This window comes from Ambystoma mexicanum, chromosome 12, assembly GCF_040938575.1.
Source record: "Ambystoma mexicanum isolate Mex_15411 chromosome 12, UKY_AmexF1_1, whole genome shotgun sequence".
Taxonomy (NCBI): domain Eukaryota; kingdom Metazoa; phylum Chordata; class Amphibia; order Caudata; family Ambystomatidae; genus Ambystoma; species Ambystoma mexicanum.
Window position 1 is genome coordinate 1,155,265,152 of NC_090936.1, and position 72,089 is coordinate 1,155,337,240.

Here is a 72,089-nt window from a genome sequence, read left to right on the forward strand (position 1 = left end):
TTCTCTAAGGACTTTTCAGATCTTTCCCACCGGTTAAGGCTCCTGCCCCAGTGTGCGAAATCATTGTGGTTCTGACGAGGCTCAAGGGGGCCCTCTTTGAGCCTTTGCATCAGGCCCCACTCAAGTTACTCTCGTGGAAAATGGCTTACCTTGTGGTCCTAACCTCTACCAGGAGGGTAGGTGAGATCCAGGCCCTAACCTACAAGCAACCGTACCTGACATTGCACAGATAGAGGGTGCTGCTGCGTATGCACCTCCCTTTCAGGAATTGTCTGGGGTACCCTGCTGGACATCTGCAGGGCTGCTACGTGGAGATCCACGCATGCATTCACGAATTTCTACTGCGTCGACAAGGATTCCAGGGAGGAGTCCAGAGTTGGCCAAGCAGTGCTTTGCAACCTGTTTGCTTGAAGTGATTCTTTTCCCGAATTGCTTCTTTTGAGCCTTGCCACCTCCCATGGTTGTGTAATGTTGTACTGCGATGTATTCGTTATCCATGAGCATGTGAATCCATGCCAGACCCCATGCTGGAGAAGGTTTGTTACCAACCTGTAACTATTGTTCGAATGGATCGTGTCCTCCAACGTATTCCTTATGTGACATGTAATGTCCACAGCTGTGCTGCTTCAGAGATTTTTTCTGCAGAGCGCGCCCTTGAGTCTATGGTGTCAGGTCGATGTCCCCCGAGGGCCTCTATCGAGGGTGACTTCATCAGGTGTTATAAATAGCACACACGCTGCCCGTAGCCTCGGTTCGGTTTTTTACGCAAACGTGTTTGCTTCGTGAACTTGTCTTCTATTGCTATATCAGTATGTCTTCTGAGGCTCGTTAAACTGCTTAGAATCACATGCTGTGCATATGGTCTGACATCCAGTGGTAACCGCAGGGTATTGCATCTTGTCTTTCGGGGACCGAAAGGGGACGTCGGCATAGGCGTATCTGTAACACTATCCCTATCGTGACGTGTGTAGTACCCAAATTCCCTCATGCGCCGAGGTCCCTCAGATTGTTTTTTTTCCGCCCAGATAACTGGTCGCCCTATAGCGGAGCTCTTACTAGAGACATTGTTTATCTTTACCGAATTGTCAGTTTATTCCCCGTTAAGTCACTTCGCCAATAACTACATCTTCGACGAAGACTACGCGGGGAATCGCCTATGGCTGTGGATTGGCACGTGGTCGGGCCCTCTGACCGACCTATACAGTAGGGAGAGTTGGGTCGGGGTGGCCATATTGTTTAGTATGTTTTTCCTCCTTTCCCCTCTTTTCCCTTTCGGTCTGGTCATCCTTCCTTTTTGCTATGGAAAGGACTCCTTAGATTATGCCCTAAGTGTAGGGTCAGATATCCTTGGAAGGACGAACACAGGACGTGTAACGCCTGTCACCCCCTAGAGCACGACGAGAAGCGGTGTGCGGCGTGCAAACTCCTTCGGCCTAAGACCCTTAAGGAGTGCCGTGTAAAGCGGTGGGCCGTGTACGGTATGTCACTTGTGGAGCTTCCCTACCGCCACACCAGCCAAAAGTGACGGGGGTACTTCGGATAACCAAACATCCAATGCGGATGTTATAGACCTTGAGGCGGACACTTCTAGAGCTCGACTCTGGTCTTGCTACAGGGACCACACCCGGCGACAGGGGCGTACAAGCGCATCACACTAAGCACACAACCCCTACGCCAATTTCGACACCTTCGTCGAAAAAGGCGAAAGTGCCAACAGGGCTGCCGAAGTCTTCGCTGGTTCCCCCGGATCGCTCTGATCCAAAGCCTTCCCCGCATCCGCGGCAGCGTATTGCGACTGGGCAATCAAAACTAACCAAGGGCGCTACTCCAAAACCTACACGTGTCGAAAGTCAGGAACCCGATGTTTGGACTATTGCTAACGCCTCGCTAGGCCCGAAAACTACAGCTAGGCCTCTACCCGGAAACCCGACCTCCAAGCCTCCTGGTGGCGCGGACCGTATTTCTACTGCCGACAAATCATCAGACGATTTGGTTACTATCCAACGAAGCATCGAAAGAATCGCAGTGGCGGTGGGCCTTATTCCGGTTCCGCCTAAGGTTATGGGTCAATCCGCGGGAAAGTTTTCGGCAGATGGGAATCCCGATTCCGATGAGGCGTACGTAGATAGTCAAGAGCCTCTCTCTGACACCCTTAGAGGTTCCTGTCGACGCCACAGCGCGGAAAACGTCACTTCTCCTCGCGTAGGCCCGTTTGGGTCCTCTAAATGGACTACAGAAAAATTTGGGGGTTGTATGGATCGGCTGGAGCGGATTATCAGTTCTTCTGATCATCTGCCCCCGAAAGGGCTCGTGTAGACCCTAACCCCCAAATTCAAGTAGATCAGTCTCAGATTTTCTAACAAGAAGACATGATCCATATGGATACTTATAGAGACATCTATAATGAAGAAGAGGAAGCTTCCTTTCTTGAAGACTGAGGATCATCAACAGGATACGACGGACAACTGGGAGGAAATCCAGCAGGAAGGTGAAAACCCTTGGACACAACAAAATCAGGACTCTGATATTTTGTGCCTAGATTCTCCTCCCTCCATCCCTGCTCACCAGGCCTTCCCTGTGGATGACCAAGTGGCTTTCAACTCCATGTTGAAAAAAAGCAGCAGAATTCTTCAAAATAGCCACTCAAGAGGCGGTACCGGAGCAGGATTTAGTAGAGGATATTATTAAAGCAAAACCTCCCTCGAGTCAATCCATCCCCCTTCTTAACTCTGTTAAGAGACGGGTGGCTCCTTCTTTGGTCACACCTGCTCAGACACGGGCAGTGAACCCCAGAGTCGAAAACATTTTTCGGCCTTCCCCTAACGACCCTCTGTATATTAAAGGGCACGCCATCCCGGACTCACTGGTAGGGACTACCACGCGAAAGGGCTGGGGTACCCCTTGCCACGGGTGCGTCACCACCAGCAAGGAGTCTAAAAGGTTGTATGCCCTGGGCAAACGTGTCACATCAGCAGCTGCATACACCATTCGGGTTGCTAATAATACGTTATTAGCAAGCTATGCTGATGCCCAATGGAACTTACTTCAAGAAGGCCTCCAGGAGGTTCCTGAACCCGCCAGAACAAAGCTTCTCGCCATTGTTTCGGAGGGAAAACTGGTTAACCAGAATGTGGTGAACAACACCCTGACACTGCAGAAACAGCAGGCAGGTCTCTTGCACAAGGTACTCTTCTGAAAAGACAGGCATGGCTGCGTACATCGGGCTTCAGACCTGAGACTCGGGCCTCCTTCATTAATAAACCCATTGAGGAGCCTAACCTCTTCGGGAAAGCAGTTGATGAAGCGTTGGAGACGGCCAAGGAGGAGCACAAGACTATTAAGTCTTTGCACCAAATTATACAAAAACCCTCCTCCCCGAAGGGTAACCATTCTCGGTGGTCCTTTCGAGGACAAGCCTGTGCCGGTCAGAACAACTACGGCATGTGTAACTTCAACACGAATCAAGCATCCGGAAGCCCTACTTACTACCCCTCAAGGGGTCAGAAACGCGGCAAAGTTAGAGGCCCCAATCCCAGAGGAGCCACAGCCTCTGGTCAGAAATGACCACCAAGTCCAGGTCCCCTCCCATGTCTTCCCCGGTCAGGGGGCGATATCTTTCCTCAAGGCAGCCACAACCCAGCGGGTCTTAAAGACGGTCGTCCACGGTTATTGCGTGGAATTCGCCAGACCTCCACAGTTCAGACCGCCGCGCTCACGGCGTCTTTAACCGGACCATCTTGAGATCCTGATCCAAGAGGTGGAAGCACTGCTGGGAATGGACGCCATAGAAGCCGTCCCTATTCTTCAGGTAAACAAGGGTATTTATTCAGTGTACTTCCTTGTACCCAAAAAGGATCTCACATGCGTCCTGTTCTGGATCTGCGCCCAGCGAACACATTTATAAAACCCCAGAAGTTTTGCATTGTAACACTGCAGGAGGTGATCCCATTGCTGAAACAGGGGGACTTCATGGCAACATTGAATATGAAAGATGCATACTTTCATATTTCAATGTTGCCAATGCACAGAAAATACCAAAGGTTCATGATCCAGGACAAACACTACCAGTTCAAAGTACTCCCCTTCGGCATCACCTCGGCGCCAAGGTTGTTTACCAAAGTCCTGGCAGTGGCAGCCGCAAACCTGTGCAGACCATCAGTCCCAGTTTACCATTACCTCGACGACTGGCTCATTACGGGGACTCGTTCAATGCTTGTTTTTTTCGAACACCCAAAAAACAGTAGATCTCCTCTTCAGCCTGGGTTTTTCAATCAACGAGAAGAAATCCAGCTTAATCCCCAGCCAAGTAAAACAATTTCTGGGAACTCTAATTCGGACGGAAGACGGCCTTGTCTTCCCCTCCAGCGAGAGGGTTCAGAACATGCTCTCTGATTCCGCCATATGTAGCCAGTTGGGAGGTGATGGTACGCAAAGCGATACGTTTGCTAGGGATGATGGTGTCATGTATATACTTGGTTCCCCACGTGCGGCTGCGCATGCTTCCCATGCAAGAGTTGCTCAACAGCCAGTGGTGTCAGGCCAGCGGACAATGGGCAGATCTGTTGTCTTGCCGGCGCTCGTTCTCTCTGCATTGGTGGTTCAAGAGAAAACCACTTGAAGGGGAAAACATTCACCTCCCCTGCAGTGGAAGCCACTCTCACGACAGACGCATCTCTCACGGGGTGGGGGAGGGGCTCACCTGCTTCAGCAGACAGTACACGGAGTGTGGTCGCCTCAAGTAGCGTCCAACCATATTAACTTACTGGAACTATTAGCTGTGTTCAAAGCATTGAAAGCCTTTCAGGTGCACCTGCAGGGGAAGACAGTACTGATCCTAACGGACAGCACTACAGCAATGTATTACCTGAACAAACAGGGGGGCACTCACTCTCCAGGGCTATCCAATCTGTCCCAAAACATTTGGATATGGGCTCTCAAACACAAGATGTTTTTGTCCCAACATGTTCCAGAGGAACTCAATCATCTGGCAGACGTACTCAGCAGAGATTTTCCTCTGCCAGAAGAATACGAATAGCGACTGCACTAAGACATTGTGTCCAACGTCTTCGCAGAATGGGGTTTCCCAGAGATCGACCTGTTCGCTACTCAGGAGAATGCCCAATGCCAAGCCTACGCCTCCAGGTACCCCCAGAACCGATCCAAGGGGAACGGTCTCTGGATAACTTGGTCGGGGAAATTTGTCTACACTAGGACCCCCCGCCCCCCGACTCCCCTTCTCAACAAGATAGTGCACAAGATGCACCAGGAACCAGTTACCATGATACTGGTGGCCCCCATGTGGGCCCGCCAACCCTGGTTCGCTCACCTGATGGAAATGTCCCTCTTCCCACCATTCAAGCTGCCCTGCCCGTACAACATGTTGTCTCAGGACAGGGGGGAGAACCTACACCCATGCCCACAAACTCTGAATTTAGCAGCCTGGCTGCTGAGATCATAGTTTGGACACCTGCAACTCCCCTAGAGATGCATGGACATATTCAGGGAAGCGAGAAAGCCTAACACACGTTATTGCTATGCCAGCAAATGGAAACGTTTTGTCATCTGGTGCAATTCCAAGGGCGTCAATCCCATCAATTGCTCACCCTCACATTGTGTTGTATCTAACCCACCTGCTGGACTCGGGGTTAGTCTTCAATTCCCCAAAGGTTCTTCTGGCTGCTCTGTCAACCTACACCACATCACAGCAAAAAGTATTGTGGTGGAAAATACCAGTAATTAAAGCCTTTATGGAAGGGGTCAAGAGGATTTATCCTCCCATCTCTCACCCAACCCCTGGGTGGGACCAGAATGTGGTTTTGACTAGGCTCATGGGAGCTCCCTTTGAGCCTATGCATAAAGCAAGTCTGAAAGATCTGACTTATAAAACAGCCTTCCTAGTGGCTATCACTTCTGTCAGAAGAGTTAGCGAACTACAGGCCCTGTCTGTATTAGACCCCTTTGTTACAGTCCACAAAGATAAGGTAGTTCTGCGTACACACCCCATGTTTGCGCCTAAATTCATTTCAAAGTTCCATGTGAACCAGTCATTCGAACTACCCACTTTCTTCCAAAACCCCACTAACATGGCCGTATGAAGCCTTCACACACTAGACGTGCGCAGGGCAGTCATGTTTTATCTGGAAAAAACTAAACCACTAAGGAAGACTAAATAATTTTTCGTTTCAGTGGGAGCTGGTAGAGAAGGGGATTCTGTCTCTAAATCGGCGATTTCAAGGTGGATAGTCAAATGCATCACACTGTTACACTGTTGCGAAGAGAGAACTGCCCTTCAAGCCTAGAGCACACTCTACTCTAGGTACTGGGGCATCCATAGCATTCATTGCAAATGTTCCTCTTGAGTCCATTTGCAAAGCGGCAACCTGGAGTTCTGTACACACCTTTACAAAACACTATTGCCTGGACACTCATTCTCAGGTGGGACAAGCAGTAATAAGACATCTTTTCTCTACTGTTCCTTCCCACAATCCACCTCCAACTCCGGGTACTGCTCGCTAGTCTATGCACAGCATGTGGTTCTAAGCAGATTAACAAGCATCAGAAGACATGCATTACTTACCGTAATAGCATTTCTGCTTAGATTCACATGCGCCCTCCCTACCTCCCCGCTCGGGATGGAAGGAACATGGACGTCTTACTACTTTCTCTTTATGTACTCACTATAGCCTTGGGCTCCCTCATGGCAGAAAAAATACAATCGGAGGGACCTCGGCGCGTGAGGGATTTTGGGTACTACACCCGTCACGATAGGGATGGTGTTACAGACACGCCTATGCCGACGTCCCCTTTCGGTCCCCGAAAGACAAGATGCAATACTCTGCGGTTACCACTGGATGTCGGACCATGTGCACAGCATGTGAATCTAAGCAGATACAATCATCAGAAATGCTATTACGGTAAGTAATGCATGTCTTCTTCCACCCCGACGACCCAGAGGTCTGGCTTTAAGAAGTGTCGGGACTGGGGGTATAAGATGTCCATCACGGACCCGCGTTGTATTTGCTTGTGGTGCCTGGGTGAGGACCACGCTGCGGACGACTGCTCGAAGTGCCAGTCCTTGACTGCCAAGGCCTTGAAGGTAGCCCATGTTTCCAAGCCCCGTAAGTCATCTACTGGTTTATCGACTGACGAGTCGAGGGGGAATTCTCCTCGTTGGAATAAGTCCAAGAGATCTAGGTCCCGGAGTGATTCCTGCCACTCTTACTCTTCGTCGAGGCGGTCCAGGAAATGGCGTCACTGTTTGCCTTCCCCGTCCTAATCAGATGGTGACTACCTGAATAAGGTGGCCTGCCCCACTAAATCCACTAACCCAGAGGAATGGGAGTCTTTTTGGGAGAAAATGTTGCAGATTCTTCAATCTTGGGGCACTGTTCCGTCCGTGCCTTTGTTGGAAGCCGGCAAGGAACGATCTCGACCCGACACGCGTGCGCCTTTTGGCCCGGGTTGCCGGCGCAGTGAGGATTGGTAGCCGTCGAGGTCCCATTTGGACAAGGCATCTGGGGGTGAGGGGAGGGTCACCAGAGAAGTTCCAGGTTGCGGCCTTCGTCCCGAACGAAACCGTCAAAGCCTGTGAAGTTGTCTATGCAATCGGCGCCGTTTCTGTCGAGTGAGTCTGCTGGGTCTTTACCCCTGGTCAGGCCGTCGATGCCATCGGTGCCAGCTGGGCAGAATTTGCCACTGGAAGCCCCTGTGGCTGTGGATCCTCCAAGGAAGGCTCATTCTAAGTCTGTGAAGCCAATCCCTGATAAGAGGCATACTCCTCTCCCTAGGAAGGAGTTTTTTCAGTCTCTTCAGAATATTTATGAAGAAAGATCAGATGAGGATGTGTCCTTTTGGTCTTCTGTATGGGACTCCCAATGTTCTGGAATGTTATATTTCCGAGGAGAGTCTGAGGATCTGCGTCAGTCTTTCCATGATGCCAGTGACCTGGACACTTCTCCTGAGAGGGAGCTTGGCAAGCCAGAGCCTGGTGATCATGCCGAATCTTCTTATCAGAGATTGATGTCAAGGGTGGTAGAGTACCTGGATTGGTCTAAACCTTGGGTAGAATTTGATCAGGATGACCTTACTAACCTCTTGGATCAGGGTTCGTCCACTCACCCGGTGTTGCCTTATGTTGCATTGCAAAAGAGGGTAGCTACTACTTCGAATGCCCCGGAGTCTATTCCGGTGGTTAACAACTCGTTGTCTAAAATACCGCCCATCCAGTAGCGACCCGGCTACCTGTCCACTCGCCCCACTCCTGAGAGTTTGGTGGTCCAGAAGGCTACGACTACCTCAAAGCAGGCTGCGTGATAGGGACGACAAACGCATGGATGGCTGGGCATGCAAGGTATTTTCTGCTGGGAGTATGGCACTGACATTGGCCAAATCCACGCATGCATTAGCTAAGTTTTTGCACTGTGGAATTGCATTTCGCTAGCAGCTGAGCATATTCCCGAAGGGGAAGAGCGGGATGGCTTTTTAGCTATTGTGCAGGATGGCAAGGATGCCATGTGTGAATCCCTTCAGTCTGGGTTGGACACTGCGTATAGTGTCGCTAGGTCCATGGCTACGAGCACCATGGTGCGCAGATTTGCGTGGTTGTGGAAGTCAGGTTTTGCACCCGATGTGCAGGCCCGTCTTCTCAACATGCCTTTTGACGGGTCGCATCTTTTTGTCAACAAGGCTGACGAGAGCCTTGAGCAGTTGCGGACCTCCAAGGCAGCTGCCAAGTCTTTGGGCGCAGCTGTTGGACAACCTCAGCCTTTTCGTCAGGGGACAGCAATGGAGGGGTGGTTCCTTTTGCTATTACTCCATTTGGAAAGGCGAGAGGGCTGGCCACTCGAAGGGGACAACGCAAGTTCACTCGTGGTGGACAAGGTAGGGGTGCCATAGCCGCTGCTTTTAAACCGCTCTGAAGCCTTGAGCCATTGTTCTACGGTGGGGGGCAGCCTGTCTCAGCATCTAGAAGAGTGGCAAGCCATTACTTCAGATGCGTGGGCTCTAGATAAAATAGCCCATGGTTACTGCATCCCTTTTCTTTGCAGGCTTCACAACAATCCACTGGGGAAACACTCTTTGAAGGTTCCGGATCCGCTCCTTGTTCAGAGGTTTTAGCCCTGCTGGAAAAAAGCGCTATAGAACCAGTGCCTGTGGTGGTGTGGAACAAGGGTTGGTAGTCCCCTTATTTTTTGATACCCAAGGATGGAGGACTGAGACCTATCTTGGACTTAAGATACTTGAACAAGTTCCTCAGGAAGGACAAGTTCAAGATGGCGACTTTCTCAGATCCTTCAGGCCCTCTAACCTCTGGATTGGTTGGTGTCATTGGACCTGCAGGATGCTTATTTTCATGTGCCGATCCATCCCTAGCACAGGAAATACCGGAGGTTCGCAGTTGGCGGCTCCCACTATCAGTTTCGGGTAATGCCATTCGGGCTCACCTCCGCCAGAGGGTATTCACCAAGCTCGTGGTGGTGGCAGCGCATCTCAGGAGAGGGAGATTCACGTCTACACCTACCTAGACGATTGGCTGATCGGGGCACGTTCTCCCAAGCAAGCCTTGGATCATCTCACCGTCGCCTGTCACTCCCTTCACAAGCTGGGCTTCTCCCTCAATTTCAAGAAGTCACATATGACACCATCCCAACATCTCCAGTACATAGGAGCAGTTTTGAACACGTCCTTGGGGGTGTGCTTGGCATCCAAGGTGAGGGCTCATCACATTCTTCAGATGGTCAGCAAATTTCAACAAGCCCAGAGTTTTCCACCTTTCGAATTCCTAAGGTTGCTAGGCTTCATGGCATTTTTCTGGTGCCAGAGGCCCACTTGACAATGAGATCCCTTCCGTGAGCTCTAAAGACTCAATGGTGCCAGTTCTCGGGCAGGATGTCGGATCTCCTTCATGTGCCAATCTCACAGGATCTTCTGTGGTGGGCCGACGAGACAAATCTCATGAGAACCTTTTTGGCAGGCATCGCCGGATGTCACCGTAGTGACAGACGCTTCCTTGACAGGGTGGGGAGCCCATGCCGACTATCTGTCCATCAGTGGTCATTGGTCTCCATCGGAGTCCAAACTTCACATCAATCTTTTGGAGCTGAGAGCCATCAGGCTGGCGCTGAAGGCTTTCCTGCCGTCTGTACGGGGGAAGAATGTCCTGATAATGACGGACAGCACATTTTCCATTACCTCAACAAGAGCGGGGGTGTATGGTCACTGCCTTGGTGCAGGGAGGCAATGCAGCTCTGGTTCTGGGCTGTTCACGAGGGAATCTCTTTCGGCGTTTCATCTGGCCGGAAAGGAGAACATGGCGGTGGATGCTGTGAGCATTCAGAGCCTGGTCTCTCACGAGTGGGAAATAGCTCAGGAAGTCCTGCAGGAGATCTTAGCCCTTTGAGGAACCCCGCAAGTGGACCTGTTCAGTGCCAACCAGAAGTGCGAAACATTCTGCTCGAGGGAATTTCCTGAGCGAGGAGCTCTAGGAGACGCGTTCATCGTAGAGTGGCTCTTCCCGCTACTGTAAGCGTTTCCTCCGATCCCAGTCATTCCTCAAGTTCTCAGGAGGTTGCGACGATTCAGGACCTGCATGATCCTCGTTAGTCCAGATTGGGATAGGAGAGCGTGGTACCCGGACCTTCTAGACATGACCATCTTTACTCCAATGCGTCTGCCTCTAAGAGTGTATCTACTCTCGCGAGAGGGAGGCCTGGTTCTCCACCCGGAGGTCAAGACTCTCTACGTTCAAACATGGTTTCTGAGAGGTTGAGATCTAGGGATTTGTACCTCCCGGTTGACGTGATGGAGGTGTTGCTTTCGGCTAGGCGGCCGGCTACAAAATCCTTGTACTGTATCTGTGAGTTTTGCGACTGCTGCAGAGGGAAGAATGTTTATCCTTTTCAATGCTCGATTCTGGAGGTTCCCCCGTACTTGCTTTCTTTGGTCCACAGGGGTCTTCAGGTGGGCACCATTAAAGGGTATTTGGCAGTTCTGTCTATCTTTAAGCGCTCTTCAGAGGAGTGCTGTTATTTTAAAATTCCACTGATCACTGTTTTTGAGAGGACCTACAAATGTGTTCGCTCCGTCGCCGTTTCAGGTCCCGGTTTGGGACCTTAATTTGGTTCTGAAATTTATGATGGCTGCTCTGTTTGAACCTTTGCACGCTTGTCCGTTGCGATTGACATTTAAAACTGTTTTCTTAGTTGCAGTTACATCTGCTAGAAGAGTGAGTGAGTTTCAGGCACTTTCTTCTAAGTCACCTTTTACTTTGCTCCACAAGGACAGGATTGTATTGAGAGTATGCCGGTCCTTTCTACTTAAGGTTGTCAGAATTTCATTTGAGTCAGAAGGTGATACTCCCAGCTTTCTATCCTCCTCCTCCTAGTAAGGAAGAGGAATGGCTCTATAGGTTGGATCCTAGAAGAGCCTTGAGCTTTTATCCCTCCAGAATGGCCAAACTCGGAATGGACGACCAGCTCTTTGTGGGGTATATTGGACACCATTTAGAACAGGCTGTTTCGAAGGGATTGTGTCCTCCGACATAGTCCACATCTTTGACAGTAATGACCACAGCTGTGCTGCTTTGGAAAAAATTTTCGGCGTAGGTGTCCTGCGTCGATGACGTCGATACGCTGTTCCTCATAGGCCTCTGTCGATGGTAGACGTCACCGGATGTTATATCTAGGAGGCACGACGCCCGTAGCCTCAGTTCTGTTTTTTCCGTGAACGTGTTCGCTTCGGAATCTCGGTGCGTTCTTCTACTTTGAATCATGATGTCCTCTTCTACCCCGAAGTCGGGATTTAAAAAGTGTCAGGACTGCGGTTCCAAAATGTCCATCACGGACCTGCACAATGTCTGCCTCTGGTGCCGCGGCGAAAGCCACGCCACCGATTACTGCCAGTCCCTGACATCGAAGGCCTTGTGGGAACGGAAGAAGAAATTGTCGGTAGGTAGGGTTTCTAAAACCCGTAAATCGAAATCTGCTGGTCTTTTGACCAACGAATCGAGGGGTGACTTTCCACGTCGACGTAAGTCCAGGGGGGTCTCGGTCTCGGAGTGGGTCTCGCCATTCCTCTGCCTCTTCTAGGCATTCACGGAAGCGCTGTCACCGGTCGCCTTCCCTGTCCTCGTCGGAGGACTCCGCCTGACGGTGGGTGACTTGTCCCACCAAGTATTCGTCGCCAGACGAATGGGACGCATTCCGCCAGCAGATGGCGACTTTCGAATCGTAGGGCACCGTTCCGTCCGCACCTTCGAGAGAAGCCGGGAAGGAACGAGCTAGAGCCACCACTTCCACAGCTTTGGCGCGATCATCGGGAGCCGTTGCGGTCCAGATAAGACAAGGTTGAACGCCATAGCCATGCCAGGTCCCGGTCCTCGAGGCGTCGAGACCATCGGAGCCTGTGAGGCCTTCTAAGAAGGCATCGTCGGCGCCCTGTCCATCTGGACTCTCTCTCGAGGCTCTGGCCTCGAAGCAGTTTTCGAAGTAATCGGCGCCTCGTTCGCCGCTAGTTCCATCGGCACCCTCAACGCCTTTTGAGGAGAATTTACCGGAGATGCCCCAGAGGGCTGTGTAAGCTCCGAGAAAGGCTCTCAGTAAATCTGTGAGGCCGGTTTTTGAGCCCTACTCTCTTCCTCCTGCCAGGGTGGATTTGTTCCAACCCCTGGAGTATATTGCAGAGGTGGAGGAAGGGTTTGATGAGCAGACGGTTGTGCCTCCTGAGGTTTCTCATGACATGTTGTCTGGTCATAGTCAAATGGAAGACCTCTGTCAATCTTTACATGACGCCAGTGGTCTTGACACCTCCACGACGTTTGTTTGACAGGCCTGAGCCTGGTACGCATGCCGAATCCTCGTATAGGCGTCTCATGTCGAGGGTAACTGAGTATTTGGGGTGGTCTACTCCATCTGTTGATTTTCTTCAGGATGATCTGGCAGACATCCTGGACCAAGGTCCACCCACTGACCCGGTATAGCCATTTCATATGGCATTGCAAAGAAGGGTGGCGGCGGCTTGGACTGCTCCGGAGAGTCTCCCGACAGTGAAGTCTCTTCCAAAAAAATGCCGCCCAGCCAGTGGTGACCCCTGCTACTTGTCAACGCACCCTACTCCGGAGAGTTTGGTGCAGGCGGCTACGGCCCCAGCGAAGCAGGCTGCGTACCCTACCATCCCTCCTGATAGGGACGACAAGTGCTTTGATGGTTGGGCGAAGAAGGTATTTTATTCTGGGGGTATGGCTTTAAAGGCAGCCAACTCCGTTTGTGCCTTGGCAAGATTCACTCACACTCTGTGGAATTGTGCATCTTTGACGGCTGAGCATATTCCGGAAGGGGAGGAACAGGATGGTTTTGTAGCCCTCGTGCAAGACGGCAAGGATGTCATGTGAGAATCCGTTCAGTCTGGTCTGGAAATGGCAGACTGTGTCAGCCGGTCCATGGCGGCGAGCACCGTGATACGCAGGTATGTGTGGTTGCAGAAGTCTGGGGATGGTGAGGTTTGCTCCTGATGTGCAATCCCGGCTTCTCAACATGCCCTTTGATGGTGTCCATCTTTTTGGTAGCAAGGCTGACGAGAGCCTTGAGAGGTTGCAGACCTCCAAAGCTGCAGCAAAGTCTTTGAGCGCTGCAGTACGTCAACCTCCGCCTTTTAGTCCTAGGGGACAGCAATGGAGGGGAGATTCCTTTCGGTACTACTGTTCCTTTGGTAGATCGAGAGGAGCTGCCAGTCAAAGGGGCCACCGTAGGAGTACCAGATGTGGAAAGCGAGGTACTCAAGGTGCCAAAGCCGCTCGGGCTGTTGCCTCTTTGCCCTCAGGCACTGCTGCGTCTGCTCAGTCATGAGGCCATGTCCCATGGTTCGCCGGTTGGGGGCAGACTGGCGCAGCACCTTGGAGAATGGCGTGCCATTACTTCAGATGTGTGGGTTCTGGAGATCATAACCCACGGCTACCGGCTCCCCTTTCGGCAGAGGCCTCACGACAATCCACTGGGGAAGCTCTTTGAAGCGCCCGGATCCGCTCCTTGCACAGGAAATCCTACCCCTGCTGGAGAAAGACGCCATAGCTGATGGTGGTGGTGGCAGTGTATCTCGGGAAAGGGGGGATTCAAGTCTACCCCTACCTGGACGATTGGTTGATCAGGGCGCATTCTCCCAAGCAAGCACTGGATCTGTCAGTCACCTGCCACTCCTTCACAAGCTGTGCTTCTCCCTCAATTTAAAGAAGTCCCATTTGATACGTACCCAGCAGCTGCAGTACATCGGAGCAGTGCTCGACACATCCCTGGGACTGTGTTCGCCTCCCCAGGTGAGGGCTCATCACATTCTGCAGATGGTGGACAAGTTTCAACGTGCCCAGAGTCTCCCGGTGCTGAGTTCCTGAGGTTGCTCGGCCTCATGGCATCCTGCATTTTTCTGGTGCCAGAGGCCAGGCTGTGGATGAGGTCTCTGCAGTGCTCTCTCAAAATGCAGTGGTCACAGTTCTCCGGGAGGATGTCGGATCCCGTTCAGATTCCGCCCTCAGTCGCACAGGATCTTCTGTGGTGGGTCGTCGAAGGCAATCTGATGAAGGGTGGTCCATTTTGGCAACCGTGGCTGGAGGCGAGTATCGTGGCGGACGCATCCCTCACGGGTTGGGGAACTCATGCCAACGAGTTGACGGCCAGCGGCCGTTGGTGTCTGTCGGAGTCCAGACTCCACATCAATCTGTTAGAGCTGCAGGCTGTCAGGCTAGCCCTGAAGGCTTTTCTGCCGTCTGTGCGGGGGTAAAAATGTCCTGATTATGACGGACAATACAGTGGCCATGCACTACCTCAACAAAAAAGGGGGGGCAAGGTCACCCCCATTGTGCAGGGAGGTGATGCAGCTCTGGTTCTGGGCCATTCAGCAGGAAATTTCGATCTCTGCAGTTCATCTGGCCGCTGAACACTCTGAGCAGGCACATCACGGTCTCTCACGAGTGGGTGTTGGCTCAGGAAGTTTTGTTGGAGATCTTCGCCCTTTGGGGAACCCCGCAAGTGAATCTCTTTGCCACTAGTGTCAACCGGAAGTGTAAAAGATACTGCTCGCTGGAATTTCCTCCAAGAGGAGCCTTAGGGGACGTGTTCATAGTGGAGTGGTCCTTTCCACTGCTGTACGCATTTCCTCCAGTCCCCGTCATTCCGCAGGTGTTGCAGAGTTTACGGAGGTTCGGTTCCCGGATGATTCTCATTGCTCTGGCATGGGCCAGGAGAGCGTAGTACCCGGACCTTCTCGACATGTCCATCTGCCCTCCATGCCATCTTCCCCACTGAGATGATCTGCTCTCACGGAATGGGGATCGTGTTCTCCATCCAGAGGTCAAGTCCCTCAGCCTTCACGCTCGGTATCTGAAAGGTTGAGGTATAAGAATTGGGACCTCCCCGAAGACGTGATGGAGGTGTTGCTTTCGGCCAGGAGGCCAGCAACGAAAACTGTGCCGTTGGAGAATGTTCCGTGACTGGTACAGGGTACAGAATGTGGATCCTTTCCAAAGTTCTATTCCTTTTGGTTTTGTCTTTTTTGCTTTCCTTAGCCCACAAGGGCCTGCAAGTAGGTACCATTAAGGATTACCTGGCGGCGCTGTCTATATTTAAGCGATCGTCTGAGGAGTGTTCGTATTTTAAGATCCCTTTAATCTCGGTTTATAAAAGGGCTAACTAATGTGTTCCGCCGTCGCCTTTCCAGGTGCCGGGATGGGATTTGAACTTTTAAAGTTCCTAATGGGAGCTAAACGATTAACTTTGTAATATGTTCTTGGGTACAATGGTTTTTATTCATGTATATTCAATCAATATAAGCTGCACAGTGCCCTTTATAATTAATATTGATTCTGTTGTTCTGTTTGCATTAGCACTATTGCACTTAGGCATTTATTGGTTGGACGTGTTGGCTTTGTAAGTCCTAGGTTTTTTAAGGATATTTTGGCTTTTATTCGTGCATGCTAAAGTAATATTTTGCATAGTGCATTTTATTATCAATATTTGTACTCTGGCATTATTTGTACTAGCATTCTTGCACTTCAACATCTGTTGATTTTGCTTTATTGCACCAGCACTTTTGCATTTTAATAGATTCTACGGGTCATACTGGTCTTGTAAGTCCTAGGTTCTTACAATTTGGTATTTGCCCCCTAACTTTTAGGTGGTTAACCTTGCACTTTGGTAATATACTGCTTTGCCCCTAGTTGGTTTGCAGATTGCAATTTTATTTGCATTCAGATTCTGAGTACTTTATTGGGTACTATGGCATATTTGTGATAAATTGCACCAGTTAATAGGGCCATGCTGAAAGAAAGGGGCTTAGTTGGGATTATTTTGTTTCAACGCTGAGAAGCAGTGGCTGTATTGCAGACCCCCTGCTAACTCACCAAAGAAATGATGGTGCCACAGGTTTACAGAGTACAAATAACCACTCCTACTCCCGGGTACATTGCCTGTAAGAGATATTTCAGAAGCCTGCAAAGTTGCAACCTGTGGAAAGAAATCCCTGACGGACGGTGAAGTCCTTGAGCATGGATCCCCTAGGTGTAACCAATAAGGGGACACTGTTGCGGGATTGTTGGGTAAATCAGGTTTCGTCTAACAAAGAATGTAATTTGGTCTCAATGGTGTCTGAGGAGATGCTCCATAAGGATAACTTGGTTTCGGATGTTTCAATTTTGACACCGGCCATTTCCAATGAGTTGGCCAAACATGTGCATCTGTCGTTGGACTTTAAAATTAATCAATGGTCCATCCCAGAATCCCCTGCTCGAGAGGCTGGTATGAGATAATGTTGCGTCATATAGATAAAATGTCGTCCCAGGTTGAATTGTGCCCCACGCCACATCCTCTGATTATGTCTGACCTTCATGGTTATAACTGGCCAGCGGAATCTGCCCAAAGTGCTATAATCCGGGATGGAGATCCTAAGGAGCACACTGTAGGAAGTGGGGTCAAAGTAGAAGGGAAGAGGACGCAGCAACAGTGGTAGATGAGCTGTCCTTCCCTATCCTGGCCCGGATTCTCGATTCTATGGATAGCGGCTATGATTCTCTCAATTTTGAGATTCGTTACTTAACACACACTGAGAGGGAGCTGGTGGGTAAGGTACACTTCTTGGAAGGGTATATAATTGCAGTAACAAATCAGAATGCAATACTTAATAAAAGGGTATATTCTGCTGATGAAGCTGACTTTCGGCTGGGTCAGGAAATGGAAATGGGGATGGCTTTGACCCTGGCGAATCAGGTAGTTGAAGTGGGTAATCATCAGCAAAGTCTGTCTATAGCTGAAGAACCACTACTGCCAGTTTCCTTGTTGGGGATTCCCCTAGAACATGGTGATATTATATCGTAGTCCAAGGGCGAAACCTCATGATGTAGTGAGTGGCCCGAGTGGTTGTGGAAGTAAAGGAAAATTGCCACCCCAAGGCTCAAGGTAGACCAGTGTTTATCATTCCTGGATATTAGCAGTGCATTTGATCATGTAAATAGAGCCTTGCTTTGGAAAAATGTACAGGGAAAGGGCTGTCCTCTTGCTTTGGTGTGGATTCTGGATGCTTTACATGTGGGCACAAGGATCAGAGTAAGATTAGATGCTCATGGATCCTATACACTATGGATGGAAACAAATGGGGGTCTGCAACAAGGGTGTGTGTTGGCACCCTTTCTTCTGTTTTTGTATCCTAGGAATACTAGATTACCTGAGCACTAAGAACTAATCCCCGCCCCCAGGCTGGATGAGTATAAAATATAACACTTATTGTACGCAGACAATATTGTGATTCGTGATTTGACACCTTTAGGCCTACAAAGAGCCTTAAGTGCAGTAGAACAATTTTTGGGTCATTTGGATTTGTCAGTAAACATAGTGAAATCCAAAGTTGTGGCCCTAAAAGGAGGAAACAAAAAATTCAGATTCCCCTCGGACACTGAAGGGTCCTAGCATTGATGTGGTAAATAAGTACATAGGGACTGTCATTTATGATAGTGGGTGTGGTCCCGACTTGTTGATCGACCTCAAGGCTCAGATTGTGGGAGCAACAGCATAGCTGTGAACATTTTACACTAAATTTGGAAGATATTTAATTGTACAAACAAATTGTCCCAAAATTAATATATGGAGCACAGACCAGGAACGTACAAATCGACTGGTCAACACTCAAGGTAATTGTCTGAAGAGGGGTTTTTTGCATACCGCAATCAGTTCCACCAGTGGGAATTTTATGATATGGCACAGCTTCCCATTAAGACGATGATCGATTGGGGGAAGCTTCAGTTATTTGCAAGTATACTGGCCACTTTCATTTATGAGAATGAATGTTTTGTGGCTAAAAGGCTTGTGCAAGGTCTTATCGGCTTAGGGGACAGAGTGCCTGAAGCTAATGCAAACAATAGGGGCTTCAACAGAAGATTTAAGATCAACAGCCTACTTGGTTAAACAAAAATTGTCCAGACGTGTGGATTGCACTTTTAAGAGTTATAATAATGTTGCGCCATACTTGAAGGAGCACCTGTCAAGCCTCTTTAGGTCCCAAATTTTAAGATTAAAACTAAACCTTTTACCTACCCAAGAAGTACTGGGTAGACTAAGCAAAGTCCCAAGGGACCAGATATTTTGTTGGTACTGTGATAAGGAGATAGAGACCTTGAAACAGGTGTGTGTACAATATCCTAATTTGTGTACACTGAAGAACCAAATGATACCTATGAATTTGATATCAACAGAACAGGACCTTTTGGAGGAGGATCTTAAATGCAAATGAAATATCCATCAATTTGTTTCTTAGAATTTTTGAAAGCAAGTTCATTGGAAATTTAAGTCATATTTTGTAATTTATGGGAAGTTATGTGAAATGTTTGTTTGGAAATGTTTTAAACTAGGTGAGGTTTCTGTAGGAATTGTATTAGAAATGTAATGAAATAACTGTCAAATGTCCTGTTAAAGTTTTTAGGGGTTTGTAAAATTGTTTCTCTGTTTTTGTGTGAAAAGTACAGATTTGTACTGTAATGCGCAATAAAAAAGCCAGATTTGGAAAAAAAACTCCTTTCCAGTACCTTAAGAGGTTTAGGACCCTCAAAAAGACTGATGGTACCCCTGGGGATACATGGGTATGTGAATGTTCGAAACACTTAGATGGTTGGGTTATACTACATAACTCTTGTCCTACGCTTGTGCCCTCTTTGTCTACCGGCTACTTGGCCGGTACATTCTCCTGTATCCTTCTGCTCATGTTTTAATTGTTCTTTGTATATATACAATATCTGTATCGACTTCCAATGTTTTCGTACAATTGACCTTTATTATAATGGAATTATCTGTAACATGTAAGCATAGCGCCCAGATGCCTACGGGCTTAGCACGCTCTAAATAAACTAATTTAAGGAGTACAGAGTACCCACCTTTTGGAGGAATGAGATTTTTTTTGCTAGAATCTATTTTTGATGCCTGCACTCCTGAGTTTAGACAGTACTTGGCTGAGACTAAGGAAATTGATCCTAAAAAGCTAGCACAAGCCGCAGACTTATGGGTAGCCAACAGGGCCACTCACAAGGATTCTGGGGCAACTCACAAGAAGGAAGAGGGGAAGCAGCACAAGAAAGAGGGAAAAGAGAATTCTAGTTCCAACCATCCAAAAGAGGGCCACAAACTTAGCAAGGGTAAACTCCATGGGGAATCCTGGTAGGTCTAGTGAACCCGTTGGTGCCAAACCAGAGGAATGTCAACAAACCCCAATTCCAGAGGCCATTTGGAAAATGTTTTGTGTGTGGATCTGTAGATCATGTGACGGGGTTCCCAGATGTAAGGTGAAAACTTCAGGGGTCCACACAGCCTCCTTAGCCTGCATCCCTGAGGGAGAAGCACAAATGGCAAGTGCACACTTTCAACTACTGGCTGAAGACCCTATTGGAGTTCAAGTCAGTGTATTTTTAGTGTCCCTGGGTCTGTGGGATCAACAGAATGTGGATGTTTAGAACTCCATTCCAGACAACAATAAAGAATATTATAAGGCCAGTGTTCTTGTAAATGGTCAGGAGACCCCTGCCATCAGAGCCACTGGGGCAAGCATTACAGTGGTTGATGAAAGTTGTTTCAAACCTGAGGATGTAGCTAAGGCACCCAAAGGTCCCACTAAACTCGCAGGAGGCCCTATCCAAATGGTTCCTATTCTGCCGGCTCTCATCCAGTGCAATAATATGACTGTTAGAATTCCTGTTAGTGTAAGAATGAAGTGCCAGGGAGAGTCCTGTTGAGAAATGATTTGAAAACACTTGGAGTAGTGTCTAGTTTCCCCAGGCCTCCCAGCCAAAAGAAGCAGGAGCAAACAAGATTGGCCAGAGCAGCAACCTTAAAAGACTGTTTGAGGTTGAGGAGACTTCCAATACCTCCAGTCCACAGGAAGGCCACCCTTCTACTTCCAAGCCAAAGAAATAGACAAAGGAGAAATCCAAGATCTCTGGGAGAAAGAAAGGTTTGAAACCTAAACCTGTTCATAGGACGACATCCCAGAGAGGCCTGTCCCAGGTCACTGCAGTGACCCCCTTCCCCAGCTGATGCTGAGGGGGGAAGTCCAACCAAATTCTGTTGAATCGGCTACTAGTGACCGAGCTGGAAGAAATCCTTTCCTGTGTTGGATATCTGGCTCCTAGAGACTATCCTGAGTTGCAAACTTTACCTGCAGAAGGTGGACCCTCTAGGGCAGACTTCAGCAGAAGACAGTGTGTGTCCCTCTCTAGAAGGTCTGCGCCAGCAGACTGCTTCCCAGCTGGAAGGGCAAGAGCCAGGGAAGCATAGGCTTTACCGGGAGGATGGCCTCCTCTACAGAAAACCTACTGAGTCTAATCGAGGGGACTACAGGAGACTGGTTTTGCCTCAGAAGGTGAGACAAACGTTCCTACAGTTAACACATGAGATCCCTTTGGCTGGTCACTTGAGTTTCAAGTGGACCAATGAGAGGTTATCTCTATACTTCTACTGGCCCAAGATGAGGGCTGATTTAGATCAATTCTGTAGGAGCTGCCATACTTGTCAGACTGCTGGCAAGAGTGGATCCTAGAATGTGGCACCTTTAGTCCCCCTTCCTGTGGTCGCAGTCTCTTTTTAGAGGGTGGGGATTGACATTGCTGGTCCCCTAAACCCTCCAACCTCCTCGGGCAACTGATTTATATTGGTGGTAGACCATGCTACCAGGTATCATGAGGCCATACCTATGAGAATTGTTACTGCTCGGGCAGTGACTAAGGCCCACCTTGGTATTTTTACCAGGGTAGGTTTTCCTAAGGAACTCATCTCTGACAGGGCATCAAACTTTGCCCCATTACATGCAGACCATGTGGAAGAACTGAGGAGTGACAAGTCATCAACAGCTCAATGTCCTTCAAGCAAGGGTTGGTTTTCACCCCTTTGAACTTCTCTATGGTAATCCAGTCAGAGGCCCTTTGACCCTAATCAAGGAATGGTTGGAGAATGCTCCTTTCCTAAAGCCCGTAAGTCACTGTCTATGTTCTAGGCCTCAGGAAGAGGATGACACTGATGACAGAAGCTTGTTCGGCAAACTTTGTATGCAGTACCCTCTGGGACCACCACATACAATCAGGACTACACGTGTAAGCAAAACCAACCTTTGGTATAAGTTTGTACTACAGTTTTTGGTAGCGTGCTGAGCAGCCAGGCCTATCTCAAGAGGGAATGTGAGCAGTAAAAGTTACACTGAGGTCTTACAATCACAATAGTTCAAGTAGACACTTGCACTCAAGTTTCTTGGTAAAACACGTAATAATTTATTACACAATTATTTAGATAACATTCACTAGAAGCAGGCAACTTAATATCATACACAAATATACTTCAGTTCCAAATCAATAAGCTTCTGGGTAAATAAGGCTCCCCTGAAATAGGAGCAAAACGCCACTTCAGTTACTTTTAATGAGGAAAAAGGCACAAGTTAATAAAATAGATTACAAATACTTTCTTAGGCATTGCAAATAGTTTCAGTTCACTAGAGGACTCGATTCAGTTCAATAAGCCTAGTCCAAAATCAATGGGCTAGTGTCTTGGATAGGGAAGAGCAGTTCTTGTAGTAAACGGTAAAGTGTTTGCCAAAGTTCTCAGAAGTAGATTGTACGAAAAAGAATCTTATGTTGGGTCACAAGCTGATTAGGCCGGCAAGTTGGGAAAGTTTCACAAACTTTCACGGCGAGAGGTACATTCTCTCAATCGGGTTGGCACAGTACCTTACTATGAAGAAAAGATGCAGCTGAAGACGTTGGTTCCTGGCAGTTCCTGCAGATCTCACTGTTCCTGAGCCTCAGTCGTGGGGACAAGAGGGAGGACGTCGGGGGGGGGGGGGGGACGACTAGTCAAACAAGCTGGCAAAATGGAAGATCTTCGGTTCAAGTAGCTGTCGTCAAGCACACAAGCTGGTGTCCTTCCCCCTGGTTAATCCTAACCAGCTCCGAGAATGGTATCCAGGGGGCTTACGAGTTGATTGGTCCTACCAACTCAAAGAAAGAAGCAGTCATTGAAGGGCTTCTCTGTCGAGATGAACTTGGCAATTCGGACCTGCAGCTGGGCTTCACTGGCCAAACTAACGGTCCTGGAGTTGCAGCAGCCGTCCTCTTCCAGCTCGTCTTCGGTTATTTTGTTCCAGTGGTTGACTCTGCTTTCCAGTCCAAGAGACTCGCATTTTAAAGTTTTCTCCCTTTCATTCCAGCCTAGCTGGCACTCACCCAGCAGGGTGGCTGTCCTTGCTGGACAGTCAGCCAGCCAATCATGCCAGAGTGCATTTGGGTCTCCTAGGAGACTAAGCATAGGGAGTTTTGGGCACCTCCCTCACTTCCTGCCGACCCCAGTCACTGTCCTGAAGCCTGCCAAAGGTATAGAAACAAAAGGACCAAACCTAGTTTGGCGTGCAGAGACAAACTCTAGAAGGACCTTTCCAAAAAGAAATGCGAAAGACTTGGACCTGTTTAGACAAAGGGGGCTCAGATGCCATCTTCAAAAACATGTCACCTGTGATTTTTAGCTACTGGTGTTCGCGGTCGGGGAAATAAAAATCATGGTAGTTCATTGTAAAACCACTGCCACCAGCCATTTCGATAGGAAAGGGTAGCATTTGACTGCTACAGGAGTTTCTAGACATAGGGGATACTAGGTAGCCCCTCCATCACTCTATTGTAAGATAGCGTGGGCTGGGTCTAGGAATTTAAAAAGACTAGTAGTCAATTTAACTTTACATTCTCTGGGAAACCGTGGGGGGGGCTAGTCCAGTTGTACTAGTGCCAAAAGCGGGAACCAAAGAGTTGACTTTGTGTGTACTATAGAGCTCTTAATGCAGTCAGCACGACCAATGCCCATCCTATACCCAGGACAGATGAGCTGGTAGACGGACTTGGTACAGCCAAGTTCCTCAGTACATTTGACCTGACTTCAGGCTGTTGACAAATGGCTCTGACAGACCATGCCAAGTAGAAAACTGCATTATTTATACCAGTTTAAGGTTATGCCTTTTGGACTCAATGTACCTGCTACATTCCAAAGGATGGCGAATCAAGTTCTACATGGGTAGAGGACTTCTGCATGGCATACCTGGATGACATTAGTCTTCAGCCCTACTTGGGAAGAGCATCTTGACTGCCTAGGGTATGTTTTGCAGGCTCTGGAACAGGCCTATCTGACCATAAAGGCTAGTAAATGTCAAATTGGTCAGAGTAGAGTTGTCTACCTTGGAGATGGGGTAGGAGGCGGTGAAATAAGTCCTTTGCCTAGCAAAGTATTTTTTGTACAAGACTGGGCCACCCCTACCACTCAAACCCAGGTGAGAGCCTTTCTAGGTCTCACTGGATACTACAGCAACGTCAGAGAGCTAGGGGATCATAGCTTCTCCCTTGAATGTAATCTCCTTGCCCACATTCCCCAAGTAGGTCCGGTGGAATAAGGAGTGCACGAAGGCTTTTGAAGGACTGAAGAAAGCCCTTTGTCAAGCTCCAGTCTTGAGCTCCTGACTACAACCAATCCTTCATTGTACAAACAGATGCTTCTAACACGGGGGTAGGTGCAGTTTTGAGCCAACTGGATGAGAAAGGCAGGGCAAACCCTTCCTGCTTAGTCAGTAGAAATCTGAAGGACCGGTGGGCAACTATAGAACATGAATGTTTTGCCATTGTGTGGTCTCTGAAGAAGTTTAGTCCATACTTGTATGGTTCTACTTTCATTATTGATAAAGACCACCAACCCTTGAGATCGTTAATGCAGATGAAGGGGTAGAATTCTCATTTCTGTGCGAATTCCTTTCACCCTTGGAGACCCCCAGCTCTTGCTGGACCATAGAACTTTTAATTTTAACCCTGGAGTGAGAGGGACCTTTTTCTCACACATGCGTTTTGACCTGAATTGGATTATTTTTTCAGAGTCTGACAAACTCCATAGGCATCTGCCTTTTGTATGGTGACGCACAGCACCTTCAGTGCAGTGTCAGAGAAATCCTGTAGATTTCTCATAAGGTTTAGATACCCTTTCTTGTGTGATCTACTGTTCCCAAGAATAGTAAAGTGAAACTGACTTTACTTTTTCTCTTTGCAGGCCCAGCACACACCATCTTATGTGGAGTGCTGGGGGGTTACTGAGTAGCCCCTTAGCCTAACTTCTCATGTAAAAACAAATCTTACCCTACTACTTTAAATGGCTGACGGTAGTGGTTTAATTTTCCTACCATTGTGCTTTTCTACCACAGGCTGAACCCTCAGCTGCAGTAAAGCTCCCATGGGGGACCATTTTGTCAAAATGACCTGGTCCTTTTTCGCCATTTTCCGTTAGTGAGGTCTTACTTGGGTATTACTCTGTGCGTTGAGCCAGGTGAGCCCTTTGTTCGTTTTGCGTTTGTCGGGCTTCAGCTCTGAAGCCCGCCTCTGGCTCCAGTGTCTGGAAAGGCAGGATGAGAGGGGGGGTTCCTGAAACTCCTGTCCTTTGTCTCTAGGAATGCCTGTATGCAACCAGTCCCGATTGGTTGGCTGTCCTTTCAGGGCAGCCACCCTGCTGTGTGATTGACATCCTAAGCTGTGCATAAATGGGTGAAACCTGCTTAAAAGGAGAGGGTTTTGAGATTAGAGGCAGATTCGACCACTGGGTGAAATACCTGATGAAGAAACCGTGAATGAAGCTTGATACATCCTCCTCAGACCTTTGAATTGCCTGGTGAAGCCCTGATGCTGTGCTGAAATTCCTTTTTCGATTCGACAGAGAAGCTCCAGAAGGGACGACTTCCTCCCTTGGGTTAGTGGGTCCAACTAACCCCGAGACAAACTCCACTGACCATCTTACCTGACTGGCTGTACTTCGTCGCTGCTGCAACAACTGAGTGCCAGTGGTCAAGAAATCCGTAAACGAGTGCCACGTATAAATCCGGCCAGAAGCTCCAGGAGTCTCTTAAGGACTCTCCAGAAGGACAACCAGAGCTCATGTCCCCTCACCAGAGTGCAGAACCCAAGGAGTGAAGGAAGCCCAAGTGGTATCTGAGATCTGCGACGGTGCTGTTTACGAAGCGCTGAAACCATGAAGTGCCGCTGAACCGAAAAGAGCCTGCAGCTGGTGACAACCTCCAAACTACTACCGCAGGAACCCTCCAGACGTCTCCCTCTTGTCCCCACGACTGAGGCTCGGGAACACAGGGTCTGCACCGCTGTAACAGGACAGAATCCATCTGGACCACTCTTCAAACCAGAGGTACTGTTAAGGCTTGGGGGTACTAACCTCATTGTCTTTTTAGCTGTGCCCTTCTCAGTTGGGAATTGCATTGGCTTACCTTTGGAGTTGATTCCAACTCTTTTCACAGGCTTAATAGCTTGTGACCCTAGCAGTGATTTATTCTACAAACTCCAACGTTCTGCAAGACATTGATTCTAAGAAGTGCCTCAGCTCCATAGACTGTTTCAAATTGACTTTGGTTGTCCTGGCTCCTTGCAGACTCTTCTAGCCCATTGACTTTGATATTGCTGACCCTCATAGGTGGTAACCTGTTTTAGACTGTATTGCTGGGAAAGGCCGGTCTAGATTTCATTGGACGATTTGAGTGTCCTCACATATATTGAGAACCTGTTTAACCTTTTTCCTTCCTTAAACCTTTCCTTTCTGCAACCTCCATCTACAAAGTATAACTACTTTGATATATAAATGCCATTACTGTCCTTGTGAATGTAGTCACCTCAGGCTGTAGGAAGTGTGTACGAAGCATATCCAAAGAATATCCACCAACTTGTTTGCTTATTTAAAAACTTGATATTTATAACGGAAACCTTGAGTGGAAGTGTTACTTGGTTACTTGTATTGACACATTTCATTGCTACAGCTCACATTTACCCCTCTTGAGATAGGCCTGGCTGCTCAGTCACACTTCCAACTTGCGTAGTACAGATCTATACCAAAAGGTGGGTTACCCTACCAACAGATAAGTGTTGTGTAGTCTTGCACAGAGTGACTGCATCAATTCTTAACTAACAAAGTGATGCGCCTGCTTGGCTTGATGGCATCATGCATCTTCATTGTGCCACATGCAAGGTTACACATGCGTCCAGGGCAAGAGTGGTTAGTGAAAATATGGTCACAGGCAGAAGGAAATTGGGATGATCTAGTGGCAGTTTTGCAAGCAGTGGCGTTACCGCCACAGTGGTGGAAAAAAAAAATGTTAGAGGGTAAACATTTCAACCCACCAGCATACCTCACATTCACAACAGACGCATCACTCTTGGGTTGGGGAGTCCATTGTCTCCACCAAACAGTGCAGGGAATGTTAACACATGCTTTCCAAGAAACCCATCAATGTTCTGGAGTTGGTAGCAATTCATAAGGCGCTACAAGCTTTCAAACGTCACTTAATGGGGAAAAATGTCCTGATTATAACAGACTGCACCAACGCCCATGTTCTACATCAACAAACAGGGTGGTACTCTCTCAATAAGTCCATCCAAACTGGCACAGAAAATCTGGAAATGGAGCCTCCAACAAGTAATGCATCTCCAAGCTCAATGTGTTCCAAGGGAATACAACTGCCTAGCAGACACACTAAGCAGAAACACAAATGTGTGGGAATTGCATTCGCACATTCTAGAGAGCATTTGTACATGCTTGGGGCAACCAGACAGATTTATTTGCCACAAATAAAATGCGAAATGTCGAAGTTACACCTACCGCAGAAGGAATCCAAAGGCAATGCACTGTATATATTTGCACATGCTTTTCCTCCAACCACACTCTTGGACAGAATAATCCACAAGATGCACCAGGGGTCTCGCCAAGCTGACCATCTCCTCAGAAACTGGATCTAGTGCCAGAGAACTGCATGGAAACACTGCTCATTGGCAACCGCTGATCGCAGCAAACGCTCCAGTTCTGCTTCTCTGGCGGCTCTGACAGTTGAGCTGGAAATCTCCAAATCCAGAGTAATCTTCCGTACAAAAGGCCTTGGGAATCGCATCTGCTTTGGTGTGCTGTCACTGGAGTCTACGTTGCTTGTTGAACAGTGAAGCAACCACTTTTGGAAACCCCCAAACTTATCCTACAGAAATGCTTACCTGGTCCCAGGCTATTGCTCTTCTGTCCCTCTGGTGCTACTGGGAGGCTTTCTTTTCCTTTCTTAATTAATCCCACATCCTCTTAATTTTCACAAACTATTGTGGGTCTCCCTCCAATGGAACTCCAGGACCTGCTCCTTTGGGGCACTTCTGCACTGAGGTAACTCTCCTGCCAAAGACTGCCCTTGTTCGCAATACTTGTCTATCTTGGCCTCTTGTGAACTTGCATTCCTAAAATGAAAAGCTTTTTAAATACTTATTACAGCCGTTTCTTTTTCAGGAAGGAAATTGATGCTTAACTGCTACAGTGTGATTTGTAACAGTTTTACTTTCCTCTTAGTGTAGTGTTTATTGCTTCGCCTTTTCTTAAATATATAGTGTATTTTTATGAAAGGATTGTGTGCAGACAGTCTTATTTGGTATTCACAAAGTGTATTTTGTTTCTGTGAACAACTTCACCTCCTGAGTTAGGCCTGGGCTGGTCTGTTAAGTGTACCACTTAGAGGTCCTGGTGAGCTCTGGTGAATCACTACAAGGTAGTACCAGAGTCAGGAAGATCTACCCAACGACTCTGACCACAGAGACCTAAGGAAAATCTCCCTAAGAATTCTTCAGCCCAGATTTTTCATACATCGCAATCTGAAATCCTATGTATTGCCTGATGTACTAGTAATCAAGATCTGGACCTTGGAAAGATTAAGGTCTGTGTCGGGCTGTCCAATTTTTGAACTTGTGATGTACATGCTGATTATGTCAGGCCAGTGCTTAACTCTTTATCTTCCACACCTAGATGTTCCGTTTAAGGAGCACAGCCTATACAAGGTAAATGGTTCATTTAGGTGAATTGAAAAAGATTGGCTCGTATGTATTTGAACATTGACATTTGGCTTGGTTAATATATTTGTGGTGACGCTTGGTATGTCTTTTTACTTTTTCTAGGATTAAAATGAAGAAAGTTTGGGACCGAGCAGTTAACTTTGTTGGCTCGAATGAATCCAGAGTCCGCACAGAATGCAGAAGAATAGGCGGGGCAGATTTCTTAGTGTGGAGGTGGATACAGCCCTCTGCACCAAATGATAAAGTAACAGCAATTCCATCTAAAGTATGGCAAGGCCAAGGTACACCTTTCTATATATAGCATTATTTAGATTTCTCATGTACGGTTATCAATTTTTGTGACTATTCTGAACTGAATATATGCAAAGTAGCCATCCAAATTTGAATACAACATAAACACCTGAATATGTCATTTATTGTGGTTTATACCACTCGCGGCCATCTGCCAGTTTCATGGTCTGACAGATCTGAAAAGGAAAGTGGTTGAGAGGGCTTAGTGGGTTTGAAGAGGAAAAGCGCAAGAGAGCATTCATTTGCTTTTGGTAGTTTCAGTTCCTCATTCCAATTCCTCAAAGATGCTTTTTTTCTAACCTCAGTCTACTAGCATGATGAAAACCATATTCTCTCTTGCATTTTCTGGCAGCCCAACGAGGTCTGGTCTCCCATTTTTCATTGCTTGCAAATGTGCCTTTTTAGCTTCAATAAAATAAGGTAATTTGTAATGTCCAAACGATTGAGCAGGTGTCCAAGTGGAAAACAATGAATCCCTTTCAGAAAAGCAGTGACATTAAGAACCAGTCTTAGTCCAAGTTGCTTGGAACCAGACAGATTGCATAAAGAAGAAACATTACTTTCACATTGGAAGCTACCAGAGATAAGAGGGACCCACAAATGTGGTAAATACAAGTTGTGTCCCCAGATCATGGACAAAAAAAGACTATACAGTTCCCCAATGGAAATGAGATAAAGCAATTTATCAATTGCAACACCAAATATGTTGTCTGTGGCATATTTTGTCACTGCCAAAAAGGGTACCATAGGCAGCACCAAAAGAAGACTGAAGATCAGAATCTTGGAACACATCCAAGCCATAAAGAATGCAGATGAAAAATATCCTATGGCTACTCACTATCAGAACATTTGGGGCAATCAATCGTAGATCTTAAATTCATGGGCTTGACAACAGTTAATCTGACAGCAAGAGGTGGCAATAGAGTACTAAAATTGCGACAAGAATCAAAATGGATTACATATACAGACACTTGTTTCTGCGGCCTAAACCGTGACAATGAAATATGGTCATATCTTTAATGCTACATCAGTACAATATAATTATCTGTATGAGCAACAAGACATCCTGTTTGTACCTGATGGAAAAGGTTGGGTTTATGACCTGGCATTTTTTGAAATTCTAAAACTGTAAGCACTAAACAGTACAGTGATATAAACTGCCATTCAAATATACATGGTTTATCTTGGCTAACACCTAGCATTTTTGGAGAAAAGGAGAGATTCTAGTTGAGACGACAAATTCCACATTTGAGCCACATACAAGGGACCTTCCAGAACGCTATACTAATTATATAATATCGGGCGAAATGAGTTTTCTTCTATATAACATAAACTTTAAAGTCAAATTGATTAATGTTAAAACACCTCTTCACAGTAAGCAAAAAGCCTGTTATTACTAAAATCACTATTTTTGAAGTTTCGATTCAATGTTACTCTGTACAAATATCTGTCACTGATACAGACATTTGTTTATTAATTTGTAGGGCGCACTGAACCCTTAGGTAACAGGGCGCAAAAGAATACAAAGGATACTAACAGCTTAGTTACATAGTAGAGAAAGGCAAGGTAGGGTACATACATGTATACATTGTATAGACGGGTGATCGGGTGAGGTAAATATATCATAATTACAAAAGTCTCGATAAAAAACATTCCAGAGCCAGGTACAGAGGTACGATCAAGTGTAGGTGACGGTCAGAAGCTAGTGCCAGTGGGTCAGTCGTAGTGGGCGTTAGATCATAGCCAGTTGAGGGTTTTGCATCTGAAGCTATAGTAGGATTGGTCTGTTCTGAGATCAAGTGGGAATGTATTCCAGTACTGGGCAGCTTTTACTGGAAAGCTGTTTTCACCTCTTTTTTTTTTTTAACCTCAATCTAGTTATTTGTAGGCAGTGGGAGTTAACCACTCTGGAAGGGCGGGTCGATGCTCTTCTGACTATTCTTTCCTTAAGGTAAGGTAGTGCTGCGTTAAGGCACGGCAGTTTTGAGAAGGATCCCATCACTGATTTTGAGCCAGTGGTGATCTCTTCTCGTATTTGATACATGTTCTCTGGAAGGTAAGTTACGTTCTGAGGGCATTATTCTGTAGTGCCTGGATTTTGTTAGTGATGTATTTATTGACTCCTAGATCTAGGGCGTTGCAATAGACCAGTTTAGATAGTATTAGAGCATTGGCTAAGATAATGCAACTGGTTTGTGTTAGGAATGGCCTTCATGATATAATAAGTTTACAGGTATAGGCGGTAGATGAAGCCCGAGAGTTTACCTGTTTTCTCAAGGTTAAGGTAGAGTCAAGGTAAAAGCCTAGCGTCTTACCTTCTTTGACTACTGAGATTATATTGCCATTGATGTTGAAAGCAGAGCAGTTGGTGTCGTATTTTTTTTTTTTTATATTAGTGGTAGAGCCAAGAATCAGGATCTTTTTATCGTCATTCAGGCAGAGGCCATGGGTTGCCATCCATGCCTGAATGAGGTGGTATATTTCATTTACCAAGGCCGTATCAGAAACAAAATTGCCCGAATGGCTGGAATTTGAAAAAAAAACTGATGTGACATGTTTTGACGTTGCACGTGATGTCATATTTAAAACAGACAATAATAAAGGGCCGCCATTATGAATCCCAGAACACCCTGTGGAATGGCTAAAAACGTCTGCTTTTGATTACTCTATCCAGACTTCTGCTAGTATTAAGGTAAGATTCTCAATTAATTAGCACCAATGTATCAATCAAAAGATTTTTGACAAATCTGGGCTAGCTAAAGTATCCTATCTAGATTTAATTGCAGAATGAGTGCAGTTACTACAAATAAGATAACTTCTCCTTTTAATGGGAAGCACATTCAAGAAACTGAGAAACCTTTCCTCAACAATACATGCAACATTAATGAATGAGCAATGGTGAAAGGCATGCAATGTTTTTTGATATCCACTATACTATGTAATATTTAGCCATTTTGAAAGATGGTGCACCAGAGCCACAATTCTCTAAACCCACTCCGCAAGTGATCCTAAATAAAAGGACTTTTCATACCACTAAATGGTCCAACCATATCTACTAGTTCAATTTTGGATTAACAGTGTCCCACATCTCATTTTCTATATTCAGTCAGCAAAATATCGTCAAATGCTTTTTAAATTTGTTCCATCTTAACAGATGTTAAAAGCCTTCTGAAGATCCACCAAATTAGATTTTGAAACATGTGTAGAGGTGTCAAAAGAATCAAGAGATGTTATCAAAGGAATCGGGAGAATTAATGAAAAAGATATCGGAAGAATCAAAAGAAAAACAAGAAGATCCAATTATTACAATTGTGTTATGTTAATGATATTTGCACCGTCACCACTGGAATGGTCCCCAGGCGCTCTGGCTGATCTGAAAAGGAGTGTGTGGATGTGGGGTGTGGGGAGTTAGTAGGGTGTAGTGAGAATAGAAAAGTGAGAGTTGTGATGGCCTGTTGGCAGCTTCAGTTCGGTTTCCACCCGCTGAGCTTAAGTGCAGTTATCAGGTCTGTGCGAATTCCCATGTGCTGTTGTGCCAGGTTATGTGCTGTTAGTCTGTTGCCATGTGGTGAAGTGCGTGCGGATTGCTGTGCCGAGGGGTAGTTGCGAGTTTCAGTATGGGAAGTGTATATGGAAAGTTGGGATTTTGGGTTAGCTGGTTCTTTTTTTCATAACTCTTCGTCTTTGTGTTTCTGTGTTCAACATCTAGGATTATCCTGTGTATTTTAGAATTTTAATTTGTCCGCCTAGTTGGCAAGCCTGTTGAGGAGTGGTAGTTTTCCTCTGTTTCTCTACTGGTATGTGCAACTGGCATTTGCCGGGGTATCCCCCACCCTGGGTTGGAGATGTTTAGGTAAGAGAATTGTGGTCCCTCCCGGCCCATTCTGTTTGGGGGATCTTACCTACCTATGTAACCTCTATGGATTAGCGGTACGTGGACATAGGTGGTTGGGGCGTTGCCGCCCAAACCCCCGCTTCCTTCTGATTAGGGAATATTAATTTAGAGGTTATGGTTTCCGTTCTGGGATTATTGTATCCCGTTGGGTCTATGGTTCCTAGTAGGTTCCTCCTGTTTCTGGGGCAAAGAGCCAAGTTTGGAGTAGTTTTCTGAATTCCAGAAGATCCTGTGTGGTGGTTATGTATTTTGGTAGGTGATTCCAGGTTATTGCTGCCAGCTGAGAGGACGACGATCCTCCGAATTTTTATTTTATGGCTTTGGTTCCAAGCGAATGTCGTTGCTTGATCTGAGAGGTCTTGTCGGGTGGTAGATGGTTATTTTCTCCTTCAAGAACTCTGCTCCTTGGCCATGGATTGTTCTGTGTGTTATGAAATTCGTTTTGAATTTTATTTGCGGTTTTATTGGTAGCCAGTGTAGCAGTTTCAGCGCTGGGGTATGTTGGTTAAGAATTGGTGCAGTTGCACTGTGTGAGACTACCCAACACTTATCTGTTTGGTATTGGGTAACCCACCTTTTGGTATAGGTCTGTACTACACAAGATTGTAGTGTGACTGAGCAGCCAGGCCTATCTCAAGAGTGGTAAATGTGAACTGTAGAGCTATTCAAATGAAATGCGTGAATAAAAGTAGCCAAGTAACACTTACTCAAGCTTTCAGTTGTAGATGATTCTTTAACAACACTTTTTAAATAAGCGTTCTTTAAAAAGGCAATTTGTTGCAACAATGTCAATATTGGTGTCATTGCAGCTGGAAAATTAAACCCCTATCACCCTGCCCCACCCCCACCTCCTCCCTACCCTCAACTCTCTAAGCAACAATTCTGACCCTAAAGCACTAGTAGAGACCTTCAATAACACCATGACCAAGGCCCTTGACATCATTGCACCAGTCAAAAGTAAACAGAAGACCCACCTCAACACCTGGTTCATCCCCCAGATTAAAGAACGACTTAAAAAATCAAAACTCCAAGCTATTTGGCGAGACTCTTCTTCAGACGAGAACAAAGTCCAATTAACCAACTTCGCCATTATGTATAAAAGAAATAATCCTCACCAAAAGGAATACGTTCAATGACAGAATCTCCAAGGACAATTCCAACACCAAGGAGCTATTCACCATCCTTCGTGAACTGGAAAACCCCATTCCACCTACAGACAATGTCCCCAAAGATGAGCAATGGTGCACTAGCATCCAGAATGCTCTATCCAACAAAATAGCAACTCTTCAGACTAAAATAGCCAACAAAAAAGCATCCGTGCTCCCTACTGAGATGCAACCCACCCTACCTACTGTAATACCTAGCACCGACGCACCTTTCAGATTCACTAAAATCTCCATACTAGAAACTGAAAGTCATACCCTGACAATTTCAAGGCTTCAGCGATAGTGACAGCTGTCCGGCACAAATAATCATGGACGCAGCTAGAGACTTAGCGCTGTTTATCTCTAAACTAATTAATGCTTCCTTCAAGACTTGTACTGTCCCAAACAATCTCAAAGAATCCTGGGTTCTACCGTTACTGAAGAAACAGACCCTAGACCCTTCATCCCGACGAACTACAGACAGATTACCACGGTCCCTTTCTTCCTTAAAATGACAGAGTAGCTTATCTCCAAATTCAGAACAATCTTGAAGTTAACCACTTACTAGGCTGTCTCCAATCCGGATTCAGACCACAATACGGTACGGAAACAGCACTAATTGCTTTAAAGACACAAATCGATGAGTTGAAGGACAAAGGTAAAACAGCTATGCTACCTCTCCATGACCTGTGACCTGGTGGATCTCAGTGTTATGCAAACACCGGGCATTAGCTGCCCATTTCTCGAGTGATGCTATAGCCTGGGTCCAATCCTTCCTAGCCAACCATACGATGAGTGTTCTCCCCCTCAGCATCCGCAGACCCAATCCAAATGACCTGTGGCGTTCCACAGGGATCATGCGTCTCACCGACAATGTAGAACATCTTTATCAAGCCACTCTTCGACAAATTTGATAGACTGGGTATCACCTACACTTATTATGCAGACGATACCCAGATCCTCATACTCCTATCGGGTGATTTTGATGACACGGCTCTGGGTAAACAAGATATACCGCCTCATTCAGGCACGGATGGCATCACATGGCCTCTGCCTGAATGGCGACAAAACTGAGATCGGTCTCCGATGCTAACCTAAAAAAAACTTAGCCCGAGCTATTCTGCATTCAATATTGACGGCAACGTAATTAAAGCAATAACTGAGGTAAAAGCACTAGGATTTTACCTAGACTCTACCCTATCATTAAAAAATAGTCCACACCATGGCATCATTTACTTCCTAAATCTGCAATCTAATCGGGGCCTGCAGACCCTTCCTTTCCAAAGCTAGCTGCATTACGCTCGCCATTGCTCTAATAATGTCCAAACTAGACTACTGCAACCGCCTCTACACTGGAGCCAATAAATAAATCTTAGACAAAATGCAAGCACTACAAAATAATGCACTTAGAGCAGCTCTGAACATACCCAGTAGAGAGCACATTTCCAACATTACAAGAGACCAGCACTGGCTAGAAATCTGCGACAGGATCCTTCGCAAAACTGTGTCCCTAACCTTCAAATGCCTGAACATTCTGTATGAGAGATTAGGTGGTGCAGCATTGATCAGAAGAACCTCGACCCGCCCTACTAGATCTAACTCCCACTGTCTAGAAATCCCCAGATTTAAACTATCTTAATCTGGCAGAGCCAGCTTCCCAGTCAAAGCGGCTTTATCCTGGAATGCACTCCCCCAAGCCTTCAGAACTGAACAGCCATACCCTAGATTCAGACGTAATATGCCAAAACTGGCTTTGGGCTAACGACAACTAATACATGCTTGCCTTGCTGTACCCATATGTACACTTGACTATTCTTTCTATCAACGTAATATGCCAAAACTGGCTTTGGGCTAACGACAACTAATACATGCTTGCCTTGCTGTACCCATATGTACACTTGACTATTCTTTCTATCCAATGTACCATTCTGCTGAATCGACCACTGCACTTGTTTTGTATGTTACTCTGTACCCATTGCACTCCAAATTTTATTACTGTACTTTTACTTGTAACTAAGCTTGAAGTATCCTTGTATCTGTTTCGCCCAGCTACCTAAGGGTTTGGCGCGCATTACCAAATAAAAAAACAATATACTTTAAAATGACTTTCCAGAATCAAAACAAGTTATGCATAATCTTTAAATATGCTTCTTACACAATTCCTACATCCTGAGGTGACTTCAATCACAAGGACAGTGAAGACATTTATATATCTCACTAGTATACTTTATTAGGGATTCTGAGGTTGCTGAAAGGAAAAGTTAAGGAAGGAAAAAGGTATGTGAGGACAACTAAATCTTCCAATGAAATCTAGATGAGCCTTTCCCAGCATTAACAGTATACAACAAGCTACCACTTATGAGGGACAAACAGTATCAGTCAACGGACTAGAGGAGTCTTCAGGGAGCCAGGACAGCCAAAGTAATTTGGGACACAGTCTATGGATCTGATACTTATTAGATCAAAGTCTTGCATAAAGTTAGTCTTTAGAAAAACCACTTGTAGGATCACAAGCTGTTAAGCCTGTGAGAAGAGAGCTGCAATCGACTCTAAAAGGTGAGCCATTACAATTTCCAACTGAGAAGAGCGTGGCTAAAAGGCAATAAGGTAAGTATCCCAAGCCTAAACCGTAACTCTGGTCTTAAGAGTGGTCTAGCTGGATTCTGTCTTGCTACAGTTGTGCAGACCCTTGTTCCTGAGCCTTAGTCGTGGGGACAAGAGGGAGGACATCTGGAGGGCTCCTGCGGCAGTAGCTTGGAGGTCGTTGGCAGCTACAGACTTTTCGGGTCAGCAGCACTTTGCAGTTTCAGCGCTTAGCAAACAGCACCGTTGCGGAACTTGGACACTGGTTGGACTCTGTGCTCCCTCAGTCTTGCACTCTCGTGAGGGAACTTTGGATTTGGAGGTCCTTCTTCTGGGGGGTCCTTAGGAGTCTCCTGGAGCTTCTAGCCGGATTCGTCCTGCGGCAAACGTTACACTTGACTACAGACACTTGATCCCTGGCATTGGGCTTCTGAAGCAACAGAGGCACAGCAAGTCGGGGATGGTGGTCCAGTGGAATTCGTCTCTGGGTGTTAGGCAAGATTGTATGCAGTACCCTTAGGGTGGTCTACAAGAACCCTGACCTCCTGGCAATAGGGACCCAACCTTTAGTATACGTCTGAACTACACAGGTTGGTAGTGTGGCTGAGCAGCCAGGCTTATCCCAAGAGGGGTCACTGTGAGCAGTAATGTTGTGAGAGTTTCACGGTAGCAGTTATTCACATAAACACACTCAAGGTTTCTATATAAAACAATTTCACGGTCAGTTGTATAAGCCTTCTTCAGAAGGGAGCAATGTATAGATAACACTTATAATACACTTCAAAACACAGTTTCTCTAAGTCAGATACCCATTGGGGATGGCACACAGACACTACACCATCAGGTGACTTAAATATCTAGGACACTGTGTACATTGATTTATCACTGGTACATTTAGAGCCATACTGAGTTAGGTGTAAAAGATAGAATAGAGGAATAAAACAAAGGTTAACAAATAATTCATAAACCGGTAAGTACTTTCAAGAACCTTCCAAAGCAGAGTAAATGAACCCTTTACTGGGGGAAAGGCCAAAACACAAGGTCAGAGGTATAGCAGAGTCTCTCAGGGAGCCAGGACGGCCGATGTTAATTGCACAATGTCAAGGGGAGCTGAAGATCTTCTTTGTAGGTAGGTAAAAAGTCTTGCACAATGTTTTTAGAAATGTTTGTAGAAAAGTAGAACACTTGAAGGGCCACAAGCTGGGAGGCTTTTGAGGGGCAAAGCTTTAGCAACTATGCAAGGTAACCAAGACCAGTCTCAACTGAGAGCAAGTAAGGCTACACAAGAGCTAGGTTCTTGGACTTTACAGTACCTTTGGTTAGAAGAAATGGTTCCAGCTGGATTCAGTTCCTGTGCAGTGCTGCAGATCCTGTTGTTCCTGAGCCTCAGTCGTGGGGACAAGAGGGAGGACGTCTGGGGACTCCTGCTCTGCAATGGGAAGGTCAGCGGCAGCAATGAGCAAACTTTGATTCAGCGGTTCTTCAGTGTTTTTGCTCCTCGCATCTCAGCAAATAGCACCAATGCAGACTCTTGGTAGTCGAGATGAACTTTCCTTGCATCTGGGGTCCAGCACTCTGTTGAGGTAGCTCAGGCTCGGTCAGTCCTGCTTTCTGGGAGTCCGGAGGATCTTCCTGGAGCTCTTGGCCAACTTAAAAGCAACTCGCACAATCTGATGTTCCTCTCCCTGGCTCTTCGGTTCCAGTAGCAACTGCAGTGGGAATGCAACTAGCTTTGGGAGGATGTCCAGGCGGCTTACTTTGGAGTTGATTGGTCCCACCAACTCAAGGGGAGAAGTTGTTCTTGCAGGGCTTCTCTAGTCGATGTGAATTTGGAGCTTCAGCACAGCAGCAGGGCTTCACCGGGCAAACCAGCGGTCCAGGAGTTGTAGCAGGCGTCTCTTCCAAGTTCTTCGGATTCCTTCGTCCAGTGGTCGACTCTGCCCTCCCAGCCAAAAATCGCCTTTTATGCAGGTTTCTCCCATTCATTCCCACCTAGCTGCTAGTCAAACAGCAGGGTGGCTATCCTTGCCAAACTGCTAGCCGGCCAATCACCTTTGGGTGCATTCCTGTAACCAAGGGGATTGAGTGCAGGGATTTTCGGGCACCTCCCTCCCTTCTGCCCCCACCAGACATACTGGAGCTAGAGGAATGCTTCAATCATGAATCCCGCCAAAGAAATGGCGAAAAAAGAAGACTGGGCCATTTTGTCAAAAATGGCACTTTTCGGTGCTTTACTGCAGCTGTAAACGCAGCTTGCTGTAAAAGCACACAAAGGTAGTTAAAAGTAAACCACTGCTATCGGCCATTCTTTGAGGAAAGGTTAACATAACTGTTACATGAGAAACTAGACAAAGGGGATACCAAGTAATCCCTCCAGCAACCTATTGTAAGATAGTGTGTGCTAGGTCTAGAAAGTTACAATGTAAGTAGTCAATTTCCCTTCACTGCTCTTGGAAACAGTAGTTTATCCAAGAGAATGTATTTAAACCTGTGGGAAATCTGAAAGACTTCCCTGTGCCACTGCACTGAATGTGCTGTGTGGTACAATGTAAAAGATGATGCATATGGAGTTTGCCAGACTCCACAACCAAAATAAACGCAGTACTCCAGTCATAGCAAAAATACATGAGAGAGTGGGAAAAGGGGTCTCACTCTCTCCGGGTTAAAAAAAAATAGTCCTCAAAATCTAAGGGGTTTCTAAGGTAGAGGAATAAACACATTTCTGATAATTCTCCCTAACACTCCCTAACACTCCCTAGCACAGGGTTAGTTGGTCCCACGTTACGGAGCTTCTCTGTCGATGTGAAAAGGGATTCGGCACAGCAGGTCTTCCCCGGGCAATTCAAAGGTCCAGGAGGGTGCAGCAAGCTTTAACTGTTTCTTCATCAGGTGTTTATCCCAGTGGTCGACTCTTCCTCTAGTCCCAAAACCCTCGCTTTTTAAGCAGTTGTTTTCCATTCATGCACAGCTTAGGCTGTCAATCACATAGCAGGGTGGCTGTCCTGAAAAGCCAGCCAGCCAATTGGGACCAGTTGCATTTAGGCATTCCTAGAAACAAAGGACAGGGGAGTTTCGGGACCCTCCCTTACATCCTGTGCTTCCAGACACACTGGTGCCAGGGGTGGGGCTTTAGGGCTGAAGCCCGCTAAAGGCAAGAAAAAAAGGGCTCAAATCTGTCGACACACAGAATGAAACACAAGAACGACCTCACAAACGGAGAATTATGAAAAAATAAGCTGTGGTTGAGGGTATTTTGACAAAATGGTCACCCATGGGTGCTGTACTGTAGATTGAGGATTCAGCCTGCGGTAGAAAAGCACAATGGTAGGAAAAGGTAAACCACTGCCACCAGCCATTTAAAGTAGTGAGGGTAACATACAAATGTGACATGAGAGAGTAGGAAAAGGGGCTAGTATGTTAACCCCACTAGCACTCCACATAGGATAAGGTGTGCTGGACCTACAAAGAGAAAAGATAAGTAAAGTCAATTTCACTTTACTGTTCTTGGGAACTGTAGTTCACCACAGAAAATCTAGTTAAACCATATGAGAAATTTAAAAGGATTTCTGACACTGCACTGAAGGTGCTATCACGATGAAAAAAAGCAGATGCCTATGTAGTTTCACTCAAAGAAACTGTGAAAACACAAAATCCAAATCGGGTAAAAACACATGAGCGAGTGAGAAAAAGGTCTTTCACTCCAGGGTTAAAATTAAAATGTCCGAAGTCCTGCGAAAGAGCTGGGGGGGTCTCTAAGGTTGAAGGGAATAAGCACAGAAATGAGAATTCTCCCTAATGGGGTAATGTGTTGTCTTTCCGCTATTTTGAGATGGACTCTGGCTGCAGCGTTTTGGATACGTTGAAGTTTTTTTACTAATCGTTCTGGCATTCCTAAGTATAGGCTGTTGGCATAGTCTACTCTGAACATGATCGCGATAGTGAGTGTTTTGTGGGTGAAAAAAAGGAATGGTAGGATCCTCGTGTAAGAGGAAGAAAAGTTTTCTGTGGCTCAAGTGTTAATTTGTTGTCCATCAGGACTCCCGGGTTCTTTACTAGAGCTGGAGTCAGTGCTGTTCCTAGTTTCGTCGGCCATGGTATGTAGCAGGGTTCGAAATTGAGATGTTAGTGTAGGAGCAAAAACCAGATCCTGGTTGTCGGGCATAGCCCTGTAGGCTTGAGCTACCGCAGGGGAACCAGGAGCTACCAGAGATGCTCAATTAACTTTTTGTCCATTTTGTATGAACCACTGTTTAAATGTGTATTCAATGTTTTCCATTTCTTCTTCATTTGAGTATTTGAGAACGTTAAAGTTAATGTCACATTTACATGTTTGGATGGCACTGATTGGCACTATGAGCCAAAGGTAGCTCTTGGTAGCTGTTGGTTTAATGCAGGGTGGCTGTCCTGAAGGAGCTAAATGGCTCCCAGCTCCCCTAATTTTCGAACCCTGCATAGTGATTGTTTTACCCGCTTTTGGGTATGATCATACTCTTATGTCCTGTCCCCTTTCCTCCCTACTGCATGGGCGTCCCTTCCAAGGGCCGGGAGACCGAACCTTTTTCACCAGAAAAACCTTCTTCCCCTTTAAATTTAGAGGCGTGTGGGGGTGCGGCCCAGGGAGTGTGCGCTGCCCTGACTCTGCCCTCCGGCGCCACACCCCAGCCCCCTTTTCCCCCTCCGACGGGAACGGGCCAACTTCACCAGTGCTTCTGGGTTTGGCTTCGTCCATGTAATTCCACACACAGATAATTCTCTTTGCCTTTTTGTCTTTTTATCATTCAGATACTCGGCCCTTGGGCGTCACACTCCTCCCCGGGGCGCATGTCTACTTCCACAGGGTTCAGCAGGTGTCCATCCTGCAATGGGCTCTTCCCAACTTCAGACCCCCACGCCCTCTGCCTACGTTTCCTTGGCCCAGACCACGGTTGGCAAGCTTGTACAGTGTTCCTCGCTGCCATAGAAAGCGCTGAAGAACAGACAAGCCAGGTGGATGGAGCTCTTCCAAAAGTCGCCTCCAGAGGACCTCTTGAACTTTGTGAAAAACAAAGCCAGGCCTAAGGTAGGGCCGCTATTTTCCATCCCACCCCGCAAAGGAGATGCCTTCCCAAGGACAATCCCGCGTGGGAGGGGACCGTTCAGGTCCTTGTACCAGCACATGCACCGAGGCTGCTCCAGCTACCTGCCCACGGGCCAAGGGATCCTCCTGGTGGCAGTGTTGAGACACAGGAAGGTTCTTGTACCGGATCGTCATCCGAGGGGCTCTGCCCTAAACACTGGCAATACGTCCGAGGGGACGCCTAAACGCAGCTCTGCAGACCCTCCAGTTCGAGGGTGTCACACCTACCGAGCATAGGTCCGAGGAGCATAGTGGGCCTCGTGACCCACATACAAGAGTCCTGGAGGAGGCTGGGCCCAGCGAGCCAAGCAACACGTGGCAGGCAGTTCGATAAGATGGCCACCACACCAGACCGAGGCACCCGTCCGACGCCATCCTAGGAGTTTGGCGAAGCACATGTGTCGAGGTGGAACTGGCCTCAACCAGGTACGTGGCCTACAGCCTATCCTTATGCACAAGGCAGCTTCCCACCGCGTCCATACGGGCAGGGTATGCAGCGGCTCCAGCAGCCCCTGCCTTCCCCATCAGTACCCCCTATGCCTACTCAGACAGGGAAGAGGGGTTCCTCAGGCTCATGATATCCCCTCGAATGGGGGATATCTTCAAGGACGCCGTCAGGGAAGTCCTCCCGACTATGCTAGCGGCATCACAAGCCCCTCCGACACCCCAGGCCCCAGTGCAGCATCCTGGCTCCCCAGCCGACTCTTCAGGCGGTTCCGTACAAGCCTCCACCGCCTCCTCAGCCCCCGGCTGCGGTCTCTGTGCCCCAACCTCTGACTCCAACTACTCCACCTCCGCAGGATCCTCCTGATCTGCAGGATACGGATGATGAGGAACCAGACACTCCTTCCTCAGCCAGGGCCTGACGCAATACCCGGGCCTTGCGCAATTCCTGGGCCTCCCCCAACCTGAGGTTGACCAGTCGGCAAAGGGGGTTCTGGCTGAAGGCCTCATGCGACGCCCCTCTGCAAAAACACGGATTCCTCTGCAGGCCTAAGTACTCTCCCAATAAGGTTTGGCTTAAGCCCCACTCGGCCCAGCCGGTCAATATACATCTGTACGCAAAGTACAGGCAGATGGAGGGGGATATACTCTTGCTCTCAACCCATCCTCAGCCACACTCCTCAGTGAGCGCTGCGGCACCACTATGCTCCACACCTCTGTCATCCTCAGCCTCCTCCTCTGCGACTCTACTAAGCAGGGAGGAGAAGATCTTGGAGGCCTACAGAAAGAAACTCTATTCCAATGCGTCCCTGCACATTCGTCAGGACAATGCTGATGCCGTGCTGGCTGTCGCTAACCAGAGGTTATGGCGGGAAATTGCGGACTTGCTCCCAGAACTCCCTACGCAGAGCCAATCACATTTCAGGGCGGGGCTGGCAGAGGCAAAGCTGGTGGCGCATGACCTCATGGAATCCACTGTGGCCTGTATCGACACCTCTGGCCGTGCCATCTGTATCGCCACGGACATGAGAACAGTCTGGCTCTGGGCAACGAAGTTCAATTCAACCGGCTCACAAACGGCCCAGTCTTTATCCATCTTGACAAAGACCACGCCCAAGTCGTACACCCTGTCACAGCAGCGCTTCGACAGAGGGCATACGTATGGAGGGTTCCACGGCTTCCAGGAACGGAGATCCACGCAGCCTACTGCCGTCTCGGAACCGGCGCAAGCAACAAAAAGGGGGGGGGGTGGTGTAAGGGCTTTTTACAGTCCCCCTCCTCTGTGACAGCCTCTGAGGGAAAGAACGCATGACACGCCCCTTCGAGTCCACGTGTGTCCAGGGGGCTGGTAGGCTTGCTCTCATGCACATTTGTCGCCAGAATTTCACGGACCCCTGGATTCTCTCCATAGCATCCACGGGGTACTACCTACACATCCCAGCCTCTCCTCCCTCAAGTTGCGACAGCAACTCTTCTGGCGGAGATCCAGTCACTCGTAGAGAGCCAGGCAGTGGAGGAAGTCCCAACCTTCCAGCGGGGCTTGGCTTTTAATTCCAGGATTTTCGCCATTCCGAAGAACCAGGCGGGCCTGAGAGTTGTGATGGACCTTTCCATCCTCTCCTTACCCATACAAAAGTTCAAGATGGTTACGCCAGCTTTTATAAAGGAGACATTGTGCAAGGGAGACTGGATGTGCTCCCTGGATCTGAAAAGCGCTTACCTACGTGTCCCGATTTGGCATCCCCATCGTTCTTTCCTATGGTTCAGGATAATGGGCTACCATTTTCAATACAAGATCCTTCCTTTTGGCCTCAACTCTGCCCCAGGGTCTTTACCAGGCTCAGGAATATGGTTGCTGCCCTCCTCAGAGTGCAGGGCCTCCACATCTACCCATAACTAGATGACTGGCTCGTCAAGGCTACATTTCCAGAAGCGGTTCACCAATCTTCGCATGCCCTTATGAACACACTGCACTATCTGGGCTTCTCGCAGCTGCACCTCACGCAGACTGTCATTCTTAGACCTCATCTGGGACACGTGCTGCCCCGAGAAGGTATTTCCGTCGGAGGACAAGATCTCGGCCATGAAGAGGGCCTCCAGCCACTTCATCTACAGAGAGGTGACCTCCACATGGTGGTACCAGCATCTCCTGGGTCTCTTGGCTGCGGTCCAGCTGCACTTCGCGGCCTCATGGAACAAGGAGCGGGGCTCCCAATCCTAGATGTTCCTCCATCTCTCCGGCTGGATCCAACATGGTGGTCCAGGGACTGCAACCTACGGACGGGCAAGCCCTTTTGGTCACCCACCCCTCAGGCCACCATCACCACAGACTCCTCGCTCAAGGTCTGAGGCGCCACCCTGGACGATCTCTGTCCCCAGCACCTAGACTCGACAGGAGCAGGAATACCACATCAATTAGCTAGAGCAGACGCCGTCTGGCTCGCGCTCAGAGCAATCCTGCCACTTCTCAGGGGCAAGGTTGTCCTCATCCAGACAGACAACTCGACCAGCATGTACTACGTCAACAAGCAGGTAGGCACCAGATCCCCTCCTCTGTGCATACTGATGTGTGAGTGCGCCATGAAAAAGTCATCTACCTCACAGCAGTCCACCTCCCGGGGAATCCAACCTGGAGGTGGACATGCTCAGCAGGTTGGGAGCGGACAATTACGAGTGACAGCTAAACCTCGTTATTCAGGGAATCTTCAACAGGTGGAGTCATTCCGATGTGGATCTCTTTGCCACCTGGCACAACAAGAAGTTCCCTCAGTTCACCTCCTGGAAGGTACAGGGCCCCCGGCTCTTTAGGCGACACCTTTCGGCTTCAGTGGAAAAGCATGAAGGCTTACGCCTTCCTGCCCACACCGCTGATTCAGTGATTTGCAAGAACAAGGAGTCACGCCAACTCAATATCATTCTAATACCTCCATGGTGGCCAGCCAGGCCATGGTTTTTGGAGCTGCTCAGCACCTCAGATGCCTCCATTTCACCTCCGGACGGGCCCAGCAAATCTTCTGACTGAGCATCCAGCCCGCGCCACAGAAATGAGCCCTCAGTGTGGTACCTGAAAAGGTAACACTGCGGCACCTCAGCCTCTCAGGGTAATCTGGAAATCATTCATGGCGCTAGGAGCAAGGCTACCAGGGCTCAGTATAAGTAAATGGACCAGATTCTGTCTCTTGGAAGACTCCAAGGAAATTGATCCCCTGGCATGTACGTTTTTAAGACGTGCTCTCCTTCTCGGCGCACCTCACCCACTCCGGTGTGCAGATGGATACCTGCTGTACCTACCTCCCAGCCACCGGGGCTTACAGGAACTCAGAGGAGTGGGGGGGAATCTTCTCCTCCTCAAAACCTATTGTCAGAAAACATATGACGGCCTCAGGCTGGTCAAGACGGCCTTACTAGTCGGCCTCACCTCGGCTCGTAGAGTCGACGACATCCAGGCACTGGTCACCTCAGAATCATATGCTACCTTTCACAGGGAGAAAGTCCTGCGGACACACCCAGCATTTCTGCCCAAGGTGCCGTCTGCTTTCCACTTGAACAAGGAAATAGTCCTTCCTACGTTCTTTGCCTATCATAAGGATGAAGCACAGAGAGTGCTGCTCTGCCAGGAGGTCAGACGTGCCCTGAAATTCTACTTGAACAGGACCAAGGGCTTCCGCAAATCGGACGTACTGTTGGTCACTTTCGGAGGCTCAAGACCAGGCTATCAGGCCTCCATATCCCGCTGGATGGTCTCGGCCATCAAAGAAGCGTTCGAGGGCCAGCACAAGCCACTGCCGGCCCACATGCTTACCCACGCAGTCAGGGCCAAGGCAACGGCCATCGCATTCCAGCACCATGTCCATTGGCAAGTCATAAGCAGGGCGACCACTTGGGCTACTGCCTCGGCTTCCTGCAAGCATTACTGTTAGGATGCCGGCTCTAGATCTGACGCAGCTTTTGGACAGGTGGTTCTCGGGAACCTATTTGCTAAAGGAGGGTCTCTTCTACACACTGCGGCTACATTCAGTTGTAATCGCCCATGCAGTATGGAGGAGACGGGACGTAAGAGTAATTATAGGTTACTCACCATAGTGACTAGCGTACTCTTAGTCCATAGTGCCCTTTCCTCCATATGTCCCACCAACCTCCCCCTTAATACTGGTGTCATTAGGCAATGGTAAATCTATTGTTGACGCATCAATGGGGACTGAGGTGTGGCTCCGGAGGGTGGAGTCATGGCGACTCATTCTCCCTGGGCCGCACCCCCGCACGCCTCTAAATTTAAAGGGGAAGATTTTTTTTCTTGTGAAAAACGGTACGTCTCCCGTTCCTTGGAAGGGACGCCCGTGCAGTATGGAAGAAAGGGAACTATGGACTAAGAGTACGTTAGTCACTATGTTGAGTAACTTATAATGTATTTCTGTTTTGGCCAGGTTGAGTTTGAGGCTTGGTGTTCATCCAGCTGTAGAGCTCTTGTAGGCAGTCGTCCAGTGTTTCCTTCCTATGTATCTTGTATTTTGTAGACTATCTGTCGTCGGTGTAGTTGTAGAAAGCGAGGCTGTTATTTTTAGCTTGATTAGTGACATCAGGTATATGTTGAAGAGCAGTGGGGAGGAGGATGATCCTTGTGTCACTCCACATGTGTATTCCCTTGTAGTGGATTTGAAAGGTTTGATCCATATGGTTTGTTCTGTTTGTTAAGAAGAATTTAATCCATAGTAGGCTAGGTTGGTGGTTCCTATTTCTTCCGATCTCCGGATGATGCACCAACAGACTCAATGATCAACAAATTGGGTCTAACAAACCACAAATAAGAAATGTATCAAACAGACAATCATTTGTTTTTGAAAACATTTATTTGACAAGTCATGAAAATTTCAATTAAAAAATTATTAATTTGTTCACGTTATTTCTATTGGCGTATTCAAGAAAATAGCCGCAAATTCATTTTCATTTATTCTACTTTTGGGCAGACACAAAATGTGTGGCTGTATGGAAAGCAACAAGAGACACCAATCTAAGTAGATTGCACAGAGAGAACAGTGTATGCCTGCAAACAAACTTCTTTTGATTTACTTACACTTGGAACTTCTTTTGGGTTGATTATGTACTTATCCAATTATCATGGCCAACAATTGTGATGGAGATTTAGAAGCATGAACACTGGAACAACTGATCACAACACAGAAAACAAGGCAGTACCGTCAATCAACAAGTTATTCGAGAAATTAGAAACTCTATCAAAGAACTCTAAAAATGGTGGGAAATAAAAACACTGAAGATGTATTTACAAGTTGGACATGTACCAAGGGGACTAAGGATCTGTGTATTTCTTAAGCTTGAGGATAAAGATAAAATAGCACTTAATGAATGCGACAAAATGTTAAAACTTAACTCAAATTATAGAAACAGTCATCCAGCATTCAACAAAGGTTCATGAACGGACCTTTAATTGACATTTCTTATCTTAATATATCTGAAATAACATTTAAAAACTATCAGATTCTGCATGATTACCGACAGAGCTTCACAAAGGAGTTAAAATTTAAAAAACAGAAAAAATTGAAGAGGGATGAACAAGACTATTGTCACAAAAGAATCTATACTTTTCAGAAACTGATTCCGAATACAATACTAAAGCAGTGCAACAAATAGTAGCAGCACTGATTGAAATATTATCTCCATCCCTTCAGAGGTAGATACGACAGGAAGCAGTGATGTAGAGTTAGATTTAACTTTTAAATCCGTTTACGGCACAACAGAATGTCCTTCTTTTAGAGGAATTCAAAAGCACAAATTAAAAATCAAGTGACCAACTCGAAATTTAGGGAGACCACCAAGCAGTCCAAATACCTAAATTCCCTCAAAGAACATAAAAGCGGGAAAATAGCAGGGAAAACATGCAGAAGTCACCGGTGTAACAAGATCACAGAAAACAATCATACAAGACAATTTGGTTATTAACCTATCAAACATGAACTTGTCAAGTAAACTTATTTCAGAACTCAAAGGCCTTTCATGTAGCCCATCTGTCATATACAAATGTTGCAGACGTCTAAAGCTCCAAAAATATTTTGAAACAATTGTAACTTATGATAAACCAAAGGAACCTAAACAATACCATCAAAACTTAAAATACATCTGGCAGCAAAAACCATCACATTACTGAACCTGGAGGGTATTGATGAAGATTGCAACATTGAGAGGCTCATAACGGAGCAAGACATAGATACGTACATCCAAAAGAAAGTGTATTGAAACCCAAATCAAAATGTATACCGTAATTGATCTTTTCAACCAATCTGTGACCCATGGTTTCAGGCTAAATTATTTACACAATTTCCAAAATAAAAAATTATAATCTGACATATGAAAGAAAAAAGCTACAAGATTTTAAAACTAATATGGATATTAGTCAAAAGCACAGAGAAAGTAGGAAAGATTGTGCTTATGAATAACGAATACATTCAAGAAGCAAACCAGCAACTCAACAAACGGTGCTACACAAAATTGGCACCAAACCCCCTAGCCAAGATAATTGAACAATGGCAGAAACTCAGTAGAAATTGGCACACAATAGGTCTATTGAATGATGATGAATTCACCTACATGAATGTACAAAATCCAGTCATGGCAACAATCTTTTCTTCCACAAATTCATAAACCATTTAACACATTTCCATCATGCAGACCCATCATAAATGGTATTGGATCCATTACAGAAAGGATATCCGAATATGTAAACATCTACCTAAATACCCTGTTATAGAATCTTGCTTCTTATATCAGGGACCCCAAACACGTTATCCAACAAACAATCTGTAATGTGGTAAGATAACTACCTGTTATTGACAATGGGTGTCTTGTCACTCTATACATGGATAGCACTGGAATAAGAACGATGGAATACTTCTTGAAAACCAGGACTCTCTAGTACTTCAAACAAGATATTGGAAATGTTAAAATTCACATTAAACATCAATGGTATTGCCAAAAGCAGGGTACAGCGATGGGAGCCAAATATGTGCCCTCCTATGCCAACCTATTTATAGGTAATTTTGAATTGGAGCATGCTGTCATGATCTCTGCTTCCAAAAGGTCAGGGTTTTCCCAACTCCCTTGGAAGCAGATCCATAACCCAGGTTCCGAGTGCCAACCAGTCCCAATTGGGACCTTTTGGACCCAGTCCTGGCGCCAGTGGCACCAGGCTCATAAATATGCCCAGTCCCAGCGCTGGAAGCGCCGGGCTCATAATGCTTGGGTGGACTTACCTGCAGCAGACCATGCTGCTTACTTGCCTGCCAGTTGAGCCTCTGATCCTCTTCTGTTTGGAACTACTTTTCCTGTTGGGTGGGGCAGGAGCCACTCCCTAGATTCAGAACACTGGAACTCTTCTGGAAAGCAGGAACTCTTTTCTTACCTAGGCGTGGCTGTGGAAGGAGACACCTAAGCACTACAGGAGGCTATTTAAACCACACCCGATGGATGAATCTTGCTTTGCGTTATTCTGCATCCTCTGCAGCAGAACGCTCATCGTGTCTTCTGCATCTGATCCTGGGCCTAAGGAAAAAGGCTTACCATCCTGAATCCAGTCTTCAGCAACACCTATAAAGACAAGAAAGAACAGGTTAGCATTACGGTCTTCAGTGACAGTTCTTCACTTACCTGGTCCATCGGCTGTCACCAACGCCTCGCGCTGCATTCCGGCATCTGAAAGACAAAGGCTTACCTACTCTTCGTGCGCTCCGGAGGTCTTCACACTGCATTCCGGCATCTGAAAGACAAAAGCTTACCAACTCTTCGCACGCTCCGGAGGCCTTCGGCGCCTGCATCCCGCATCTGAAAGACAAAACAAGGTGCGTTTAAAGACATTGGGGAACTTTAATACTCACGTGCCATTACTCCTTTCCACAGCTAACCCAGTGGGTATTCCGGCACCCTGCAGCCGCTCCGAACTTGTACCTGCAAAATAAAAAGACAGTTGGAGCGCATCGTGAAGCAGGCAACAAGCGCTTACTTACGTGCTTCCAGGCGCTTCTATTCATCACACGGGCTCCATCTTCAACTCACTTCAGCCCGTCATCCGCCATCGCCGGAACCCTGCAAAACAAGAAACATCATTACTAAAGACTTTAAAGACATTAGAATTACTCGAAACTTACCGTTCGTGCAGTAAACGACGGACAGCAGTCCTCTGAAGTCAAGAGGCCTGCTCCCCTTATCCAATGAAGAAACTGGTTACAGCACCCTGCCCAGAGGCAGATGGAGAGCACGGCGTTCACTTACCTAAGGTGAGAGCGTTAACCTTTGGGTTTCTACAGGAGAAGAGAAAGGGAAGAAGAGAGAGACATTCAATAACCCAGTTCCTTAATCCCATATTTTCTATCTGCAGACATCTTACCCTTCAAGTCAGACATACAGTGCACAGAGGTCCAGCCCAAAGAGCCAGCCGTGTGTTACACATCACCTTTGAAGATACGGTATACGCCCAGTCAAGACCGGCGCCTCTACGGGAATCAGGTGAGCGTTACACATGCATGGGTTTATCCCGCATTCACTGATAAGGACATCGTCTATTGGGGACGATATATAGATGATATTCTGCTAATTTGGAATAGGGACCACAAATCATTAAAAGTATACTTGGATTATATTAACCAAAATGATTACATTAAGTTCCCCATGGAAAACAGTAAAGAACAAATACATTTTCTTGATCTTCAAATATATGTACAAGATGATGAATTTGACTACAATGTATCAAAAACCTACAGCTGACAACCGCATATTGCATGCAGAGAGCAATCACCCACAGCACATAACAGAATATATTACATATGGTGAGTTTTTACGCATAAAAAGAAATTGTAGTACAGAAGAATACCTGAAAAATGTGCAAGTAAGCAAGGACACATTAAAAAAAAATACTCAAATAGATCACTACAAAGAGCAAAGAAAAAAGTGGAAGAAAAAAAATAGAGCATTGCTCCTAGTGGACAAAGCAGCCAAAATGGAGGCACCACCAGAAATTTCAAAACTAAGAGTGATCACTTCTTACAGTATGGGACACTTCAAATTGAGAAATTCTAAACAAACACTGGCACATATTAGAATTGGAACAATCGCAAAGCATCTGGAGGATGACCTATTAATCACTTTCAGAAAAGCGATGACACGAAGAATCAGTCTTAGTCCAGGTTTCTTGAAAGAATGAACATTATTTTCACATTGGAAGCTACCACAGATGAAGGAACCACAAATGTGGTAAATGAAAGTTGTATCCCCAGATTATGGACAACAAAAAGACTATACAGTTTCCCGATGGAAATGAACATGAGATAAAACAATTTGCCAATTGCAACACCAAATATGTTGTCTATAGCATACTTTGTCACTTCCAAAAATGGTACATGGCACCAAAAGAAGACTGAAGATCAGAATCTTCGAACATATGCAAGCCATAAAGAACACAGATGAAAAATATCCTATGGCTATTCACTATCTGAAAGAAGAGTTAGGGCAATCAATTGCAAATCTTAAATTCATGGGCATGACAACTGTTAATCTGACAGCAAGCGGTGGAAATAGAGAATTAAAATTGCAGCGATAAGAATCAAAATAAATTACATATATGGACACTGGTTTTTCCGGCCTTATCCGTGACCACTAACTATGGTCAAATCTTTAAAGCTACATTTGTACAATATAAGTATCTGTATGAGCAACAAGACATTCTGTTTGTAACTGATACAAACCGTTGGGTTATGAACAGACATTTATGGAAATTCTGAAACTACTTTGACTGTAGCATCATGATAGGAACACATTTGTTATATTATAGTAGCTGGCACTAACCCACACTACAGTGATATAAGTTGTCATTCAAATATTCACGGATTATCTTGTCTAACACAGGTAGCATTTTCTATCTCCTAAAAGCCATTTTGGAGAAAAGGAGGGATCAACCCGGTTAGGACGGCAAATTCCACATTTGAGCCCCATACAAGGGACCTTCTAGACCGTTATACCAATTACCAGGCAAAATTTGTTTTCTACTTAACAACAGACTTTAAAATCAAATTAGTTAATGTTAAAACATCTCAACAGTAAGCGAAAAACTTTAGCTGTTATTACTTAAACGACCGATATTTTTGAAGTGTTTTGATTCAATCTTACTCTGTACAAATATATCTTTATTTGTCACTGATACAAACGTAATGGCTGGAATTTGCAAACGAAAACGAAGAAATTGTGTATAACCTCAAACCCTGATGACATCACTTTTATAATTACAAAGGGCTGCCATTTTGAATTTTGGAACGACAAATGTCTGCTCTGGATTACTCTCTGCGGACTTCTGCTAGTATTAAGATTCTAAATTAGTACCAATCCAGATTTTATTTTTACAAATCTTGGGTAATTTACAAATCTGGGGTAATTTAAGTATCCTATCTGGATTTCATTGCAGAACAAGGGCAGATATTACAAATAAGATAACTTCGTATGAGAAGCACATCCAAGAAACTGTGAGGAACTGTTCCCCAACAATACATGCAACATTAAAAAGATATGAATGAGTAATGTTAAATGGCCATGCAATGTTATTTTATAGCCACTATGTACTATATGGGAAACATTTGGCCATTTTGAAAGATGATGCAACAGAGCGTCAATTCTCTAAACCCATTCCATGTGAGGGAATGATCCTAAATAATTGTTCCCATGTTTAAGGACTATTCGTACGACTAAAGAGTCAAACCAAATGTACTATGAGTTCAATTATGGATTAATTCTATATTTTTCTATATTTATAATTGGCAAAATATCATCTGGAACAAATTATTACTTTTTAAATTGGTTCTATCTTAACTTATCCACCAAATTAGGTGGTGAAACATGTACCGGGAGAATTAATTAAAAAGAGATCAGAAGAGAAACAAGAGGATCCAATGATTTCCATTGGGTTATGATTAAACAATAAAAATAGAGATGCACAAACACTCCATCAATACATTGGGCATATCAAACCACAAATAAGAAATGTATCAAGCAGGCAATGATTTGTTTTCAGACCAATCATTTGACAAGTCATTAAAATTTCAATTACAATTATGTATTAATTTGTTCACATTTCCATCGTTGGCACATTCAAGAAAATAGCCACATTCATTTTCAACATCCTGCTGTACCAATTGTAGAGTAGAGAATTGATAGACTGAAGATCGGGGAGCGAAACAACAAAAGCCTTTTGTTTTCCTCTTAACGAATGCATGGAATTTGTAGTACAAATCTGGGAGGGAGGGTGCCAAAACTTGACAAAAGGACAGTCTTTTTTTCTGTTTGTACCAAGGCACCTTGGCTGTCAGTTTATATGCTTACCTCATTGGCTTTGATGGTACATGCCAGGTGATCTTATGTGCTCAGGAGCATGTCAGTGAATAACTGTGGATAAAGGGTTATGGCCTTGAATTAGACACTCGCTGCTACTAGAAGTTAATGCCGCTTTTTGAGTTATTTGATGTGCTCACCGTAGTGCACGTTGCAGTATAGACAGTGGACACTGTTTTGGTTATTCTCCAGCATGGGGTCTGGCATGGATTCACATGCTCATGAATATTCCCCGTCGTCAGGCTGGGAATCCTCGGTATAGAAAAAAATCGGTATCAGTTTTGTTTCTGATCGGTCTTTCTTAGTAGTAACCAATCACTGGTCTCTGGGTCATACTGCCCCCAGCCAATGACTGCCCTCTCCCTAAGCCCCGCCTCTGGCAGCCATCCTCAGATTTTTACTGCACATTCAAGTGTTGGGAGTCCTCGTGCTGTAGCTCTCGAGCTTTTGCTGCGTTTCCGCGCTTTTTTCAGGAGCTTTTTCTCATTTTTCGGTTAAATAGAGCCTCAAGCTCCACTGTTTCTACATCCGATCAACGGGGATCCGTTTCGGAATTTTCTACGCCTCTCAAGGGTGAAGATTTTGTCAAGTTACGCTTTTGGAGGATTCCAGAAGTTCCGAGGCCTACCCCGGACATGGCCCAGGAGAAAGGAAGCTCGACACCCGGGAAGCTGTTCAGGACCTGCCCTGGATGCCAGTTTCAGAATGTTTTCAATTAGGACGAGCATTCGTTATGCCTCTACTGTCTCCATGAGGACAAGACGCACACGGAGAAGGACTGTGCGTTTTGTGGGAAAATGTCGGAGCGGACCATGAAGGATCGCCACCTCCGTCCCGCCAACTGGCTGGAAGGGAAGAGCCCGTCAGGCGAGAAGAAGAAAAAGAAGTTTGAGCGGTCATCTAAGTCCTGCGAGGGTGCCCTGGCGATGGGGGCCCAACAAAAGGCTAAGCACCGCGAGTCAGCGGGTACCGGGAGCGCCGAATGGTCGGGCTCCTTGGCTGCCAGGCAGGGCGCATCCTCCCCAGCGCCATCAACACGAGCCAACGCTCTGGCTCGGGTAAGAGGAAGTCCAAGAACCCGGCGAAGCTTCTTGAGAGGCCCCGGTCGATCTCGAAGATTCCGGCAGAAGGGGAGCGAGGCTCGGACCCTGCCCCCAAGGTGAAGGCCCCAGGCGTCCAGAAGGTGACAATGGCCTTAATTCACCCCACTAGGACCTCGATTGAGGATGTCGCAGCGGCCCTGGCTCAGCCTGTGGAGGCTGCACCAGTGGAGGCGACCCAGAATCTCCCTGCCACCGCGGAGGGAGTCGTCTTTCAGGCCCATTGAGAAGACTCCCACGAAGTCCTCGTTGGAAAAGGTGGGGCAGGGGCTGGTGGCCATCGTGGATACGGACACGACCTCTGAAGAAGAGCTCATCGAAGTCTTGAGAGGCCCAGCCCATCGGGAGGGATCCCGACGAGGGCGACGACGAGAGCGACGGTGTCGCCGACGAGGCTCCTCAAGAGCCCTTGCGCCCGTCGTTTCCGGCGCCGCAGGCCACTTCAGCGGCCATTTTGTCAGCGATTCAGTCCTTATGCTCGGAGATGAGGACAAGGTTGCCCCTCCCCCCCGACGGAGGTACCTGAGCCAGACCCGACGGGGGAACCGGAGCCAGGACCTTCGGAAAGTCCACCGCATAAGAGGACGACGCATCCTACGCCACCTCTCCCACCTCTGCGGCCTGCTCTGCCTTCCCCCGGTCTACTACCCACGGGGATGATACAGGCACGGACACGGCTACGACAGGTACAGAAGCCGGAGGCGGCGACGGGACGTGTCCCCCGTCTCCCCCTGCTCGGGCATCCGCGCCTGACGAGATTGGATCCTTTCATGCCATGATTTCCAGGGCATCCGAGCTCTTCCAGCTCTGCCCAGAAGAGAAGGAAGGGTTCCTTTACCAACGGCGCGAGGCTAAAAGGAAGACTGTCCTCGCCGTACCGCTTCTTGATGACATCTAGGATGAGGGGCTCGCCCTCCTCAAGAACCCTGCCACGGCGCCGGCAAAGAGGGACCGGTACGAGAAGAAGTACCGGGTCCCCGACGCTGCCCCCATGTGCCTTCGGGCGCAACCTACCCTTGATTTGGTCGTCTCGGCGGCGGCAAGAAGAAAGTTGGGGGTGGGGGGTCATCAGCCTCGACATCAACTTCCCTGCCGGACGGCGTGGGCAGGAAGCTGGGCACGATGGGACAACGGATCATCTCATCCGCAGCGACGACTATCAAGGCGGCCAACGCCCTGGCTATCGTAGCCCGCTACGACAGGGAGTTGTGGTTCAAAATCGCCCCTCTGTTGGACTTCCTTCCGGACGCCAAAAGGGCTGAGGCCCTTGAAATCCTACAGGAAGGTGAGATTGCTTCGGACCACGCCATCACGGTGGCAACGGACATCGCCGACATCAGTTTCCGTCAGTTGGGCAACGGCTTTTGCTTGAGACGAGGATGGCTCAAGGCCACGGATTTCCGCCAGGACGTACAGACCAAGGTTTTGGACATGCCCTTCGACGGGAACAACCTGGTTGGGAAGGCGGTTGACGAGTCCCTTCAGGCCATCAAGACAGACACAGACTGCCCGGGCACTGGGAGTGCTCCAACAATGACGGCCGTCCTTCGGAGCTCCGGAGGCAGACAAGGTGCCTCCAAGGGATCCGGCAGTGGCTCCTCCACGTACTGCCAAGCGGCAAGATCTTCGTCCCAGGAAGCCTACAGGGGAGGCAGCAAGTTGGGTGGTGCCCGTCGTCGACGGGGAGGTCAAGGAGGCAAGGCGGCCTCCAAACAAGATTGAACCGACCGCGGGGTCGGGCCCCTGCCGAAGCACCCCGGTGGGAGGCCTGCTGGCGAGCTTTGTCAGCGTGTGGGAATCCATCTCCACCGACCGTTGGGTGCTGGACGCCCTGGCCCAAGGGCACGCCCTCGAGTTTCAGAAGAAGTGCCCTCGCGTTCCACCTGTGGCCAGGAAGGAAAATCACGTCCCTCAACTACTGTTGGAAGTACGGGCGATGCTCTAGAAGGGTGCCATAGAGCTCGTCCCAAAGAGGCTTCGGGGCTCCGGAGTTTACTCAAGGTACTTCCTCGTAAAAAAGACAGGAGGATGGCGCCCCATCCTGGACCTGCGATGACTGCACAAGTACATCAAGGCACAGAAGTTCCGTATGATCAACCTCCAGCACGTGCTGGGACAGCTGGAGGATGCGTACTTCCACATCCCCATTCTAAAAAGACACCGAAAGTTCCTCAGGTTCGTGGTCCAAGGGCGGCACTACCAGTTCAAGGCCCTCCCGTTCGGATTGAAGTCGGCACCCAGGGTGTTCACCAAGTGCCTCGCAGTGGTGGCGGCGCGGCTGCGCCTACAGGGGATCCACGTCTACCCCTACCTGGACGACTGGCTCATCCGAGCAAGGACAAGGGAGCTCGCCGTGGAGCACACTGTGAAGACCGTCCAGCTGCTCACGGACCTGGGATTCGCCATCAACTTTCCAAAATCCCAGCTGTTTCCGTCGCAAGGCGCCCTGTTTCTGGGAGCCAAGCTCGACAGTGGCGCGACTGGCCTCGCCGTCGGAGGAAAGGACCAGGACCATTCTGGGCAAGGTGCAGCGTCTGCTGGCCACGGACATGGCCAGGGTAAGATCTATCAAGTCCCTCCTCGGGATGATGTCCTCCTGCATTTATCTGGTGCGCCTTTGAAGGCTTCGGATGCGCCCCTTACAAGAGTTCCTCGACGCCCGCTGGGTCCAGTCGACGGGCAGCTTCAAGGACAGGATCCCTCTCAATGAGACGTTCCGTCAGGCGATCCGGTGGTGGGGTACCCGCTCCCATCGGTCGGCGGGCACAGACTTTCAGACCCCAGCTCACCAGGTGACGGTGACGACAGACGCCTCCCTGGAAGCTTGGGGAGCGCACTCCGGAGATCTTCACGCGAGAGGCCTTTGGCTCCCGGAGGAGAAGTCACTCCTCATCAACATCTTGGAGCTCCCCGCAGTGTTCTGGGCCCTCGGGTCCTTTCTTCCGTCCCTCAAGGGCAAGGTGGTGAGGATCTTCACCGACAACGCCACCACGATGTTCTACATCCGGAAGCAGGGCGGAACCAGGTCCCCGGCCCTATCCAAGGAAGCCCAGGATCTGTAGCATTGGGCCGTCGCCCAAGGAATGTTTCCTCTGCCTCTTCATCTGGCAGGAATAAAAAAACACGATCGCTGACTCTCAGCAGGGAGCTGCGCTCGTGCCACGAGTGGGAACTACGCCAGGATCAAGTGGATCGACTCCTCCGACGATGGGGTGAACCCCAAATCGATCTCTTCGCGACGGCGACGATTCCAAGTGCCGGAGGTTCGCCAGCAGGGTCCCCCAGCCGAGGAGCATGGGCGATGCTTTCTCGTTCTCCTGGGACGGCCTATTTCTTTATGCGTTCCCCCTGCTGCCGTTGCTGCTCCTGCTCATCAACCAGCTCAAGAGGTCCCGGTGCAGGATGATCCTCGTCGCACCGGCATGGCCGAGACAGATCTGGTTCCTGGACCTTCTGGACTTGTCAAGCTGCCGACGGACACAGACCACCTCTCCAGAGAAGAAGGCACCATTCTTCACCACAACCCGGAGTCGCTGAACTTGCAGGCCTGGCTCCTGCAGCACTAGAGTTTGGAGGGTACGACATCCCGGCCGACTGCAAAGAGGTTCTGGCAAAGGCCAGGGCGTCCTCAACTCTCGTGCTACGGACATAAATGGAAGAGGTTCTCTGTCTGGTGCCGTGCACAGAAGATTAACCCTCTGCGGATTACGGCCACTCAAGTACTGCCGTACCTACTGTCGCTGGCCAAAGCTGGACTGGCTCACGCCTCCATCAAAATACATCTGGCTGCAATCTCACAATATACCAGGACTACGGGACGGGCGTCCTTGTGGTCTCATCGCCTGGTGAAAGAATTCATGAAGGGACTATTCCGATCATTCCCGCTGGTGACGGCTCCTGCCCCGGCGTGGGAGCTTAATGTGGTGCTGACCAGGCTCATGGAGGGGGGTGGGTGGGGCATTCGAGCCTATGCATTCGGCGCCTTTGAAGTTCCTGTCATGGAAGACCGCTTTTCTCGTTGCCATCACCTCCGCACAACGAGTGGGAGAGATCCAGGCCCTATCTTGCAAGCCTCCATACTTGACTTTTCATGACACGAGGGTGGTGCTGAGGACGCACCCCTCCTTTATGCCCAAGGTGCCGTCGGACTTCCACCTCAACGAGCCCTTGGTGTTGTCAGTTTTCTTCCCATCGCCTTCGTCGCCGGCCGAGAGGACTTTGCACTCGCTGGATGTAGCTAGAGCGCTGAAGTTCTACGTGGACCGCACGAAGAGTTTTCGGAAGACGTCACAGCTGTTTGTGAACTTTGGGACTGTGAATCAAGGGAAGGCTCTCTCGAAGACTTCCATTTCCAGATGGCTCTCCGGCTGCATCATGCACTGTCACCGGTTGGCAAACCGACTGCTGCCCGGCCGTCCGAGAGCCCATTTGACCAGAGCGATCGCTGCTACCACAGCGTTCCTGTCTGGTGTGCCCTGCTGGACATTTGCAGGGCTGCGACGTGGAGGTCGACGCACACCTTCACAAGATTCTACTGCGTCGATCGGGACTCCAGGGTCAGCCAAGCAGTGCTGCGCAACCTGTTCGCCTAAGGTGAGCCTGATGAGGAGGTAAGAGATGCTTAATGTTGAGTTGTTGTATTGCTCAATGTTGAGCCTGTTATCACCTCCCGTGGTTGTGAATGTGTGAACTGCTATGTATTCTCTTATTCATGAGCATGTGAATCCATGCCAGACCCCATGCTGGAGAAGGAACAAGTTACTTACCTGTAACTGTTGTTCTCCAGCATGGGTCTGGCATGGATTCACATGCGAACCCTCCCGCCTACCCCTCTGCAGCTCTTCACTTGGTCATACTGCCACTTTACGTGCTACCAAATCTGAGGATGGGTGCCAGAGGCGAGGCTTAGGGAGAGGGCAGTCATTGGCTGGGGGCAGTATGACCCAGAGACCAGTGATTGGTTACTACTAAGAAAGACCGATCAGAAACGAAACTGATACTGATTTTTTTTTCTATACCGAGGATTCACGGCTGACTGTTAAGGAGAATTCTCTGTTTAGGCTGACTTTCCTAACCTAGTGAGTCACCCAGCAGCTTTGCTGGATTTTTGGGGTTTATTGTTTTCTCCTGCCAAGAGTGAGACTGTTTTACCCTCACTCTTGTACATGATTTGAGTGTATTCCTTTGACTCTAGATGTGTTTAATGGGCTATGGGGCCTTTTACTCCATAGGGCTTCATGTGTTTTTGTGATGTGTGTTACACAGCACCCTCAGTGCAGTAACACAGGGGTGTCATAGTGACCCCCCAGTATAGACTCCATACCCTGGGACTGACTACTGTCTCCCAGGGCATGTAAAGTCACCATTGACTTTACTAGTCTTGAATTCTGAACAGAACCAGTACAAACCATCATATTGTGGACGTACTGGCCGGGGCAATTCGATTGCCCTGGGGTCTGTTAGTCGAGGGGGCACGTCTCCTTCCCCCCTGATTGAGTTTTGGCTGATGGCAGTGGATACTACTTTTTATATTCAACCGCGAATATTTCTCTATGGGATTTTCCCATTGTTCGAGGCTACTATCTTTATTTAATTACGATAGCCTCGAACATACCGCCGGTTTATTTATTTATTAATTCTCCAGTTGGTATTTTTTGCCAAAACTCGGTTCTAAAATGGCGTTTGTGTTCTCTTCTGTGACTCCAACCCAAGTCGAGCCCTTTGTTCCACTTTTTTGCGGGCTTCTCCACAGAAGCCCTCCAAAGTGGTGCCACTCTGTCTGGGGTACTTAGGAGGGGTGGAGGGGGATTTAGGCACCCTGGACTGAGTTGCCTAGGCAACTGAAGTCGCACTCCGTCCTGATTGGCCCAAGTGGTGAGCCGGCCGGCTCACCACTTAACATGTTTGAGTGACAGCTAGGCTGAGTGAATGGGGGTTTTCTGCATAAAAGCAGGACTTTGGGGACTGGAACTTCAGAAGCCGCCACAGGACCTAAGAATCCGACTAGGGAGAAGCTGAGCCGACCTGCTACGACGACACCACCGGTGGAGCCCTGCTGAACCGTCTCACCACTTTTCCCAACGACAGAGGACATCTCCCGCCTTTGACTGGTGGGGATAACCAGTTTCACCGTCTTTTCGCCTTCCCGACGCATCTCGTGGCCGCCTTGCCTGTGCCAAGCACCCCGGCAACCGAAATAGCACGTTTTACCACGACCGCGAAATAAAGGGTAATACCTTGAACCGGAAAACTCTGCGGCTGGTTTCTTCCCTGGCAGTGCACCGACCTTCATCTTTCCTCCAAGTCGAGATCTTCTCTTCCTCTGGACGACGCCGAGACTTGCACCCACTGCCAGGAACAACTGCCACTGCTGGAGGATCCTTCCCACTTAAGGTACCGTGTTCCGCCTGGCTTCCCTTGCCACCGACTGTACGGGGTAGATTTAGCCCCCGGCTTTCGAACCAGGGTTAGCCTGGAACACCCTGGCTAAACTTTTCTGAGCCTCTCTAAACTATTTTCGAACTCTCTGCAAGACTTTCAAAGCCTCGTGTAACTGTGTGATCCTGGGCGCATTTGTGCTCTGCTCTCTAAGAGTGGGCCCAGCCTATGGACTTTGGCTCACAAGTGACTTTTGCTCTTCTGCCTTGCTAAAAGTGTTCCTAAATCTTAGAGTGGTGTATCTTCACATATTCTGCCTTTTTCCCTCCCTTTTTCATGAATTTATTGGAGTGCCATATATAGTTAAGCGCTCACCTCTGTCTGGAAATAAGTGGTGTTAACTAAGACTTGTCTGGTAAGGAATAAGGGGTGTATATATCATAATAGTAACTGTGTTTAGAGTGTTTTACAATAAGAGTGCTGGAGTGTTTCAAACAGTGTGTTTTTAAATAAATAATTATATACTTTGATACCAAAGCTCTGGTCAGTGTTTGCTTGTGCTATTGTGTCTGAGTGCCCATTGTGTATACTTAGCATACTGCCTAACTCTTCTTGAGAGAAGTCCGACTGCTCAGCCACAGCTACCAGGTAAACCTGGGTGGTACACACTGCTACCAAGTGGGTTTACTACTAACACCTGTACTCCTAAATCTTTTGCAGTGTTCCCAAAGGGAACTGCACAGGTTTCTGCGGAATATTCATGAGCATGTGAATCCATGCCAGACCCATGCTGGAGAACAACAGTTACAGGTAAGTAACTTGTTCCATCTATTCCAATGCTACGCTAAATCTGCGGCAGGCCGATGCGGACGCAATGCTTGCTGCAGTGAATCAAAATCTTTGGCGGGAGATGGCAGACTTCCTTCCTGAGCTTCCGACTCAGTCAGGCAAGATTCAAGGCAGGGCTGGCAGAGGCAGAAATAGTGGCCCAGGATATCATGGAGTCAACAGTGGCACACAGACACTGCAGGCAGGGCTATTTGTATAGCCACCGACATGCCGAGGACCGTTTGGCTGAAGGCAACGTGGTTTAACCCTGCAGGAACGCATTCTCAACCTGCCATTCTGGTGGGGGGGGGGCAATTGTTTTACTCAACTACAGGCGAGGAGCTTTATAAAGAGAACAATGTCTCTCAAACAGCTAAGTCCCTGTCAATTTGAACTAAGACTGCTCCCAAGACCTATAGCCAGAGTCACCCACGCTCTGACAGAGATGGTACGTTCTGTGGCTTCAGGGGTTTTCAGGAGCGCCATTCGAGGCAGTCGGACAGGTCGCCCAGGTAGCACAAATACAAGCAGCACAAATCATCGCACAAGGGGGTTCTTGTAGTCCCCCTCCCAGGTACCAGCCTCAGAAGGTAAGAAGCATTGATGGTGCCATCTAGATCCACAGTTCTCCGTTGCGGGGGGGCATGCTTGCCCTCTCATTCCTGGCGGGCAAGGTTTGCGGACCCAAGGATTCTCAGTGGTTTCCTTGGGTTTCCGCCGGCCGATAACTCCATTTCCCCTTTCCTCACCCCCGTCCCCTTCTTCTGGCTGAGTTCCGCTGGCTAGTCACACGGTGCAGGCGGTTAGAGCCTCACAGCGAGGCAAGGGCTTATATTCCCGTATCTTTGCCATACAGAAAAAGAACTAGGTTGGCCTGAGAGTTTTACTAGACCCTTCATCCTGCTTTCCCTACCTCTTAAAAAGTTGAAGATTGTTACGCCAGCACTCATTGGGGAGACACTTTGGGGAGACTGATGTGCTCCCTGGATGTGAAGGCTGCTTATCTGCGCTTACTGATTTGGGAGCCTCATTGTTCCTTCCTCCAGTTCAGGATCATGGGCTTTCATTTCCAATACAGTCTTCATATTCTGCCTTAGTTCGGCACCTAGGGCTTTTACAAGGTTAATGAATGCTGTAGTTGCCCTCCTCAGGGCGGAGGGCCACTGCCTTTATCCATACCTCAATGACAGGCTAGTATGAGCGGAGTCGCCCAAGGGAGTCCCAATGCATAGCTTCAGCACATATGCTATACGATTTGAGGGGGGTGTGGTTCAAAGCCTGAATGTTCGAGGGAGAAAAGGCAGAAGATTATTTTTCGGAAATAACCTGTCTTTTCTCCCCTGAACATTACAAACTTGGCCCCACCTCCCTACTTAACTTGCTGCTGACTCGGTGCAGGGACCTTTCCTTTTTTTGGGAGAGAAGGGGTCATTGCAGGGGCACTCCTGCAGCGCCGAATGCGTGATCTGGTCGAACTTTTCGGTCATTCAGAATTTTTGAACCGCTGAAATTCGCCCAAATCACGCATTTGGTCATTTATTATCGGTCGGTCCTTTTGGAAATTTCCATTTGGGGTTCTCTTATCAACCTCAAGAAGTCGCAGTTACTTCTTACACAGTCTTTAAAGTGAAAGTTCACTCAAAAATATTATTGTTTCAAAAGATGGGCCATAATAAATGTATAAAGTTCCTATGTAAAATTTTGAGCAAATGAGGCTCAAAGTAAAACATTTCATGCACTAGTAGGCATCCATTTTGTGAAATGAGTCTCCTGTGCTTGTGTTAAGCTCTGCTCTTGCGGACATAACAAATCAAATGCCCCCTACTGGTAGCTTTTGCTTATTACAGCGGGAGAGCATAGAATGCTGTCTGGCTTCTTCCGGCCCTGTGCTGCTGGTGAGTGCTTATTTGTGCTTTTTTTTTTCCCCTGCTTTCCTGGGCTGCCCTCAGCTGGGGGAGGCCAGGAGAGATGAAATGAAAGCCACGGCAATCATAAATGCAACGCTGTTGTATTTATGATTTCTGTGGCTTTGTTTTTAAGTCTCCCGGGCTCCCCTGGTTCGTGGGGACTCCCGGAGACTTAAAAAGAATCTACTGGCAATCACTGTATTTATGATTGTGGCTTTCCTTTCAAGTCTTCTGAACTCCCCCGTGCCTTGAAACGAAAGCCACTGCAATCATAAATATAGTTGTACTTATGATTGCTGTGGCTTTCTTAAGTCTCCCGGGCTCCCCCGATGTGGGAGCACGGGAGACTTAAAGTAAGTCCAGGCAATTATGAATACTTTGCTGGCCGCTGGCAGAGTTTTCATAATTGCTGTCACTTTATTTTTCAGTTTCTAGTGCTCGGGGAAACTAGAAAAGACAGTTGCAGCAATTATGAATACTCCGCTGGCGGCTGCGGAATTATTTATAATTGCTGTGCCTTTCATTTTACATTTTCTGTGCTTACCTGGGCTTGGGGAGCATAGAAAATGTAAAATGAAAGTCAAGGCAGCCTCCTCTCTGTGTTCAGCTCAGCTCTCTGGCAGCAGTATGCAAAAGCTCCCAGTAGTGGGCTTTTGCTTGGTTATTGCTGCCAAAGCAGAGCTTAACATGAACAGAGTAGGCTGTTCATTTCACAAAATGGATGCCCCCATGTATAAACATTGAGCCTCCATTTGCTCAACTTTTTACATGGGAATATTCTTTAAAAATATTTTTTATTATGGCCCTCTTTTGAGAAACTAAAATGTTTGAGTGATCTTCCCCTTTAACATTCCTGGGACTAATTTGGGATTCGAGGGTGGAGAGGATCCTCCCCTCGGAGGACAGGATCACAGCAATCAAGATGGCCACAAGTTATTTTCTCAGCAGACCAGTAACCTCTGCATGGTGGTACCAGCACCTGCTCGGAATAATGGAGTCTTGTCTCCTGGCTGTGCCCCACACAAGACTCAAAATGAGGAGGCTGCAGCTACATTTTTCAGCTTCTTGGAATCAAGACAGGCTCTGTTAGGGAGCATTTTCAGTTTAGTGCTAAATTCCTCCCACATTGGAGGCACCCAGCTCTTTTGGATGAACTTTGGGACTTTGTACTTTTAATTCTATGTTTACAAGGAAGTTCACGATTAAGTTCCGCTTTGCCGCTGAGGAACGCTGCTTTTCGTGTGCTTCGTGTGTTTTCCTGCTAACAGACAGCTGATGCTACGGATTTCTGTGACACTTCTTTCCTGATTTAATCAGGTGATTGACTTTGTTCAGCAGCCTTGTGACTCTGCCTTTTGGCCCTGCTGCCTGATTGCTCCTGTTTGATTGCTCCTGCCTGATTGCTTTATTTTGTTTGTAGTGCATTTCCCGCCTACCTCAACCGTGTGAGTGACAGGAGACTTTGTCCTGCCCAGGAACTGGTGAATTGTAACAGGCATATATTCTCCACGCAGGCGCACACTAGGAAGTTCACGATTAAGTTCCGCTTTGCTGCGGCTCTTCCTCTCATAGTTCCTGGGGCCTGGGTTCCTCAAGCAAAGTAAGCGCCAAGCTTTCTGGTTGTTTTTTGTTGTTTTGTTTGCTAGTCTTTGAGGCTGGTACTTTGTTAATGGTTTTTATTCCCTATTCATTAAAAACCAATATGCCTGACAATGCTGATAAACTCACCATAATCAGTACGATTCCAAAAATATTTCAAACACAGCTACCCTCTTTTACCTTGTCCCCACGAATTCCAGGCATTCACACATCAGCTCAACTTAGCGTGGCTATGTGCCAAAAAGCTAATCCTGAGCTGGATTTGCACAAGCCACAGCCCGAGCCTACTGGTCTGATCTCCGAAGTGGTAACTAATTCCATAGCTCAAACGCTTCTCTGTACTCCTAGTCCCCCTTTGGTGAGCTCTCATATTGAACAAATCATTTCTGACAAAACTATTCTGGCCTCTTTGAAGGTGAGAAATGTAAGAAGAAAGTTTAGTGAGAGATCTTTAGCGAGTATCTCTCCTATCTCACCAATAGCCTTGGACAGCTCTAGCATCTCAATTTATGCAAGTCAGTGTGAATCTCCCACCTCCATGCAAAGGGAGCACTTTGATGCCCCTATAACTGACTTATCACATGAGTCATATTCAATACCCTCGAATTCCGCCATTGCATCATTTGCGCTCCCTAATCCAAGGGCAGTAAAACTGCCCTTGTCTGATCTGCCCTCTTTACCGCCTAATATGCTAGAATTAGCTCTTAATGCGGTTAATACATCTGTTCTAGGTTTACCGAAAATTTTTGAGCTGATGCAAGAAAAACTACATTTCCAGGCTACACAGTTGGAGGAGATTATCCGCTGGATTAATTTTCAAAATCACAGTCCAACGGTGGCAATTTCCCCACCCTGGGGGGTAACATCTGTCAGAGGCCTCAATTAGAACCTGTGTCAGTTTCACTGTTGAAACCCTATCTCCATTTCCGGCTCCAGCGGATAATGTTGCCAGGACTCAACCTGCTATTCTGGGTTCTGTCACCCAATTACCACGATTCACCTATGTTATCTGTGTTATTGAAGACATCATAACCACTGAGACCCATATAACTTCCACAGCTAAATTACCAGTGGAAACTCTGCCTTGCGGGGAGGTGGAGTGCCTTCCGGTCGTGCCCCCTGTGGGACACATTCTAGGTTCTCCTGGCAAAAGACTGATGAGAATAAATCCCAAAAACCTTACTCAATCATCAAAAAACAAAGAACCAGCCTGCTCGCAGAGGGAATAAGAACACACTCAATGCATTTTTTAAAGCGATCGGAGGCTCGATTCCTAAGGCTTCAACGGAGAAGGTTTTAGTCTCAGCCGTTACTAATGTCCCTTCCACCGGGTCTTTTATTCCCATAAAACCTACTACCACCTTGACCGATCCTACTACAGAGCTTGTTTCTGAAAACTGTTCCTCATCTCATTTGCAACTTACATCATATCAACCTTTAGATGCGCTGGTCGAGTCCCTGACACACTTAGACCAGGGAGTTACTCTGGTCACTGAAAATGACACGATCAAAAAAGTGTCATTTGCTCTTCCTAAGGTGGCATCGTTCCCTACAATAGAACAAAATCTTGGGGTGACATTGCAACTGAAACAAACAGTTGATAAATATCTTGAAGAAAAGTTTGCTGATGTTGCCGGTTGCAATGCCCCCTTGGATTCTCAAGTGCAAGTGAGTCATAACACTCAATTAGCAATGCTCAGATTCACAAGAAATTATTCCTATACAAGTGAATTGCAAACACCAACTGAAAAAGTGTCTCACTTCCAATACTCTGATATAAGACCAGTTGGCAAGAACAATTCTCTGAACAGTTGTACGCCTAGAACCCCAAAACCTCTGCTACATGTTTCAAAAACTCCTAGCTTCTGCTTTATACTAAAGTGCAGAGAAGGGTCATATCCTCCTCATGATCTCAACAGAAGGAGTGTTTTGAACATCTTCAGAGATGTGGTCGAGCTACAAGATGTTAGCTCTCGACATTGAACAAATTGAGTTCATTTCTGATATCTCCAATTCAATCATTTGTTTATGGATTCCATCAGAGTTAGTGGCAAACACAATCTGGCAGGCAAAAATGACGCTATTTGAAATGGGTTTTCTGTTTGCTCAGGATCCGAAAGATCTCAACTCAACCCAAGGAATATTTCTCAAAACTTAACATATATGAAAGTTTTCAGCGGGATAACTCAAATGCGGCCAGAGCCCAAAGGGCTTCAGTCAATGCTCAGAATTAACCACCAACTAAAGAAAATTATAATGTTTTAAGAATTGCTCGCTGGAATACAAGAGGCCATAGTCATTTGCAGACCTCTATCAAAAAACTTCCTGATGTATATCATCTTTTGTCCTTACAAGAAACGTAGCTAACTGCACCTCCGGTGTGGGATGGGTATGACGTAATTCTGCTACCAGCATTATTAACTAAAGGCAGACTGTCCTCAGGGCTTTTAGTTGCGGTTAACCGTAAATTAGGCCTTTCGATTACATCATGGGCAGCTTTTAACATTAATTTGCAACTGTTCAAAGTTACTACTGCCTTTCACTCCCTGGCAGTTTTGAATGTTTACATAAATCCTAGTGCTTGCTCAGATGTAGAATTCTATAATGGTTTAACTGCCTTATTAGATATTGTAAATATTTCTGCAACTACAATGTATACCATTATCATGGGAGATTTAAACATGGATTGCACTGACTCTAGTCGTCAATCAAAGGAAGGTAAACATTGGTTATACTATATAAATGAGAGGAACTTTGTTATGATTAATGGATCCATTAAGTGCGATATCCCAGCTCAACCGACTTGGTATCGAAGTACAAGTACCATCGATTACATTTTTGTTGACCAGAGTTTTAGAATGTCTCAAGAGCTAACAATCACTACTTCCCCTTGCAGTGATCACAAGATGCTAACCCTCTCTATTGCATGGCAAGCACCTAACAGCAGAGCCACTACTGTAAATTGTGGCTTTGGGATTAACAATGCAAGGTCCAGAATAAAATGGGCGGATGCTAGAGTTATCGAGTTTGAGAAACTGATAGCATCTAACCTGTCTTATGTGGGTGTCCAGTATACCGAGATACTTTCTCCCTTTGTCCACACGATCACTATTCCAACCAAGAATCATATAAAGCATCTCCATACTTATGATCAAGTGGTCAAAAAGAGAAAGACTGAGTTTAGACAACTTAAACGTCATATTCTGGCATTGGATAACAATGACCGTTGGCAATTACTAAAAAATGCCAAAACTCGCCTTTAGAACTGGATAGAGTCATAAATCATCAATGGTCCAAAAAGATAGCGACAGTATGGCTCGGGCAATGTCTAATAAGAACTCTGCTCAAATGTGGTACCTTCTTGGAAATTATGCTTACAATAGAGATGCGGATGCCCAATTAAATTCAGTTAATGAACATCAGTGAATCGAGTATTTCCAAGATCTTTATGCAGATCCCAAATTCGACCACAAAATATTTTGTTCAATCACGGCCAGTTCGATGGCATTTAGATTTCACCACTACGGACATAGAAGACATAAAAAAGCGAGCAGCTCGAGGGCCGCAGGCCCAGATGGAATTTCTAATGCTTGTCATGATCTCTGCTTCCAAAAGGTCAGGGTTTTCCCAACTCCCTTGGAAGCAGATCCATAACCCAGGTTCCGAGTGCCAACCAGTCCCAATTGGGACCTTTTGGACCCAGTCCTGGCGCCAGTGGCACCAGGCTCATAAATATGCCCAGTCCCAGCGCTGGAAGCGCCGGGCTCATAATGCTTGGGTGGACTTACCTTCAGCCAGACCATGCTGCTTACTTGCCTGCCAGTTGAGCCTCTGATCCTCTTCTGTTTGGAACTACTTTTCCTGTTGGGTGGGGCTGGAGCCACTCCCTAGATTCAGAACACTGGAACTCTTCTGGAAGGCAGGAACTCTTTTCTTACCAGGAACTCTTTTCTTACTTGGGCGTGGCTGTGGAAGGAGACACCTAAGCACTACAGGAGGCTATTTAAACCACACCCGGTGGATGAATCTTGCTTTGCGTTATTCTGCAACCTCTGCAGCAGAACGCTCATCGTGTCTTCTGCATCCGGTCCTGGGCCTAAGGAAAAAGGCTTACCATCCTGAATCCAGTCTTCAGCAACACCTATAAAGACAAGAAAGAACAGGTTAGCATTCCGGCATCTGAAAGGCAAAGGCTTACCTACTCTTCGTGCGCTCCGGAGGTCTTCACACTGCATTCCGGCATCTGAAAGACAAAACAAGGTGCGTTTAAAGACATTGGGGAACTTTAATACTCACGTGCCATTACTCCTTTCCACATCTAATCCAGTGGGTATTCCGGCACCCTGCAGCCGCTCCGAACTCGTACCTGCAAAATAAAAAGAGTTAGAGCGCATAGTGAAGCAGGCAACAAGTGCTTACTTACGTGCTTCCAGGCGCTTCTATTCATCACACGGGCTCCATCTTCAACTCACTTCAGCCCGTCATCCGCCATCGCCGGAACCCTGCAAAACAAGAGACATCATTACTAAAGACTTTAAAGACATTTGAATGACTCGAAACTTACCGTTCGTGCAGTAAACGACGGACAGCAGTCCTCTGAAGTCAAGAGGCCTGCGCTACCTATCCAGTGAAGAAACTGGTTACAGCACCCTGCCCTGAGGCAGATGGAGAGCTCGGCATTCACTTACCTAAGGTGAGAGCGTTAACCTTTGGGGGTCTACAGGAGAGGAGAAGAAGAAAGAGATAGGGACACCTCAATAACCCCAGTTCATTAACCCCATATTTTCTATCTGCAGACATCTTACTCTACACGTCAGGCATACAGTGCACAGAGGTCCAGCCCAAAGAGCCAACCGGGTGCTACACATCACCTTTGAAGATACGGTAGTCGCCCAGTCAAGACCGGCGCCTCTGCGAGAATCAGGTGAGCGTTACAATGCTATGCTTAAAGCTAATCGGGTCGAATGGGCACACATACTATACCGCATATTCCAAACAGTTGTCAATTCCTGTACTATACCAACATCTTGGAAATCTTCGATCATTATACCGATTTTCAAGAAAGGGGATTGATGTAATCCCAATAATTATCGCCCGATTGCCCTCTTAGACTCTCCTGGCAAGATTTTCTCCAAAATCATTCTAGTTGAATTCAATTAATGGACCCTTACAAATTAATTACGAGATCCTTATCAGACTGGGTTTATTGCAGGGATGGGCACGCAGATTAACTTGTTAACATTAAATTCAATTAAAGCACATTGCTGAGTCACAAAGCAAGCATTATTCTTAGCTTTTATTGACCTGCATTCAACAAATTGAAATGCGATCAATGCCCGTTAACCCGATTTGAAATCATTCTTGCCTTCCACTCAGACTTCTATTTGTGTTCGTATGTCATTGGACGGGGTTTTGTCATCACCTATACCAACAGCTCGTGGGTTAAAGCAAGGTTGCCTTTTGGCTTCCTCGATTTTTAACTATTTCATTCATGATACGAAACACATTTCAAAATGTGACTTCGGATTCTCCTAAAATTAATAACCATCAGGTAAAAAGCTTAATGTATGCAGACGAAATGGTGCTCATGTCAAAAACTCAAAATGGTCTGCAAAAGCTGTTTGGAGCCCTCAATACATACATCGTACAAAATGAATTGCGGATCAATACCAACAAAACTCAAATAGTTTTGTTTTCCCCAAAAAGGAAAGCTAAATCATTTATGTGGTCCATCAGTCAAACAAATCTGTTCCCCAATATACGTATCTGGGCATGATATTTGAACTGGCTAATCATTCCAAAGGACAGTTGGAAAGAGCAGAGAAGAAGGTGGATACTGCCATTTCGCAAACTAGACTAATTATGTACAAATACAGGAAATTTTCAATTAAACCAGCATTAACGTATTGGAACCAAAAAGCTGTTCCAGGCTTGCTATATGGTTTAAAAACCTTACCTACAACTACTAGTCTAAAATGTGATAAATGGGAAAGTACATTTTGGAAAAATATATTAAGACTACCTCCGTCCGTTCCGGCCTGCTGGATCCGTTATGAGATGGGTCTAATTTCACTCCAAGCCTTGTACAACTGGCGTTTATGCTCCCTTTTTAGAAAATTTCTAATCTTCTGAACACAATGTCCTCTTAAGGGAGCTCACAATTCATCTGTTTGCCACGACTCATACTTTCTTTACGTCATGGCTTAATACTGTGTATGATATCTTGGGTCATGCGTGTGTCTCTATTGACACTTTAATAAAGAACCCGGATAAAGCAAAAAATCAAATTTATACGCATGATTGGATCAAAACATGCGAGTTATGTTTGACTTATGTGGATGGAGACACAATACGCCCCCCCCCAAAAATGCGAACTCTGCCATTGTACCTTATTAGAGCTCCTGCTATTAAAATTCGCTCAGCAATTCTGCGACTACGATTTAACATCTGGCCGTCTAGAGCACTATTGCTGAAGTGAAGGCTAATTGCAACAACAGAAAGTTACTGTCACTTCTGCAACAATGTTGCTAACTTGGAAACATTACATAATTTAATTACCCACTGTCCAGCTTTGGTCACTCAAAGATTAAAGCACTTTGGAAGACATTATCGGTATCTTGGTAATTTAGAAACTGAGCAGTGTTGGTCTGTGATACTAAATTCATATTTACTAATTCAGGTGGCAACTGCATGCTTCTTGGATAGCCTGCAGTTAGACAATGAGTTGGCTGTTAATACATAGTTCACCTTGATTTCTTTAGGGCTATATATATATTTCTGAGGCTTGTGGAATCTGCTTAGATCACATGCTGTGCATAGGCTGACATCTAGTGGAAGCTGCGGAGTATTAGTTTGTTTTTCGAAACTCGAAAAATGGGCGTCGACACAGGACATGCCAGTAATACTATCCCTAGTGTGACGTCCACTGTACCCAAGATCCCTCATGCGTCTAGGATCCTCAGATTGTTTTTTTCCGCCATACTGGTCTGAAGCATTTTGCGGAGTCCCCTGGCCTTAGCCATACT